This window comes from Scyliorhinus canicula, chromosome 5, assembly GCF_902713615.1.
Source record: "Scyliorhinus canicula chromosome 5, sScyCan1.1, whole genome shotgun sequence".
NCBI classification, from domain to species: Eukaryota; Metazoa; Chordata; class Chondrichthyes; order Carcharhiniformes; family Scyliorhinidae; genus Scyliorhinus; species Scyliorhinus canicula.
In genome coordinates, this window is record NC_052150.1 from 11626519 (window position 1) to 11698607 (window position 72089).

General features: G+C 49.5%; 1 protein-coding gene across 1 annotated transcript; it reads left to right on the top strand.

The window, feature by feature from the left end:
* Window positions 1-3358: 3358 nt before the first annotated feature.
* On the top strand, window positions 3359-44305 carry LOC119965769 (transmembrane protein 158). Its single transcript, XM_038796580.1, has 2 exons — window positions 3359-4428; window positions 44175-44305. Exon 1 carries the CDS (start codon window positions 3722-3724, stop codon window positions 4424-4426), a length of 705 nt encoding a protein of 234 aa, XP_038652508.1. The 5' UTR covers window positions 3359-3721; the 3' UTR covers window positions 4427-4428; window positions 44175-44305.
* Window positions 44306-72089: the final 27784 nt, after the last annotated feature.

A 72089-nucleotide genomic window follows, 5' to 3' on the forward strand; every position in this document is an offset into this window, starting at 1 on the left:
GGTATTTACAGCCATCCGAGGAGACAAAAACACCAGGTTCAAACTCCTCTTCCCACTCCAGCACTGTCAGCCTGGGAATGCACCAAGGATGCAACATTGGCGCCCTTTCAACCTCATGTCTGCGCTGCCCCTTGGTGGCACCGTCCTCAGACCTGAGGTCTGTTTCCATAACCACACCCACGTGCGCTCTCAACTCCTCCGCTGCCTCTGTAATGCCAGACTGTCCGCCCAACATCACAATCATGATCTGTGCGAAATCAGCTCCCTTAGACTGGGCACTGCATCGGCTGACAGATAACCAGCTTCTGGAACAGATCTTCTTTCTGCAACTTGAGGATTGCGCCCAATCTCAAGGAGGACAGAAAGACCATTTTTTAAATAGGCTCTGAAAACCACACTGAGCAGGGAATGAATTAACATTGGTGCGTGGCAGTAACTTTCTACAAACTGTACCATGTGGCTGCACTTCAGCCAAGAAGACGGGACGCAGTCGGAAACTGACCGCGGTGGCTCACAGGGAAGGAGAGCGAAGAGACCCCTGGCTGGTGACCCCCTTCCTTTGGGCTACTCTCGCCCTCTCCACCCCTGAGGACACACAAATAATCCACGCTAATGGATATTCTTCGTCATTTCAAGGGACTGACCATGATGATGAGGGAGGGAGGAGTTTCAAAGCACTTGGTCACAAAGAATGAATACGTTAAGGCCTGGTTTGGAAAGTGTACACCGTGTCTCCCATGTTTATCAAAAAACAACCAATCAGCGTTAAATCATATAATTTACAGTGCAGAAGGAGGCCATTCGGCCCATCGAGTCTGCACCGTCTCTTGGAAAGAGTACCCTACACAAGCCCACACCTCCACCCTATTCCCGTAACCCCACTTAACCTTTTTTCCAACACTAAGGGCAATTTAGCACGGCCAATCCACCTAACCTGCATATCTTTGGACTGTGGGAGGAAACCGGAGCACCCGGAAGAAACCCACGCAGACATAGGGAGAACATGCAGACTCCGCACAGACAGTGACCCAAGCCGGGAATCGAACCTGGGACCCTGGAGCTGTGAAGAAACTGTACTAACTACTGTGCTACCGTGTACCACGTTAGTTGCCGGGCAGCATGGTAGCTGGATAGCACTGTGGCTTCACAGTGCCAGGGTCCCGGTTCGATTCCCTGCTGGGTCACTGTCTGAGCGGAGTCTGCACGTCCTCCCCGTGTCTGTGTGGGTTTCCTCCAGATGCTCCGGTTTCCTCCCACAGTCCCAAGATGTGCAGGTTAGGTGGATTGGCCATGATAAATTGCCCTTAGTGACAAAAAAGGTTAGGAGGGGTTATTGGGTTACCGGGATAGGGTGGAAGTGAGGGCTTAAATGGGTTGGTGCAGACTCAATGGGCCGAATGGCCTCCTTCTGCACTGTATGTTCTTTGTTCCAAACCAGTACCAATGTCCTGGAACTTAACAGTTGGCACACTGACAATGAACAAGCCCCAAGAACATTGAAAAGCTTTAACTATCATCTTAATCAATCATCCCATTAAAGCAATCGTGAAAATCAAGGCAGAAAAAAAATAATAACACAGTTGAAGCAATAATTGGTGAAACGCAGCTGGATTTAGACCTGGAATAGGAACATGAGAGGGAATATTTAACCTAAGAACAATGCCTGATAAATATCTATAAATAAACCAGAGCGTTTACATGTGCTTCTGAAAAAGTGTTTGATTGTCTTTATCACGAAAAGCGAATAGACAAAATGTGACATTGACAGTAAAGATGTGAGATTATGTCAGAGGCTGCACTGGGGATGAATAGTGAGTATCAGGCTAGAAGACATGTTTCAGGTGAAGAGAGGAGGCTGTGTACTGTCGCTACAATTATTCAGGGCAGGTCTACCGGCTGTTCACGCCAGCGGGAAATTCCGGTCCCACAACGGTGCACTGTTTGCACGGGGTGCAGTCAACAGGAAATCCCGTTGACAATGGCAGGACAGCTCGATTCTGCTGGCAGGCCACCTCTGCCGCCAAAAAACACGCGACAGAGTGATCGGCAATACCTGCCCTCAGTCTGTACACAGAGGAAATATTAAGAGCATTAGATGCACCTCTAGCAAGTAGCAGCAACCATAAAGTCAATTGTTGCCATTGGCAAATCAATTTTTTTAATTATCGAGCGACATGGTAGCACAGTGGTTAACACTGTTGCTTCACATCGCCAGGGACAGGGTTTCAATTCCTGACTTGGCTCACTGTCTGTGTGGAGCCGGCAACACAAGCCAATGGCAAGAATAGGAGTGATTCCTGGTCGGCTATGTGATGGAGCCTCTACCATTGCCATCCACACAACATGCATGGAAAATCAGCCTATCACCGCAGCAACGCAGACACCCTGAGGGAACTGTAACACACCAGCTCAGGTGGAATGTTGGGATGGTACATTTATTCCACCCAATCCACAGCTTGAGTGCACAAATCTAGGCTGACAAGTCAGTCTGGGGCTGTTTAGCACAGGGCTAATTCGCTGGCTTTGAAAGCAGACCAAGCAGGCTAGCAGCACGGTTCGATTCCTGTAACAGCCTCCCCGAACAGGTGCCGGAATGTGGCGACTAGGGGCTTTTCACAGTAACTTCACTTGAAGCCTACTCGTGACAATAAGCAATTTTCATTTCATTTCATCTCATTTCAGTGCAGTATCTTGGGGTTGCTGCATTGTCAGGGGTGCCGTCTCTCGAATGAGATGTTAAACAATTTGCTTTGTGCAAATTGGCTCTGACATTTCCCACATCCCTACACTTCAAAAAGTACTTCACTGGCTGTAAAGCATGTTGAGAAATCCAGTGGGAGTGAAGGGCACTATATGAATGCAAGTCTTTCCTTTACAGCATCCTTAAACCACATCCAACTTATCCATTCGAGCTGATTACGAGATATCTAATATCTGTGATTCCTCTTTTAAACGCGGGCAGGCGCAAACTGGATTGGGTGGGTGAGGTGAGAGACAACCAAGTCACCAGCATCAAGACGGTTTCTAATTAACCGTCTCCTCCCCAAAGCAATTCCCTTTGCCCCCTGGAGCGCGATATAAATCTGGAGTTTCAAAAAGGGGAAAAAATCTGTACAGACTGCATAGTTGATTGTTGGGAAGTATATTTCCCGGGGTGTTTATTCCTTTAACCTTTTTTGATACATGTTTGTAATAAAATACATTAAAACAAATAAATCTGGAGTTTCCAACAACAGTGAGACAAAGGATCTGTGACCATCGCAGAAGATGGCAATGATGATAAAGGAGGGCGTACAGGCTGCAGGGAGAGATGCGCTCTGTTTTAAAAAAACATTAACTGCACCAAGACTGGATTATTGTTTCCAAGAGTGATCCAGGTCAAACCCCACATTCATCAATCCAAAGAAATACATTTAATTTTGCCAAGGGGAGAGGAAATGGTTTTGCAACGTGACAATCTGGAGAATTTAAACACAAATGCATGTATTTTTTTTAAAAAAACCCTCCCACAGGGATGCCCTGCTTTAAGAGCTGTGTGTGTGTTGATGCAGGGTTAAATGACTAAAAGAGAAGGTTGGTGTCGTTCTTGCTGCCGCTGGAGTTGCTGTGCAGCCTTGCACACACACACACACACACACACAGAGAGTGAGACATCTCCTGCATGCCAGTGTATTTGTGAACTGCTCACCCCTCTCACCATGCAGTGCCCAGGGAGGGTGCCATGCTAACCAGCCAACTCCTGACTGTGCTCCTGCTGGCCAGCACCAGCCTCCCTCCCCTTTCTGCCTGGAGTGGGGAGGACTTCTACTTCCAGCCCAACAGCACTTCTCTCAACTTGTCGCTGGTCGCCCCGCTGGAGCTGGAGGCCGGCTCCCGGGCGGCTGGAGCCCGGGCTGGAGGTGGGCAGCTAGCCAGCCCCTCCAGCCGCTGCAACATCACGGTCCTGAGGCTAGTGGCCACCTCGCTGCTGGCCCGCTGGGAGCGCTCCCTGGGCTTCACCTGCGACGTGCTGCTCTTCACCACCAACAGCAACGCCAGGTCCTTCTTCTCGGCCGCCTTCACCCGGGTCTTCCCGCCGGTCACCATCGAGCATGTGGGGGTCGGCGGCGCCCAACAGGAGTTCAAGCTGTGCGTGGGCTGCGGGGGCTCGCCCACCCCCCAGCGCCGGCGAGCCGGCCCCAGGAGGAGGAAGAGGAGGACCCCCCCTGGCCAGGGGCAGCGGGTCAACTTCTGCTGCCTGGATTTCAGCCTGGAGGAGCTGAGGTGGGACAAGGGCTGGAGTCTCACCCGCAAGCCCATCGAGTCCACCCTGGTGGCCTGCTTCATGACCATTGTCATCATCATCTGGAGTGTGGCAGCTCTCATCTGGCCAGTGCCCATCATAGCGGGCTTCCTACCCAATGGCATGGAGCAGAGGAGAGGCTGAAGGTATTGGAAGGTGGAGGGGTGGGGGTCTGTGTGTGTTGTTGGGGGGGGGGGGGGTCACCTAACAATGAACCATCCCCCAGCTCCAGAAACCTGGGTCATATTCACAACCACACGACCCCCGTGACACTGGAGTCAAAAGGACAACTTTGGTCAATGTGAACTGCTAAAGACACCTGTTGGAAGATTGCCTGTACCACAGCCGTTGCTCCCATACCAGGTAGCAGTCTTACCTAGTGCTTCTTGGAGTCGCGGATTGATTTGGCTGGGGGCATTGGGAATACCTAACTGTGCGGAGAACATCTTTATATTCTGCAGATTATAGGCAATTAATTAATTATTTAAGTCATTTTGGGCAATAGCACGATTACTATTTTGGTCAGATCATTGCCAAACAGGTTTCATTCCAGTAAACCCAGATTAAGATACTGGTGTCACAGTGGGTGGGTTTCAGTAAACTGTGCATTTTATTCCAGTAGTTATCAATTAGTTTGCGATTCAAAAACAAAATCAAGTTTTTAAACAAAAACTCATTTATGTCTTTTAATTTGAACAAATGGGCTTGTTAATTGTCACCGTCCCAATTTAATCCTCTAACGGGTTCCATTAAAAGTTGTAAATCGAGCAAATTTGGGCAGAGCTATTTGTATGAATTACATTTAAATGTATGATAATCTGCATTTTTTTATAAAGTATTTTAAAACACAGCACTGTGTGGATTATTGCCCTCTCTCTCTCATTTCCTGTTACTTGCTCCCTGAAATGAGTGGTGTGTGTGCCGTCACAACAGCATTCTTTTTCCCTCATTCGTGAATTTGTGGAGGTTGATGAATCTCCCCAGTTTTAACCATTCCTGGAGGCCTCCCGGCTGCTTCAGTCGATAAATCAGGTGCTGAAGCCCAACAAACGTCCAGAGCTCAGCGGGCCCTGTACTGTAATGAGGTAGCAGATTTCAGCAAGGCAGCCATGAAAGTAAAAACGGTTTAACAGACTGTTAAAAGACCCAGAGGCAAGATGAGGAGATTTTTTATTTCCTCTTTTCCTCAGCTAATGGTTATGATCTGGGAGGCGCTGCTTGCAAGGGCAGTGGAAAGAGATTTGATGGTAACTTTTTACAACAAAGTAGGTGATTACCTGAAGGGACAAAGAGTTGCGGGGGTATGGGGAAAGAGCAGGGGAGTGGGACTAGGTGGATAACTCCATCAAAGTTTTTTTTTTGATTCGTTCATGGGATGTTGAAGTTGCCATCCAATTGCCCTTGAGGGGCAAGGGTCAACCACATTGCTGCTGGTCTGGAGTCACATGTAGGCCAGACCCGGTAAGGACGGCAGATTTCCTTCCCTAAAGAACATCCGACAATCGACAATGATTTCATGGGTCATTATAAATCACTTTTTAATTTCAGATATTTTATTGAGTTTAAATTCCATCACCTGCGGTGGTGGGGTTCGAACCCAGGTCCACAGATCGTTGTCCTGGGTCCCTGGATTACTAGTCCAGCGCCAATACCACTATGGCACCACCTCCCCATAACATGCTGGCAATAGTTACGAGGGGGGTGAATGGCTTCTCTCTGTGCTCTATTATTCTAAAAGTTGGCCTTTGCATCCCTGACTTATGCAAGGAATGAGTGTAGGTGGGGCGACGTGGGATGGTGGTGGGCAGGAGATGGTGGGGGTGTTGGATTAAACCGGAGTTCCTATCCATGTTGGGAAATAATAATAATCACTTATTGTCACAAGTAGACTTCAATGAAGTTGCCTTGAAAAGCCCCTAGTCGCCACATTCCGGCGCCTGTGTGGGGAGGCCGGTACGGGAATTGAACCCGTGCTGCCTCCTTGTTCTGCATTACAAGTCAGCTGTTTAGCCCACTGTGCTGAACCAGCCCTGGATGTTGAAAGGAGGTAAGAGGTGAAGCTTTGCTTTGATCCTTGTTGCAATCATGTAGTTTCCTAAAATTAATTGTTCAGTGACACAGAAAAGGGATGGGAACCACAGGGCTAGAGTTGCTTGGAAGCCACTCTCAAGTCAGGAGTATGATTGTTGTTGGCATCCTCTCCTGCTGTTTGGTTGTCCAGTGGGGAGGGGTTGGTCAACAGCATTGGTGCGCAGGCCACACACTCCTACATTTAGGGGTCTATGAACAGCTGCCCAGCTGTGTGATGAATGGCTAGCACTGGGTGGAAATCTGCTTTAACTGATAGAATTCTCTTTTATTTGAAAGGGCCTTCAGGTACTTAAAATTCCCAGTAAGATCCTAACAGTGAGAGCCTGTTTTGTGAATTCTGCTGAAGCCAAATATTGGGTAGATGCTGGAAATTGGAATTAAAACAGAACATTTTGAAAATATTCAGCAGGTCTGCGAGCACCTGTGGAGAGAAAAGCAGTTTTTTAATATAAATGTTTTTTATTGGGTTTTTGAATGAAGTATGTTTACCGTTATGTAAACAAAATAGAATATATATATATAAACATACATAGAAGAGAAGGGAACACATACAAAAAACAAAACAAACAAAAAAAACATTAGAACAAAATAACTGGTAGGGTATTATGTGCTAGCTCAACAACAGCGGCTCTGTGCAATTGGCTGTATTGTTTTTAGCACATAAGTAGGCATCTGTTTGTCGGGGTGGGTAAACGTGGGGGGGGGGGGGGGGGGGGGTGGGGGGTGGGGGGGGGGGGGGGGGGGGGGGGTAGGTACATATACATTTGGGTGCCGGGGAAACAAATACAGAACAATTACAGAGGGCAATATGCAAATGGGTTTGGTGTTGGTGTTATCGCTTGCTTCTCCCAGACGGTTTTCACTGCCATTGTCATCTCGCGATCACCTCTGCTTCAGCCGTTCGTCCCGTCTTTCGCCCGGATTTTCCTTGTTCTCTGCTCTTGTAGATGCCAAGTTTGTTATTGTTTCCCATGCCCTCCTTCCAGCTGTCATTCCCTTGCCCCCCCCCCCCACCTCACTGGTTCCCTTTTATTGTTCCCTGTCTCCTCCCTCTTCCACCCCTTCCCCCCCTCCCCTTTTCCTGTAGTTCGCCTTTTATTTCTCTTAGGTTTAGCTGCTATCCCTCCTTCCACCGCCTCGGCTACTTTCACCTGATTCTTGGCTAGCTGGCTATTCTTCTGCTTGTTCGTTGGCCACAAACAGGTCCCGGAACAATTGGGTGAATGGCTCCCACGTTCTGTGGAAGCCGTCGTCTGACCCTCGGATGGCGAACTTGATTTTCTCCATTTGGAGAGATTCCGAGAGGTCGGACAGCCAGTCTGCAGCTCTGGGTGGTGCTGTTGACCGCCAGCCAAACAGGATTCTACGGCGGGCGATCAGGGAGGCAAAGGCAAGGGCGCCCGCCCTCCTCCCCAGGAATAGATCTGGCTGGTCTGAAACCCCGAAGACCGCCACTATCGGGCATTGCTCCACCCTCACCCCCACCACTTTGGACATAGCCTCGAAGAAGGCTGTCCAATATGCCACAAGCCAGGGGCAAGACCAGAATATGTGGGCGTGGTTGGCCGGGCCTCCTTGGCACCGTTCGCATCTATCCTCCGCCTCCAGGAAGAACCTACTCATACGGGTTCTTGTTAAGTGGGCTCTTTGTACCACTTTTAGTTGCATCAGGCTGAGCCTTGCGCACGTGGAGGTGGAGTTGACCTTTCTACCAGTCGCCCATACATGCCGCTACAGTTCCATTTATCTAGGATGCTTGCGTCCAGTAACTCTTCCAGTAATGTCTGTCGTGGCGGTTGTGGATACGTCCTTGTCTCCTTTCATTGGAAGTTTTTGAGTTGCAGATATCTTAGCTCGTTCCCCCCGGCTAGCTGGAATTTCTCTGTCAGTTCCTCCATTGTTGCAACCCTGCCGTCCGTGTATAGGTCCCTGTCCGCCTTATCTCTTTGAGCTTTGAAAGCGATAATTTCCCCGCTTACTACGGCCTTTAGCGCTTCCCAGAACGTGGAGGGTGAGACCTCCCCATTTTGGTTGTTCTCCGTGTACTCTGCTATGGCCTGTGATATATTTTCGTTGAAGGCCTTGTCTGCTAGTAGGGCAATATCCAACCGCCATGTGGGGCGTTGGGCCCTGCCCGTCTCCAGCCTCACGTCCATGTAATGTGGAGCGTGGTTGGATATCACAATTACGGAGTATTCCACTTTGTCTATCCCCGGAAGCACCGTTTTCCCCACCACAAAAAAGTCAATTCTGGTGTATACGTTGTGCACTGGGGAGAAGAAGGAGAACTCCTTCTACCCTGGGTGGGCGAACCTCCAGGGGTCCACCGCTCCCATCTGTTCCATAAAATGACTGAGTTCCCTAGCCACGCTTGAAGCTTTCCCCGTTTTGGAGCTTGATCTGTCAGTCGTTGGGTCCTGTACACAGTTGAAGTCTCCCCCCCCCCCCCCATGATTAGTCGGTGCGTTGCTGTGTCGGGGATTTCTGCCATGGTCTTTTTGATGAAGCTTGTGTCGTCCCAGTTGGGTGCGTACACGTTAACTAGTACTACCGGTGCCCCATCCAGGCCCCAGCTGACCATGACGTAAGAAGGCATTCACCTGAGGAAGGAGCTGCGCTCCGAAAGCTCGTGTTTGATCCAAACCTGTTGGACTTTAACCTGGTGTTGTAAGACTTCTTACTGTTCATATTTCTTAGGTGGTTGAGGACTCCACCCCCTCCCCCGCCCAGGCCTGGCGGCGTCCCCCCTGTTGGGGGCGTGCTGCGGCCCCACTTTGTTGCGTGCCTCCGGTGCTAGCTTTCCTGCTAGTGTGGTGGCCCACCCCACCCTCGGGGGTTACTGTCTCGCTTCTCCCTCGCCCGACCACTACGGTTTTCTGCCCGCTCTTCTCCCCCCCCCCCCCCCCCCCACCCCCCCCCCCCCCCCCCCCCCCCCCCGGTCTTACCCTGCACTCCTCTCGCTTGCTCTCCCGTCTCCGCTACTCTCGTTCCCTCGTGGGACGCCCTCTCCTTCAAGGTTTCTGCTCTGAACTCCGCCTCAGGGTGAACGTTCTGAATACGCGCAGCCGACTTGGAGTTTTGTGAGCCAGGAACACGTGGTGTGAATTTTGAGCATATAATTACATGGAGCCACCCCCTCCCCCCCCCCCCCCCCCCCCCCCCCCGATCGCCACACTAGAATTAGGAATCGGCGAAGCAGAGGGCAGCAAATTTTACACTAAGATTTGCACGTCCTCATGGTGTGAAAGACTGAGAAAATATAACAATAGTCATGTAAAAGCTGCAGTTTTGTTTGTAAATACGGTAGAGGTGGAGTCAGTTAATGCAGCAAAGGCTGACAACAGTATATGTGCAGTATAAGACATTCTGCAAAGTTACAGAAAGGTGAGGAAATAAATTCCAAATGTTTGAGATTAAAAATGGTTATACATGGTGATGGCGGCACGGTGGTGCAGTGGTTAGCACGGCTGCCAAGGACCCGGGTTCGATCCTGGCCCCGGGTTGCTGTCCGTGTGGCGTTTGCACATTCTCCCCGTGTCTGCGTGGGTCTCACCCCCACAACCCAAAGATGTGCAGGGTCGGTGGATTGGCCACGATAAATTGCCCCTTGATTGGAAAAACTGTAAATGGGTACTGAAATTTATTTTTAAAACTAATACATGGTGATGACACAGTGGCACAGTGGTTAGCACCGCTGCCGCACAGCGCCAGGGACCTGGGTTAATTTCCAGCCCTGGGTGACTGTGTGGAGTTTGCGCATTCTCCCCATGCCCGTGTGGGTATCCTCCGGGTGCTCTGGTTTCTTCCCACTGTCCAGAGATGTTAGATGGACTGACCGTGCTAAATTGCCCCTTAGGGCACAAAGGTTTGCAGATTAGATGGATTGGCCATGCTAAAATTGCTCTTTAATACTCCGAGATGTGAAGGTTAGGTGGGGATATAGGGATAGGACGGGGAGTGGGCCGAGGTAGGGTTCTCTTTCAGAGAGTCATGCAAACACGATGGACTGAATGGCCTCCTGGACTGTAGGGATTCTATGATTCTCTGAATACTGATACCGTTACTGTCTTCACCAATATTGCAACACCAGAATTGTAAGAGGATATCCTGGATGGGTCCTTTTCTGATTTGGGGACATGCGTCAGTAAGAAATGTTAGAAATCTGGGGAAAGTCTGTCATGGTCAGAATTCAAATCATCACACGCCTATATTTTCAGTACAAGCCAATGGTTGAGATTCCACACTGGTAGCTTGAAGTTGAAAAAACGACATATTTGGAATAACATTGGAACTTCAATCTTGTAGGGTAACAGGAATCGGAGGCCAGTGGAGCAGTGGGCAGCAACTTTACCCCGCAGTTTGAAGCTCAGAGTTTAAGGCATACTCCAGGGTTGGTGGCCATGGAATGAAATGAAGTGAAAATCGCTTATTGTCACAAGATGGCTTCAAATGAAGTACCGGGGAAAAGCCCCTAGTCGCCTGTTTGGGGAGGCTGGTACGGGAATTGAACCGTGCTGCTGGCCTGCCTTGGTCTGCTTCAAAAGCCAGCTCTTTAGCCCTGTGCTAAAATAGCATGGTCTTAAACAGGTTAACTACCAACCTGCATATCCTTCCTTATGGCAGGCGGTATGAGGGGGAGAGGCTGGTCAGACACAACCTGTGGAAGGCAATAGCAAACCACTGCAGGACCTTGCCAAGCATAACCATAGACCAATATATGTAAATCCACGTTCAACCAGGGCATGGTACCTGGAGAGAGAGAGAATGTTGCTTCACAGCACCAGGGACCCGGGTTCGATTCCCGGCTTGGGTCACTCTCTGTGCGGAGTCTGCATGTTCTCCCCCTGTCTGCGTGCGTTTCCTCCGGGTGCTCTGGTTTCCTCCCGCAAGTCCCGAAAGACGTGCTTGTTAAGTAAATTGGACATTTTCCCTCTGTGTACCCGAACTGGAGCCGGAGTGTGGCGACTAGGTTTTTCTCAGTAACTTCATTGCAGTGTTAACGTAAGCCTACTTGTGACAATAATAAAGATTATTCTGATTACCATGAACCTTCAGGTTGCTGTGGCAACATACGTATTAACATGCATTTTGCAGTTGGAACTATGGAGAGTGATGGTAGAGGCTCCAATTTTAATGCCATCACATGGCTGATCCGCTCTTACCACCTGCCATTGGCGTGTTTTGGAAGGATTTTCAGCTTGTTACTAACCTCATTGGCTGCATTATGAGCACGCTTTCCTTGGTTGTCAAGTCCTGGCGTGTGAGGGTGGCACGGTGGTGCAGTGATTAGCACTGCTGCATCACGGCGCTGAGGTCCTTGGTTCGATTCCGGACCTGGGTCACTGTCCGTGTGGAGTTTGCACATTCTCTCCGTGTCTGTGTGGGTCTCACCCCCCACAACCCAAAGATGTGCAGGCTAGGTGGATTGGCCACGGTAAAGTGCCCCTTAATTGGAAAAAAATAAGTCATAGAATTTACAGTTCAGAAGGAGGCCATTCGGCCCATCGAGTCTGCACCGGCTCTCGGAAAGAGCACCCTACCCAAGCCCACACCTCCACCCTAACCCAGTAACCTCAGCCAACACCAAGGGCAATTTTGGACACTAAAGGCAATTTATCATGGCCAACCCACCTAACCTGCACATCTTTGGACTGTGGGAGGAAACCGGAGCTCCCGGAGGAAACCCACGCAGACACGGGGAGAAGGTGCAGACAAACATAAGAACCAGGAGCGGGAGTTGGCCATTCAGCCCCTCGAGCCCACTTCTCCATCCAATACGATCTTGGCTGATCTCATCACGGCCTCAACTCCACCTTCCTCTACCTTCTCCAAAACCTTTCAACCCCATTACTAATTAAAAATCTGTCCATCGCCTCCTTAAATTTACTCAATGTCCCAGCATCCTCCGCACTCTGGGGGCGGGAATCCCTCAGATTCACCACCCTTTGAGAGCAGTAATTTCTCCTCTTCTGTTTTAAATCAGCCACCCCTTACCCTGAGGCTATGACCTCTCGTTCTAGATTGCCCCACAAGAGGAAGCACCCGCTCCACGTCTACTTTGTCAACACCTTTTATCATCTTATATACCTCAATAATATCTCCTCTCATTCTTCTAAGCTGCTCAAACTCTCTTCATAAGATAAAACCCCCTCATCTCTGGAATCAATCTATTTTTCTGGAAGCAATCAAAACATGACAAGAGGTTTGGATAGAATAGAATATCTTCCTCAGTTCTCTAGCTGAAAGCGCATCCTTGGTAACCAAGTTGGCCAAATGCCAGGACTTTTTTTTTTAACCACCGGGTAGACTGTTGCTGAATTTATCTGAGCTGGAAAGGGGGATGAAGCCTGTGCTGTTAACATTAATGTGATCCACACGCTAGCCGCCTAACGCAGCGCAGTGGTTAGCACGGTTGCCTCACAGCGGCAGAAACCCAGGTTGAATTCCGGCCTTGGGTGACTGTCTGTGTGGAGTCTGCACATTCTCCCTGTGTCCGCGTGGGTTTCCTCCGGGTGCTCCGGTTTCCTCCCACAGTCCAAAGTTCGGTGGATTGGCCAGAGTAAAGTGCCCCTTAGTATCCAACAACGTGGGGTTACAGGGATAGGGTGGAGGATTGGACTTAAATAGGATGCTCTTTCTGAGGATCGGAGTAGACCCAATTGTGGTATTATCATAAATGTAAGAACTGCAAGGGTTAACGAAATGTATAACTCAGCCACTAGAGGGAGCTAGATGTACAGGTATATAAGACATTGATGCTGAGCTTTACGGGTGAGAGGTTGAGGAGAAAGCCAGAGAACAGACTGAAGGAAAGATAATGTAAGTGAGAGCAGATCATAGTTAATATAATAGTGTAGAGATTAGTAGTCGATGAGTGTAGATTATATGTTTATTATCAACTGTATATCGTATAAGAGTAAGTGTCGAATCCAAATTAGTAGTGTTAATAAATTGATAGCTATGTTCAAGTTGAAGCTATTTTGTGGTCTTTGTGAACACTACGCCAACCATCCTGAATTTAGCAACACAAAGAACAGCACACCGATGGGCTGAACGGACTCCTTCTGCACTGTCAGGATTCTATGGATTCTAGAGAGCCAACTGAGCAAACCCGGCCAATTTTGATGGCATAGGTAGGGAAGCAGTGTTCCCTCGAGTGAGCGGGTAAATGACCAGAGATCATAAAATTAAACTAATTGGAAAAAGACCCAGGGTGATGATGCGGAGAATTATGATCACTCGGGACAGTTATGGGAATCTGGAATGCTCGAACTGAAAAGAAAATGGGGAGCTGAGTCGATAAATCATTGAAACAGGAGTTGGACAGGGATTGCGAATAAGGAGGTGACAAGGTTATGGACAAAGAGCGTAGCTGTGGGACTAAACACAGCAGCTTTTCCAAAGAACTGGGAGCATAGGCCTGTTGTTACTGTGATATTCTATGATGATGTGAAAGGTACGGATTAAACGTAGAGTGGGAGGGGTGGAAGCTTCCTGAAGAAAGGAAGGTAATGTTTTAAGGGTAGAGGAAAGCTGCCGTCTTATGGATTGGTTTCGAGGAAGGAAGTTGAGAATTTTACAGACGATTACGGACGTGAGACTGCAGATGGGTGAGAGGAAGATTGCGGAATAATTTCTCAAGCTAACTGTGGAAAAATGAATTGGTGTCAGCAAAAGTGACCAGGGTACTTCACCATAAATATACTTTGCTGTACAATTTTTTTCTTTATAAATTTAGAGTACCCAATTTTTTTTTCCCAATTAAGGGGCAATTTAGCCTGGCCAATCCACCTACTCTGCACATCTTTGGGTTGTGGGGGTGAAACCCACGCAGACACGGGGAGAATGTGCAAACTCCAGACGGACAGTGACCCAGAGCCGGGATTGAACCCGGGACCTCAGCACCGTGAGGCAGCAGGGCTACCCCACCGTGCCGCCCTGCTTTGCTGTACTGTGACTGTCCTCTTACGATCCCAGTTGGTGAACTGGACGGGAAGGTTCCAGAATGGAAACCTGGCTCAAAAGGCCATGGGTGGGACTCTCCATCTTCGAGACTACGTTCTGCCGCCAGAGCTGAATCGCACGGGTTTTACGATCCCCTTACGTTCGCAAAGCGGGATGTAATTCAGTGTTCCACGTCCTGCAAATTTATACATGGCATGGAATACAGGGATTCCCAGGGAATCCCGCTATTGGGCCGCCATCTTGAGCAGGTGGCTGATGACGAAGTCCGATCACCCCAGCCCCCTCACGCCACAAATCAGCCCCGATTCCCCCCCGTCCACTGTACAGCAACCCCCCCTATCTCAGGATTATCTGGGTACCACCTCCAAGTACACGGGAGACCCTCTCCGCCCCCTCCCCCAGGGACCTCTGTAATAGGAGACTGCCCCCCGGGATCTCAGTAATAGGGGGATTTCCCCCAGGACCCCTGAAATAGAGAGACTCTCCCGAGGGACCCCTGATATGGGGGATGCCCCCCAGTGACCCCTGTAATAGAGGGACTCACCCCAGGGACCCCTGTAATAGGGGGACTCCCCAGGGACCCCTGCAATAGCGGGTCCCCCAGCCTAAAGGAATCACCTCCACAAGCACCTCCTGTGGTGATATGCATCACTGTAGATACACAAGGGGTTAATGTAAGCACACATAGACTAGCTAGACACTAGAGGGAGCACCAGAGACATGACACACAGACACTCAACCAATAGGTCAGTAAGATAGGACACGACCAATGGGCATTCACTATACATACAGAGGTGACATTACCACAGGGGGGCATTACACCAACCCATATATAAAGGACACAGCACACATGATCTTCCTCTTTTCCAGCGGAGACACGTAGTGAGTACAGACACAGGGTTGATTCAATATCACACCCACCACTTGGATTGTAGCAGACTGGTTCGTCAGTCTGAGTAGCTATAGCAGGATTAACAGTAGTGGCGAACCCGAGTAGGAGAATTGTAAATAGTTCAATAAATGTGTTGAAGTTTTCTCCACGTCTGAACCTTCCTCTGTCAGAGTGAACATCAAGGAAGCCGCTTATGCTACGCCAAGAGCATAACAAGACACCTCCCACACACACAGACCCACCCACCCCCAGAAAAAAGACCCCGGTCTGAAAGCTGGAGAGCAGTCCAGAGAGGGGCAGTGAGAGGAATTAAAGCTTTAACACTTACCTTGCAGCTCAATGTGACCACTCCTCGATGACCAACAGCTGTGACCTGTGTCTGGTTCCCACAGCTCCATTAGCTGCAGGCCATTCATAGCTTTGGAGGAGTGGTCTGTGATTGACAGATTTTACAAACCATTAGTAACCGTGGTCCATTCATATCCCTTCAAGGTTCAGTGGCCTATTAAAGAGGTCCCCGTGGCCTGTGAGGGGTTGGGGGGGTGGGGGCGGGGTCTGGTAGAAGAGGTGTGGTCAGGCAGTGCATTGTTGGTGGTGGTGAGGTGGCCCTCGGATGGTATCTCCCAGCGTGGCCCTGGCGAGGTGGGCCCGGGGCCAACCGTTTCCCCCTTGGTAAAAACCACAAGTGATCCACGCCCACATGATTCCCAGCCACAGGGACCGGGGAGTTGCAGGAGGGCTGGAGCTTGGGCGCTGTGCCTGTTAAATAGATGCGAATGAGTCATTAAGACCCAGCTGCATTTATTTACACCCTGCGCTGGTGCGCATCGTGGACCTCCTTCACTTCACCAGCAAGGGGTTGGAGCATCGCATTGGGTGCCGACCCCAAGTTTCCCCTGATGCCCGATTCTCCATCCCGTCAGGGAACGCATCCGGGGTGGAGAATCCTGCCCCGTAGCTTTTTACTTTTTTTTAGAAAAGTGGAGGAACAGAATCACAGGATCACCAATTTTAACAAGAAAAACAAAGTTATTAACCTTATAAAATGTTAATTATGATACAAGGCACCTTTACTCCTCCCTTAGCTTCACAAATATACACAGATATTAAAGTTACCATGATTTACAAAGTACATCTCAGGCTAGAATGGTCTCAGCAACATAGTCCCTTTAAACACACAAACTGGCTGTGAGAAGCCACACACTCCACTCTGAACCTGAGTGAGTGTCTGTGAATTTCTCTGCAGAATCAGCCCAGATGATCCTTATACAGTGAGTCACCTTGTACCACTGATCGCCAGTTTCAACACGAGTGATTTCAAATTCCGCTTTCAAAAAGACACACTCCCAAATTTTTCTCTCAGTTGTTTGTATTGAAAAATCCACCCCATGTTTTTCAAGCTATTCTTTCAAACAAAGCTTCCACTCCACTTTTATCAAGGAACCCAGCATCCAGGATTTATTTGGCTTGACTGTTGCACTAATTGTTCACAATTGTTTTAACTATCGATTCCCAGACTGTATTAAGATGGCACCAAATAGGGCAGCAACGTGATGCAGTGGGTTAACCCTGTTGCCTCACAGTGTTAAGGTCCCAGGTTCGATCCCGGCTCTGGGTCACTGTCCGTGTGGAGTTTGCACGTTCTCCCCGTGTTTGCGTGGGTTTCACCCCCACAACCCAAAAGATGTGCAGGATAGGTGGATTGGCCACGCTAAATTGCCCCTTAATTGAAATTTTTTTATTGTGTACTCTAAATTTATTTTTTAAAAAGATGGCACCAAATGTTTGATTTACCTCCGTGGTCTGCTTTTCCACTTCAAATCTGGTTAGTGCAGATGTCTTTTCAATTCAGAACACTTTATCTGCTTTTCCTGTGACCTCCCCTGAACAGTATCTTGTTCAACTTCGTGGTCTCTGTTCTCTTAACTTTAGTCTTCCTAAGTAAGAAGTCTTACAACACCAGGTTAAAGTCCAACAGGTTTGTTTCAAACACTAGCTTTCGGAGCGCAGCTCCTTCCTCAGGAGAATGAAGAGGCATGTTCCAGAAACATATATATAGACAAATTCAAAGATGCCAGACAATGCTTAGAATGGGAGCATTAGCAAATCCAGAGATAGGGGTAACCCCAGGTTAAAGAGGTGTGAATTGTCTCAAGCCAGGACAGTTGGTAGGATTTATAGGATTTATCTCTATATATATGTTTCTGGAACATACCTCTTCATTCACCCGAGGAAGGAGCAGTGCTCCAAAAGCTAGTGTTTGAAACAAACCTGTTGGACTTTAACCTAAAGAAGCAAGACGTCTTACGGCGCCCACCCCAGTCCAACGCCAGCATCTCCACATCAGTCTTCCTAAGACATTCTTTCTAACCCAATTCCCTGGTTGTCTGCACTTGATCCGGTTCTTTGAGAAGTCTGCCTTTTGTAACCTCCCTTTGTACCGTCCAATTTTTATTCTTACCGAGCTGTGGGATCTTCCTCTCCCGGTGACCTATATCCAAATGCAAACAATTTCAGCCAAAACTAAATTCAGAAAGCTTTTCTACCTGAAAAGGATACCCAGTTGCTAAGCAACATCTTTTTGCTTCTACTGACTTGTTTACTTTTCACACCGTAATGCTCTCTAAGCACAGTAGAAGCACAGTTAGAACTGAAACCAGGATACGCTCTGGGGGTGTTACAGTTATTATGGGTTATTTTTTTGCATTTCATTGTTTGTCGTTACGTTTTATATTTTCTGTAAAAAATTCCAATAAAAATTATATTTAAAAAAAAAGAACTGAAACCAAAACCTCAAAACACACAAACACATTTGTCCAGCATAAAACTAACTACAGGTATTACCCTTCCTACAGCTATTACCCTACAGAAACACAACATTAAACCCACTTAAAACTATACCTTATTTCTGATCTTTACCATTACAACGATAAATCCCTTAAACAACCCTTTACCTAACAGTCAGGTAAATAAAACAGACAGCCGCTTTTTTCCCAATGAGGCCGATTTTGACATGTATTACAGAGTGATAAGACAGTCAAAATGGAGTTCTTGTACCTGTTCACGCCTTCATTTTGAAATGGGGGTGCTACCGCTGTGGAGTTGAACAGCCCTGTGTCAATCAGTAGTCTGCTTTAATTTGCACACAGGAATCCTAATACATGCATACGTCCTAATTCCTATTGTGGGACAGATCAGGAGTGTGGCCATGCGTTCTCCGATCAGTTCCACAGACATTGGAAACAAATAGGCTCAAGGAAATGGAAACGTTAATTTTTTTTCTGTTGGGCGGAGACAGCAGGCCCCTTAAATCCCTCCGAGCAGCCGCTCAAAGCGAAAATTGGTCCCAATCTCCCCCTAACAGGGTATTGATTAACGACTAGTTAATCTGTTTTTGTGGTACCGGTCAATCAATCAATGGTAAATCAGGGGCTGGTTTAGCTCACTGGGCTAAATCGCTGGCTTTGAAAGCAGACCAAGGCAGGCCAGCAGCACGGTTCAATTCCCGTACCAGCCTCCCCGAACAGGCGCCGGAATGTGGCGACTAGGGGCTTTTCACAGTAACTTCATTTGAAGCCTACTTGTGACAATAAGCGATTTTCATTTCATGAACTTACATTTGTGGAGAATTCCGAGAGCAAACAGGCTGGGCCTCATTTTTGAATAATCTACATTTATGTAATGACTTTAACGCAGAGGAAAGGTTGCACAGTGTGCTGTGGATAAGCACGCTGCAGCCAGTATAGATTCTGTTTTGTGATATGGAGGCCACAGAAACTCAAAGGCAATTATTATGGCAGAAGTTGCTATGGATACGGCAGATGCTTGTTACCTTTGAGAGAGGACTGAAGCTGTTTTTAGGTTTTCTTCAACTGGTGATAAGTCGCGGGGACACGCTTTCTACCGTAACAATTTAGAGTAAATCTGTGTCTGGCAGTGAAATAGAAACGCTTTAATCACATGGCATTATTGACACATGCACACATTACAGTCAATGATACACACCTGGAGCCGACCACTATAGAAAGAAAATGATACGGTTTGTGGCTGTTCTGTGGGCTGGATTCTCCATTCCTGAGTCTAAAGGCGGGATGCTCCATTGGCCAACGCCAAAATCAGGAAATGGGATTTGGTGGAGAATAGCTTCCAACGCCAAAAATGCGGCAGGCGCCGATTTGACGCCAAATTGCGATTCTCCGCCACCTTGAAAACGACGTCATTGCATTTCACTCCACACGTACAGTTGGCACCGTTTGCATATCATTAGCAGGCCTAACCCGGTATTCTCCGGGGCCTCCATGATTCCCTGCCTCTGATGGCTGAGTTCCTGACGGCGCGGTTCACTTGTGCTTTTAAAAATCGTGACACCGACGTGGCGGCTGCTGAGGGAGAAAGAGGAGGATACGGAAAGTGTCCAACATGGCCATAGATTGCTGACAGTCATGCCGCTGGCCAAAGGGCTTCTGTCAGGGTGGGAGGAGTAGCGGGGGGTGGCCAGGAGGTGGTCTGTGGGGTCAGGGTGGATGGACATGGAGCACCATTGCTGCAGCCGGCAAGGCAGCCATGCAGCTACGCACACCACTGACTGCCCACTGTGAACCTGGCGCCAGGGGCCATATAGGTGTCACCCCCAGGGCACACCCCTGGGTGCCCTCTGGCCCCAGCCAACCCATCAGCTGTATGTGCGCGCTCCAGCACAACCAGTGCCATCTTGTTGGCTGGGATGAGTGTGTGTGGGGAGTGTAATGTGTATGTGCGGCTGGGATGAGTGTGTGTGCGGCTGGGATGAGTGTGTGTGGGCAGTGTAATGTGTATGTGCGGCTGGGATGAGTGTGTGTGGGGAGTGTAATGTGTATGTGCGGCTGGGATGAGTGTGTGCGGGGAGTGTAATGTGTGTGTGCGGCTGGGATGAGTGTGTGTGGGGAGTGTAATGTGTATGTGCGGCTGGGATGAGTGTGTGTGGGGAGTGTAATGTGTATGTGCGGCTGGGATGAGTGTGTGTGGGGAGTGTAATGTGTGTGTGGGGCTGGGAGGAGTGTGTGTGGGGGAGTGTAATGTGTATGTGCGGCTGGGATGAGTGTGTGTGGGGAGTGTAATGTGTGTGCGGCTGGGATGAGTGTGTGTGGGCAGTGTAATGTGTGTGTGCGGCTGGGATGAGTGTGTGTGGGGAGTGTAATGTGTGTGTGCGGCTGGGATGAGTGTGTGTGGGGAGTGTAATGTGTATGTGCGGCTGGGATGAGTGTGTGTGGGGAGTGTAATGTGTGTGTGCGGCTGGGATGAGTGTGTGTGGGGAGTGTAATGTGTGTGCGGCTGGGATGAGTGTGTATGGGGAGTGTAATGTGTGTGTGCGGCTGGGATGAGTGTGTGTGGGTAGTGTAATGTGTGTGTGCGGCTGGGATGAGTGTGTGTGGGGAGTGTAATGTGTATGTGCGGCTGGGATGAGTGTGTGTGGGAGTGTAATGAGTGTGCGGCTGGGATGAGTGTGTGTGGGGAGTGTAATGTGTATGTGCGGCTGGGATGAGTGTGTGTGGGGAGTGTAATGTGTGTGTGGGGGTGGGATGAGTGTGTGTGGGGAGTGTAATGTGTGTGTGCGGCTGGGATGAGTGTGTGTGGGGAGTGTAATGTGTGTGTGGGGGTGGGATGAGTGTGTGTGGGGAGTGTAATGTGTGTGTGCGGCTGGGATGAGTGTGTGGGGAGTGTAATGTGTGTGTGCGGCTGGGATGAGTGTGTGTGGGGAGTGTAATGTGTGTGTGGGGGTGGGATGAGTGTGTGTGGGGAGTGTAATGTGTGTGTGCGGCTGGGATGAGTGTGTGTGGGTAGTGTAATGTGTGTGTGCGGCTGGGATGAGTGTGTGTGGGGAGTGTAATGTGTATGTGCGGCTGGGATGAGTGTGTGTGGGAGTGTAATGTGTGTGTGGGGGTGGGATGAGTGTGTGTGGGGAGTGTAATGTGTGTGTGCGGCTGGGATGAGTGTGTGTGGGGAGTGTAATGTGTGTGTGGGGGTGGGATGAGTGTGTGTGGGGAGTGTAATGTGTGTGTGCGGCTGGGATGAGTGTGTGGGGAGTGTAATGTGTGTGTGCGGCTGGGATGAGTGTGTGGGGAGTGTAATGTGTGTGTGCGGCTGGGATGAGTGTGTGTGGGGAGTGTAATTTGTATGTGCGGCTGGGATGAGTGTGTGTGGGGAGTGTAATGTGTGTGTGCGGCTGGGATGAGTGTGTGGGGAGTGTAATGTGTGTGTGCGGCTGGGATGAGTGTGTGTGGGGAGTGTAATGTGTATGTGGGGCTGGGATGAGTGTGTGTGGGGAGTGTAATGTGTATGTGGGGCTGGGATGAGTGTGTGTGGGGAGTGTAATGTGTATGTGGGGCTGGGATGAGTGTGTGTGGGCAGTGTAATGTTTATGTGCGGCTGGGATGAGTGTGTGTGGGGAGTGTAATGTGTATGTGCGGCTGGGATGAGTGTGTGTGGGGAGTGTAATGTGTGTGTGCGGCTGGGATGAGTGTGTGTGGGGAGTGTAATGTGTGTGTGGGGCTGGGATGAGTGTGTGTGGGGAGTGTAATGTGTGTGTGTGGATGGGATGAGTGTGTGTGGGGAGTGTAATGTGTATGTGCGGCTGGGATGAGTGTGTGTGGGCAGTGTAATGTGTATGTGCGGCTGGGATGAGTGTGTGTGGGGAGTGTAATGTGTGTGTGTGGATGGGATGAGTGTGTGTGGGGAGTGTAATGTGTATGTGCGGCTGGGATGAGTGTGTGTGGGCAGTGTAATGTGTATGTGCGGCTGGGATGAGTGTGTGTGGGGAGTGTAATGTGTGTGTGCGGCTGGGATGAGTGTGTGTGGGCAGTGTAATGTGTATGTGCGGCTGGGATAAGTGTGTGTGGGGAGTGTAATGTGTGTGTGGGGCTGGGATGAGTGTGTGTGGGGAGTGTAATGTGTGTGTGCGGCTGGGATGAGTGTGTGTGGGCAGTGTAATGTGTATGTGCGGCTGGGATAAGTGTGTGTGGGGAGTGTAATGTGTATGTGCGGCTGGGATGAGTGTGTGGGGAGTGTAATGTGTATGTGCGGCTGGGATAAGTGTGTGTGGGGAGTGTAATGTGTGTGTGGGGCTGGGATGAGTGTGTGTGGGGAGTGTAATGTGTGTGCGGCTGGGATGAGTGTGTGTGGGGAGTGTAATGTGTGTGTGCGGCTGGGATGAGTGTGTGTGGGGAGTGTAATGTGTGTGTGCGGCTGGGATGAGTGTGTGTGGGGAGTGTAATGTGTATGTGCGGCTGGGATGAGTGTGTGGGGAGTGTAATGTGTATGTGCGGCTGGGATGAGTGTGTGGGGAGTGTAATGTGTATGTGCGGCTGGGATGAGTGTGTGTGGGGAGTGTAATGTGTGTGTGCGGCTGGGATGAGTGTGTGGGGAGTGTAATGTGTATGTGCGGCTGGGATGAGTGTGTGGGGAGTGTAATGTGTGTGTGCGGCTGGGATGAGTGTGTGTGGGGAGTGTAATGTGTGTGTGCGGCTGGGATGAGTGTGTGTGGGGAGTGTAATGTGTGTGTGCGGCTGGGATGAGTGTGTGTGGGGAGTGTAATGTGTATGTGCGGCTGCAGCTTGTCAGCCTCCCGAGTGTCAATCACGGACCCAGCGAATCCCGCACCGTTTCTCATTGGAATCGATTGTGTTCCACATGGCGCTGGTGCTAATGGAATTGACCCAGGTACGGCACTGGTTTTTCTGTCAGTAAAGTCCACAGATGACTTCCGGTGACGGCGGGCGGGAGGCAGCCGCACACTGGAGGGCTCCCGATCGGGGAATAGAAATTTCGGAGTTTTAACGCCCCGTCTTGGGGCAACAGAGGCTGAAAAAGCTGTAAGAAGGCACAGGGAGGAGAAATGTCCAAGTTTGGGAGCAAAACGGCCATGAAAAAGGGGGTTAACGGAAGTCCGCGGGTGAGGGGAAAAGTCAGCGCAGGAACTGTAAGGAAAGTGGAGGCTGGAGCACCAGGGGAGGCCGCATCGCTCACAGCAGAAGAAATGACCAAGGTGATGGCCGTGGAACTTGAAAAACAGTTCACAAAGCGCATGGAAGCGATGAGGAATGAGATGGGGCGGTATTGAAAGTGCTGGTGGAGGAGGCGATTGCCCTGGTGAGGGCGGTGGTATCAAGCGCAGCGGCGGAGGTGCGGGAGCAAGGTGAGACACTGAGGGAAGTGGAAGAAGTATTATCCCAGCACAGTGATCAACTCACCTCGATGGGGAAGGAGTTGCGGAGGGTGATAGTGACCAACAAGGTTCTGCGAGCCAAAATGGAAGACCTGGAAAACAGATCCAGGCGACAGGATTGTGGGTCTGCCCGAAGGGGTGAAAGGCCCGAGGCCGACGGAGTATTTTGCCACGATGTTGGCGGAGCTATTGGGGGAGGGGGACAATCCCTCCTGATATGAACTAGATCGGGCTCATCAGTCTTGGAGGTCTGTACTAAAGGCGAGTGAGCCGCCAAGAGTAGTAACTGTGTGTTTCTGTAGGTATAGCGTGAAGGAGAAGGCCCTGTGCTGGGCAAAGTAGAAGCGGGTGGTGCAGTGGGCTGGAGCTGGTATACACATATACCAGGACTTTACGGTGGAGCTGGCGAGGAGGTGGGCTGCCTTCAGCCAGGTGAAGAAGGCACTGTATGTCAGCGAGGTGCAGTGCGGCATTGTATATCCAGCTAAGTTGAGGGTGACCTACAAATCCAAGGACTTTTATTTTGGGACGTCGGAAGTAGCGGAGGAATTTGCGAAGGCAGTAGGACTGTGGCAGAATTGAGAATTGGTCATGTACCGATGTAGCCTCATGTAACTTTATTTTTTCACTGTGTGTTGGTGTATGTACTAAATGAGTCGACGCTGTATATTTGGACAAGGGAAGAGTTGGGACTTTCATTTGCAATGATGGTTCCTTGGGGCTTGGGTGTGTATGCGGGGGTTGTGTGCTAAAGGGGATTTCTTGGCTTTCCTTGGACCGGGCAAGGGGGAAGGAGACTCGGGCGGGGGCCTCCACGATGGCCGGTTTAAGCCAGCCAGTTGAACTGGGGGGAGGGGCTGCGGCCATCGGAGCCTGGTAGAACAGGTTTTGGTGAGTCTAGCCGGGGTGGAAAGTTGGGGGAAGGAAACAAGATTGGGGCGAGGAGTTTACAAGAGGAAGTGGAGGGGAGCTGTCCCTCCCTATGCTGTTGGTTCCCACAAGAACCACAAGCTCTGGTTGTTCACCCTCCCTTTCCAGAAGTTTGTCCAGCCGATCCGTTATGTCCCGAACCCTTGCACCTGGGAAGCAACAGACCATACGGGACTTACTATCTCGGCTGCAAACTAGACTGTCTATTCCTGAAACTATTAAGTCACCCACTACGACCACCTTACTAATCTGCCTACCAGCTCCCTCTCTGTTCCCTCTGTTCCCAGAGTAGCCTCAGGTATCATGGTACTATGGTTTTTCCTCAAGTCATCTCTCCCTGACCCAGTCGTGTTGCTCACTTCATCGGCATCTCAAGCTTCATACCTGTTAGACAGCTCCAAGGAGTCCTGGGTTTCCTGGACCTGCCGTCTCTTTTCCTTTTGCCGAATGGTCACCCACTCTCCTGCCCATCCCTACTCCTCCTGGCCTGCCTATCCCCATGTGGAGTGTGTCATGTGAGAGTACCTTTAAGAAACGGGTGTTTATAAATGGGTGTGTATATAAATATCTGTAGTGAGAGTACCTTTAAGAAGTGGGTGTTTACTACTGCAGTGATGTCAGAGAGTGGGTGGAGCTGGGCTGTCTGTCAGCTTTTTACTTTCGTTTTAGGCTGTTTGCTGCAGGGTGTGTTTTAGTTTTGTTTTCAGTGTTGGAGCTGAAGCCAGACAAAACAGGTGTGCTGCTGTTCTCTCTGCCATCAAAAGACTATCTCTTGATCATTTGGTGAATTCATAATTATAAATATTTTCAGTAGTGACTTTAACCTGATGTGCTTCTGTTGAAGGTTTTGTTTTTTGTAAGTCTTCTGGATGTTAAAAGGGAAGCTGAAAGGGTTACTTAGTGTTGTATACTTTGGGGGTTGTATTTGAATTGATGGTTGCTAAGATGTTCACTGTATGTTTTAAAAAAGGTTAACTTGAGTTCTTAGAATAAACATTGTTTTGCTTTTTAAAAAATACGTTTCCATTTCTGCTGTACCACACCTGTAGAGTGGGCCATGTGTTCCCCATAACCACAATCTATTAAACGTTGTGGGTCAGGTGAACTCCATGATACACTCTGGGGTTCTCTAAACCCTGGCCCATAACAAGTGACCGCCCTCTGGTACAACTGTTCCAGAAAACCTCTCTCCCTCTTGTATGGAGCACAGTGAAGAGAATCACTGCTCCAGACCAGCCACATGGTATTCAGGGACTGCTACCCTCTGGCACTTCATGCAGATGTTGTGACTGTCCTATGGCTTGTGGATCCAAAAGCTCCCAAATCGTGAATGCCACACGCATCACAAGCTCTCCCAGCGTCCCTGCCATCTTTATTGGTCAAGGTGATGCATTCTGTCGAGGCCCTGCTGTTTCTAAGCTGCAAACAGTTGTCTAACAACCCCTCTCTCTCTCTCTTTTTTGGGTTACGGAGATATGGTAATGGGAGTGGGCCAAGGTGAGGGTGCTCTTTCAGAGGATCGGTGCAGACTCGATGGGCCGAATGGCCTCCTTCTTCATCGTAGGGATTCTATGGCGGGGGTGGGGGGTGGGAAGTAAACACTACAGCAATGCAATGTCGGGGGCTTTACTGTTCTTTAACACTGGGCCCTCCACGATCCCCTTCTCAGTCGTGTTGAGCGAGTCGACTCCTCCCAGAATCCTCCTCAGTTGCTTCTCACTACCGCCCTCTGTAGCGCAAGTTGAATTAATTACATTCCCTGAACGAGTTCATTGACGTTTTCGTCAGGCTCTGTACACTACAGGAGTCACACGATTGGCACCTACACCTTTACTGTAAAAAACAAATCTTCACGGTCCACTTGTCAACTATACAATATCAGTTCTCAGTGGTTTCCAAAGAATACACAATGAAACTGCTGATAAATCCCCACATTCCTGGTGCTTGGGCATCAATAATCAGAGACTCACAATGCGAAAGATCAAGGCAGACACTCACAATTAGGAATCTCTGCCTGACATTTAAGGCCCTGGGAAACAGGGCTGAACAACAATAAGAGAATCACCAACATTTTAAAACACAGAAACGCCAAAGGAGAACAACTTTGCGGAGCAGCCATTTCTGCCTCTCGGCCAGAAACTCCAGGCCCAGGCCCCACTCCACCACCTGTCAGCCACTGAAGGAATACTCGTGGCACGGCCAAACAAGTTGATAATCGGCCTGCTCATCCTTCTGCCCTCTCCTGAGGCAGTCCCTGGGGACCGAGGATGATTCTCTTCCACTCCGGGGTAGTGGTGGGTCCTGAGGTGACCAAGCCGTCCAATGCTGGATCCGCCCGCCCACTCTGCCACAGGTGGGAAGGGTAGTGTTTGACGAGGTGGGTGGGATGCTCGGATTTTGATCCGCTTGGCCTCCCCCTGGGCCTGTCGGAGACGTTCAAAATGGTCGGCACCTTCACAAATGTCTCTTCTCCAGTCTCAAGCAAGAGATTCCCACATATCAGTGGGGATGTTGCATTTTTTTCGGGAAGGCTTTGTGGGCATCCCTGAAATATTTCCTCTGCCCACCCCGGTAACCGCTTCCCGTGGCGAGGCCTGGAGGTGGGAGCTTGTTTTGGGAGTCTTCTGTCAAGCATGCAGATGATGTGGCCCAGCCAGCACAGCTGATTAACCGTAACCAGCGTCTCGACACTAGGGATGTTGACCTGAGCGAGGACACTGACATTGGAGCACCCGTCCTGCTGTTGAATTTGCAGGATTTTTGTTGAGGTGGTAATACTTCTTCAGGGATTTTAAAAAAATATATATTTTTATTCAAATTTTTCCATTTTATACATAACACAAAATAATGCAAAACAACGAAACAGAATAAAACACCAATACACACAATCCCCAAAACATCCCCTAACCCCTCCCAAAACGTAACCCTTCCCCCCTTCCAACCTTCCCCCCCCCCCGCAGTAACTAACGGTGACCAGCTCCTTGAAATACACAATAAACGGCTGCCACCTCCCGTAAAGCCCCTCAATTGCTCCCCTCACGGTGTACTGATGGAACCATCAATTCACCAGACACATGTTTCCGATGTGAATCTAGGCTTTAATCGACTTACTTCAGAGCCAGCCTGTTACCTGTCGATGAACTCGTAGTGACCCAGGCTGACTCTGGACACGGATACTTATACAGCTGCACTATGGGGAGGAGTCGTGGGCGGAACCAAGGGTGGAGCCCAGTACAAGTTCCTAAGTGCTCCCAGCGCTACTCCCCCTAGTGGTAGGATGGCGCTACTGCGCTTACAATAACAGTGTGAATTAGTGTACATACATTCATATATTACATTCACCACATGTACTTGACTTTCTCGAGGTATAGGAACACCACCAGATCTCCCAGCCACACTGAGGCACTGGGCAGAGAAGCCCCTCCACCCCAGCAGTACTCACCTCTGGGCAATCAGTGAGGCGAAGGTCAGGACATTGGCCCCTGCGTCCGTCTGTAGTTCAAGCGAGTATGACACCCCAAATATGGCCACTAAAGGAAAGGGCTCCAGGCCAATTTCCAGAATCGGCGACATGGCGCTAAAGAAGGAGACCCAGAAACCCACAAGCTTGGGGCAAGACCAGAACATGTGGACATGGTTGGCCGGACCCCCTGCACAAGGCCCGCACTTATCCCCCACCCCTGCAAAGAATCGACTCATTTTGGACCTCGTCAGGTGCACCCTATAAACTACTTTGAGTTGGATTAAACCGAGCCTCGCGCACGAGGACGTGGTGTTCACCCTCGCAAGGCCCTGCTCCACACCTCATCATCTGAAATGGACCCTAATTCCCCCCCACCCACCTGCCCGTAACACCCTCCACCGACCCTGAGTCCCCCGATATAATCAGTCCATAAATACTGTAGGTGCTTGATCCTGGTGAGTGAAAGAACCCTCTCCATTAGAGAGGTTGGCTGCAACACGGGAAATGTGGGGGAAATCTGTTTCTCACAGTTGTGAACTTATAAATATCTGAATAAGTCAGGTTGCGAGAGCCCAAACCTCTGTGACAGTTCCTCTAAACTGGCAAACTGCCCCTCCAGCAACAGACCACCATTTCTCTCCAACCCCTTCCCCTTCCACCCCCGCCCCCCCGCCCCCCTGAAAGGGACATCCAATCTCGCAGGGTCGAACAGATGATTCGCACAAATGGAAGCGGCTTCGATGCGGACGGCAATTTAAAATGCTGTCGGAATTGTCTCCATATCTTCAAAGAGGAGACAATCGCCGGATTTGCCGCATATTTCACTGGTGAGAACGGGAGCGAGGCCAGACCCTCAACATGACCTCGATTCTATCTGTATCCACGTATCTCCCAGATCGCTACATCAACCCAACACATTCTCCGGGTTGGCTGCCCAGTTGTGAAATATCAGGTTTGGCAATGCCAGGCCCCCTGACTGCCTTTCCCTTCGAAAGGCGGTCCTCAGAATCCTCGCGGTCTTGCCCGCCCATATAAAGGACATCATCAACTTTCCGACACTCCCAAAAAATGATTTAGGGAGAAAAGCCAGCCAACGCTGGAACGAGAACAGAGATGTTGGCAAAATGTTCACCTTGACTGACTGAACCCTGGCTGCCAAGTGTCATAATATCCACTCATGTATATAATGAGATGCAGACAGGCAGTGATTGACACATAGGATGACCAGTAAGCATACAACACAGTACAGCCAATCATCAGACAGAACACAGCCACTATAAAGCCAGAGGGCACTAGGTTTCCCGCTCTCTCTGGACCCAGCTACTGAGACAGTCAGAGTCCATGAGCTAGCAAGTGCAAACACCATGCGGTAGCTAGTAAGTCTGGTCAGGCTACTACAAGGTCACCAGCCAGATCAGTATAGTGTCGACCCACAGCTGAATATGTATAGCAGTTCTATAGTTCAATAAAACAGTGTTGGATCTTCTCCAGTGTTAGACGTCTGTTTCTAACTTCCCTGCATCGAGTGCAGTCCACATCGAACCAACCTGCCGAACACATCACCAAGGACAGGGGAAGATTTTCCCACCTTTGCAGCTCGGTCCAGACCCTGCCTACCACGCTCCTATAGTTCAGGTTACGGAGATGGGCCCAAACCCAGGCTACTTGAACCCCCCAGATACCTAAGGCTGGAACCAGCCATACGATAAGGTCACACCACCAGATTAACTCCCCTCCCCGGGGGATTAACTGGAAAACACTCACTTTTCCCCCAAGTTTTTTCTCCAGGGATTTATCCATTTCTGCAGCAGAGCAGGCAGCACTGCGGACTGTAGACCATGAGCTTGGAGCCAGGAGCTTCGGCTGACTGGGGAAACAAGAAGTGTTTGATGACAAAGACCCGAAACTCAGAACCCAGTACCAAGCTCGTAATCCTTCCTACAAACCGAGGGCAGGTGGGAAGAGCAGGAGAGATTCCTGGCCAACTGTCCTGGCTTGAGACAATTCACATCTCTTTAACCAGTGATTGTCCCACTCTCCAGTCACTCCATCTGGATCTGTAAAGACTTAATTACCTGCAAAGACTCGCATTCAAAGTATCGTGTTGCATCATTGACTTTGTCTACATATGTGTTTCTGGGACCCACCTCTTCATTCACCTGAGGAAGGAGCTGCGCTCCGAAATCTAGCGATTTGAAACAAACCTGTTGGACTTTAACCTGGTGTTGTCAGACTTCTTACTGTGCGCACCCCAGTCCAAAGCCGGCATCTCTACATCATGGCTGTATTTGATGCAGTGAGGTGCCTTTCAACCAACTTGTCTCTCTCGAAAAGTGAGAGATGCCAATGAACATAGGAACAGGAGCGGGCTATTCAGCCCCTCGAGCCTGCTCCGTCATTCAATGAGATCATGGCTGAATTGTGACCTAACTCCACATTTACCTGCCTTTGGCCCATACCCCTAAATACCTTTTGCTTACCAAAATCATATCTTTCTCAGATTTAAAACTAACAACTGATCTAACGTCAATTGCTGTTGGTTGGAGAGAGTTCCACACCTTTCCCACCCTCTGTGGGCACGTGCGGACTAATTAATTTGTGGCTAATTATGGATGGGCAGTTGCTTCTGTTATTTACAGAGAGGGTAGTCTGACATAATGGCGGAGCAGGCTTGAAGGGCCAAATAGCCTACTCCTGCTCCAAATTTCTGTGTTTAATCGCATTTGAAGTATACACGCCTGATGTCTAGTTTCATTTTAATACGAGGTTTTAACCCATTCTAACTGCATTTGTGTTTTGTCTTGGGCAAACATTTTAATTCCTGGCTGAATCATAGAATTTACAGTGCAGAAGGAGACCATTCGGCCCATCGAGTCTGCACCGGCTCCTGGAAAGAGCACCTCACTTAAGCCCGCACATCCACCCTATCCCCGTGAACCAGTAACCCCACCTAACCCAAGGGCAATTTATCACGGCCAATCCACCTAACCTGCACATCTTTGGACTGTGGGAGGAAACCGGAGCAGCCGGAGGAAACCCACGCAGACACGGGGAGAACGTGCAGACTCCGCACAGACGGTGACCCAAACCGGGAATCGAACCCGGGACCCCGGAGCTGTGAAGCAACTGTGCTAACCACTGTGCTACCGTGCCACCCCAATGAAACAATGCCCGAGATGCGCCTGTTCAATGCCAGCAAAACGTTGGCTGGCAGATTGAAATAAATATAGAAAAGATATGTGCTGCTTACTTTAGATTAAAATGGATGAGGCCTTTGCACATAGTGAGGTAAGAGTTAATGGAAGAGCTGCTGACACATAGTGAAGCTTCAAGGGGTTGTCACCTAAGTGGCAAATATACTTGTGAATCTGAAACAGAACCAACAAGGTGCTAATTGCATTGCTGCAATTGCTGATGGCAATTAAAGCCAAACTGCTTAGTTCATGCAGTAAAGCTGGAGCCGACAAATAAATTGTTTTTCCTCACAAATAAAACATTTAGTTCAGGAGAGCTTTGGAGAGCGAGTTGAGAGTTGCACTGAGCACGAGTCAAAATTCAATAAATTTGTCCAGGGCAGGCAGAGTGACAGGAAAATGCCCCAATATCCCGCAAGAGGGGGGGAATTCCCATGGTGCTGGAGTTGACATTTCGGAGCTCTACTGCGTATGGACTGAGTCAGAGGATTCCTCTCCTTAGGCTGTCTCTCCGGAGGGAGGGGGATTTGCTTCCACTCCAGTTCAATGGGTTCTGAGATGGCTGACAATCCAATGGTCAATTCTGTGCCGCTCGCCAATGTAACGGGCGTGATAACAGAGTTCCCACACAGCCGAAGGAGGCCATTCAGCCCATCGAGTCTGCACCGACCCTCTGCTGTTCACTATTGGGAGTCCCAGTTGCTCTGGCAGGTGCTGTTTTATAAGCTTGTTGTAATCTGGAGCTATGGATAGTGATGGCAGAGGCTCCAACATCCTTCCCATCCCATGGCTGACCAGGAAACCCTCCCAGTCTTGCCGCCTGCCTCTGTGAGTGTGGAAGGATTTGCAGGTTGACACACCACCTGTTTGGCCGCATTATGAACGCACCTGTGGACTAACTGTGTCTCTCCTCCCAAAACAACGAATGTTTTTGAGTTTTGGGCCGGAAAAGCCACCTAAAACTCCCCCAAACTTAAAAGGCACAAACACCGTGAACTCCGGCATCGCGGGCTTAGCGAATTTCGTTAAGCCCGCTTGCCAGAGTTTGCGACGGCTGACGCGTCACATGACGTCAGCCGCGCATGCGCGGATTGGAAGACTCCAACCCGCGCATGCGCGGATGACGTCATCGCGCATTTGCGCGAAACCCGCGCATGCGCGGGCCGGGATGCCCCTCAGCCGCCCCGCAAATGGATACAGCGGGGCGGCGGAAGGACAAAGAGTGCGCGGGGTAAGTACCCGCTGCCCGCGATCGGTGCCCACCGATCGCGGGCCCATGGCACCCTGGGCACGGCCGTGGTAATGCCGTGCCAATCGGTGCCATGGTTCCCAAGATCGCAACTTTACGGCCGTTTTTACGAACGGTCAGACCAGGTGTGTTTGACGTTCCTAAAAACGGTCGTAAAGGGCTTGGACTTCGGCCCATCGGCCAGCTGAGAATCGCTGCTCGCCGTAAAAAAAACGGCGGGCAGCGATTCGTGTCGGGAAGCGGGCGTGGGGGGGGGGGGGGGAGAATAGCGGGAGGGCGTCAGACCAGCGTGGCCGTAAAAATTTACGACCCCCGCTATTCTCCGCACCGTCGTGAGTGCGGAGAATCGCCCCCCCTTGTCTGCCGTCTCACGTTGGCGTAACACTATTTCAGAGACGAGAAGGGGAATTATCCCCAGTGCCCTGGACAATGTTTATCCATTAATCAATCCATCTTGCTGCAATCTGGAAATGAACTGACTCCCGTTTTCCGAAATGGGGTCATTTCTTGGCTTGTTAGGCCCAGCCTCACACTCGGAAGTGCGGTCATCCAGAGAGTAATCCGGGATCCCTGTAATCGCCAATCGAGACGCCAGGAAAAGCATTCTGAAATAATAAAGCAAAGCTCGCATACGGCTTAATCTCAAAAATCATTTAAAACTGTGGCCTAATTAACCACTGGCCCTGGAATGCAGAGGCATTTTACATGTGTTCTTTCTTATTGTTTTGGAGGTATTATAAATGATCCCTTGGGTTTTAAGTATTCTCGAAGTTCAATTATCGTGAAAACAGATTGCAAAAACGAAATACAAATAGAAGTGGAAAATTTAAAGGGCATGGTACTAACTGAAAAAAAAATCATCCAGCAAAAATTGATGTGGGTCTGTACTCCTCTTGGTGCCTGTTCTAAGTATAAACCTGCACTGCAGTAACATATCCGTTCAGCTACTGTTCCCTCAGGACATCTAAATGTGCATTATTAAACTCATTTGCTTCCGATCTCACACTGAAAGATAATTTACTGGTTCTGCTGAATCCTTCCCCTCTCAAATCGGATAAGAGATCAGACGGAGAGACGTCAATTAAGTCACAAATTCACCAAATGAGTGTCACGCAATGGTTGCAGCACAGAAGGAGTCCACATGGGTCGCCCGTGATTGTACCGACTGCTCGAAGGACAGGCACTCTCCCCCGCCTTCTCCCTGTAACCCTGCATGTTCTTCCTCGTCAGATAACACTCCAGTTCCCTCATGAATGCTTCGTTTGAACCTGCGACACAGTCCGAGACAATGCATTCCGACCCAAAAAACTCACTGCGTGAAACAATTTCCCCTCGTCTCTCCATTGCTTCTCCTGCCAATTACATCAAACCTGTGCCCTCTCATTCCCGATCCTTCCAACAATGTGAACGGTTTTCCTCATCCATGTTTGTTCTGACCCCTCATGATTTTGACCACTCTTTCCCCCCCCCCCAATCAAAACTCCTCTCAACCTTCTCTTCTCCAAGGGAAACAGTCCCCAACTTCTCTAATCTGTCTCCGCAACGGAAGTCCCTCGTCCCGGGAACCATTTTCGGGAATCTTTCCTGTAAAATTCATTGAATCTTAAGCCCAACTAGAGAGAGTCATTAAAAGTCATTTCACAAGTCTGCTGTTGCCGATGCGGGGTTCCGTTGTCATGGAAACGTCCTCAATCACACACCACTTGGTAACCATAAGGTGAAATTTCCAGTGTGGGAGAAAGCAAACGGCACCATCAGCTAAACTTAGATATATAAATTGCTTAAGTATCTTATTTCAGTGATCTCAGAGGTACATCTTTTTTGGTGTCTCAAGAACGAATGCCTGATTCGCTGACTCCATCTCTAGCTGGTGGAGAATGACCGCAGATATTTAACAGGGAGGGCATTAAATATCCTTAAATAAATATTTAAATACAGTTGGTTACGGGATATTACACTAGAACATAGAACAGTACAGCACAGAACAGGCCCTTCGGCCCTCGATGTTGTGCCGAGCAATGATCACCCTACTCAAACCCACGTATCCACCCTATACCCGTAACCCAACAACCCCCCCTAACCTTACTTTTTAGGACACTACGGGCAATTTATCCTGGCCAATCCACCTAACCCGCACATCTTTGGACTGTGGGAGGAAACCGGAGCACCCGGAGGAAACCCACGCACACACGGGGAGGACGTGCAGACGCCGCACAGGCAGTGACCCAGCCGGGAACTGAACCGGGGACCCTGGAGCTGTGAAGCATTTATGCTAACCACCATGCTACCGTGTTGTCAGAACACTGTTCTGACAAAACCTGTATCGGGAATAGAACCTGCATTAGAACCTGAATTGAAATGAAAATGGCTTATTGTCACGAGTAGGCTTCAATGAAGTTACTGTGAAAAGCCCCTAGTCGCAACATTCCGGCGCCTGTCCGGGGAGGCTGGTACGGGAATCGAACCGTGCTGCTGGCCTGCTTTAAAAGCCAGCGATTTAGCCCAGTGAGCTAAACCAGCCCCTATTCCTGACCACATATCCATGTCATCAATAAGACGGCCTATTTCCATCTCCGTAGCATTGCCTGATTCCATCCCAACATCAGCCCATCGGCTGGCACCCTCATTCATGTCCTGGCTACCTCTAAACTTAAACTGTTGCAATTCACTCCCAGCTGGCCTCCAACGTTATGCCCTCTATAAACTTTGTCATCCATCACTCTGTTGCCCGTATCCTAACCCACACCATGGAGTGGATTTAATATGGGCAATGGGGGTCTTACATACCGGATGGAGAATGACGGACCTGTGTCACTCCTGTGGGGGGAGGCCCAACAAAATCAAGTGCCCCTCAGGCACTGAACTGGTCACCCCATCGCACCACCACCACCATTTCCGTAATCCCCAATGCCACAACCCTCTGAGATTTCTGTGATCCTCTGATTCTGGCCTCTTGCATACACCAGCTTTTATTTTATATTTTTTCTTTAAAAAAAAAATAAATTTTTTTTTAGAGTATCCAATTCTTTTCTTCCAATTAAGGGGCAATTCAGCGTGGCCAATTCACCTACCCGGCACATCTTTTTGGGTTTTGAGGGTGAGACTCACGCAGACACGGGGAGAATGTGCAAACACCACACGGACAGTGGCCTGGGGCCGAGATCGAACCCGTGTCCTCGGCGCCGTGAGGCTGCAGTGTTAACCACTGCGCCACCGTGCCACCCCACATGTATCAAATTTTAATTGCTTCACCATTGGTGACTGTGTGTTCAGTTGCCTGAGCGCCAAGCTCTCGAATTCCCTCCCCACCTCCCTTTCCTCCTTTAGGACACTCCTGCCTCTTTGACCAATCTTTTGGCAATCTCACCTCATCGCACCTTCTCTGGCCCAGCGTCTAATTCTGCATTATAACGCCACCGCGATGCACCTTGGGTTACAGTAAAGGTACTATCTAAATACCAGCTGCCGTTATGGCAATATGAAAATACCCTTGGCAGGCATTGATGCGTCATATCGACATGAAAAAACATGTTCCGCCCGCAGTTACATAATTGTTTGAAAAGGGTCATTTTCAAAAACGGCTAATCACCTGCCTCTTCACAGGGAAATCACAGAAATTCAATTATCAGTGAGGGCCTCGACATTTATAAAGCTGCATTTTCTCCAGTTCTTCAATGTTCATGAAATTATGATCTGGTATATATAATTACAACAGGTTCAGTTATAAATAATCTGTCCTGTGACAGGATTTCCTGATAATCGGCTCATATGAATAGAAAACAAACTTTTGTCCATTAACACAGTCGTCGTCTCTTTTGATGTCTGTCCAGAGTTCTTGAAGCTTCCAGACACAGGTACTCCAGTCTGTCAATCTCTTCATGCAAGGAAGCTGTTCCTTCCAAAATGTGATCATGGCAGCTCCCTTTCCATGTGCCAGCTGTGGTGATATGCAGCACTGTAAATACACAAGGGGTTAATGCAGATACACTAGGACTATGTAAACACTAGAGGGAGCATCAGAGACGTCATGACATGCAGACATACAGCTAATGAGCACATAGAATAGGACACGACCAATGGGCAGTCAAGACACCCAGAGGTGATACTACCACAAGGGGGCATTACACAACCTATATATAAGGACAGGGCACACATGCTCTGTCTCTTTCCACAGGCGACACTTAGAAAGTAGGAGAGGGGCAGATCAGAAGCATCACACCCACCACGTGGCTTAGAGCAGACTGGTTAGTTAGACTGAGTTACTATAGCAAGATTAGCAGGAGAGTCGAACTCATAGAGAACTGTGCTAATGGGTCAATAAATCACATTGAACTTACTTCAAAGTCTGGAGTATCTTTTGGTCAAAGCTGCATCGATTTGCAGCCTGTATTATCCCAGAGTACATAACACAACACCATCAAGCTGTCACGGGATTTTCAGGCAGGGTTAAAAAGAAATGCATGGATGGACTGACATTGGTCTATCTCCCTCTGCCTTAGCCATGCACTGAAAGCAAGTGCTCATCCAAACTTTCTTACCACGTCCGCTAAATTGTATGCTGCCAATTAAACAACAGCAACTTGCATTTATAGTGGGCCCTGAATGCAGTAAAGCACATTGTTCTGCATAGGAGCACAGTGAGACAAAATGTAACACTGCATCACGGGAGATGCGAAGACCAAAACTTTGTCGAAGAGCTAGACCTTGAGGAACGTCTTCAAGGTTGAGAGAAAGATGGACCAGAGGAATTCAGGAAGGGAATTCCAGAGATTAGGGCATTAGAAGCGAAAGGCACAGCTGTCAACGAAAGGCTGAAGGAAATTGGGGAGGGGGATAGAAAACCAAAATTGCTGGAATGCAGACAAAGCCGCAGATCACACTTCTGAGGACCAGGCATATCCCTTTGATAAAAGTATTAAAAATAACCAAAGCATCCTCCATTCAGGCTCGTGCAAGCAATTAAACTCAGATTGGCCCTACCTCGCATCGTGTTCTCATTAAACGATTAAACTTAACCTAAGTTTGCATAACTCTTCCAATTCAACTCGGATTGGGCCTCACCTTGCATAGCTCTTCCACCAAGTTATTAAACTCTGACTGGCCTCACCTTGCATAGCTCTTCCACCAAGCAATTAATAATATAATAATCGCTTATTGTCATGAGTAGGCTTCAATGAAGTTGCTGCGAAAAGCCCCGAGTCGTCACATTCTGGCGCCTGTTCGGGGAGGCCGGTACAGGAATTGAACCCGCGCTGCTGGCCTTCTTGTACATTACAAGCCAGCTGTTTAGCCCACTGTGCTAAACCAGCCCCATATGCTAAACCAGTCCCATTAAGCTCTGATTGGCCTCACATTGCATTGCTCACCCATCAAGCAATTACACTCTGATTGGTCATGGGCTTTAATTACATAATTATTTTCCTTTGTGATCTAAGAGTATGCGGCTGCATTTAGTACCAACATAATGCACATTGTGCATTAATTACTAGTTCTATACTTCTCTACTTATAAAAATGCATATCATATTAGTTAACATGAACAATGGAGATCCATTGCTCCGGTTTCCTCCCACAGTCCGAAGATGTGGATTGGCCGTGCAAAATTGCCCTTAGTGTTCAAAAAGGTTAGGTGGGGTTACTGGGTTATGGGGATAGGGTGAAGGTGTGGGCTTAAGTAGGGTGCTCTTTCCAAAGGCCGGTAAAGAGTCAATGGGCTGAATGGTCTCCTTCTGCAGTGTAAATTCTATGATTCAATTCCTGCCCTATCTCCTTATTCCTTCAAGTCCAAACATTTTAACAATCTTGACCTTGAACCTACTCAATCGCTGACCACCCACAGCTCTCTGGGATAGGGAATTCCAAGGATTCACAACCCCCTGAGTGAAGACATTTTTCATCAGCTCACTCCTTAATACCTGGCTCCATTCTATAGGCTCACTTCTGCAACCAGGGAAACATCCCAGCATCTACCCAGCTAAACTCTCTGAATCTTAAATGTTTCAATGCGATCACCTCACGTTCTTCTAAACTCCAGAGAACATAATAATAATACTAATAATCTTTATTGACTAATCACAATTAGTCTTACATTAATGCTGCAATGAGGTTACTGTGAAAAGCCCCTAGTCGCCACATTCTGGCGCCTGTTCGAGTACACGGAGGGAGAATTCAGAATTTCCAATTCACCTAACAGCATGTCTTTCGGGACTTGTGGGAGGAAACCGGAGCACCCGGAGGAAACCCACACAGACACGGGGAGAATGTACAGACTCCACACAGTCACCTAAGCCAGGAATCGAACCTGGAACCCTGGAGCTGTGAAGCAATAGTGCTACCCACTGTGCTACCGTGCTGCCCCATTAGGCCTAATCTACTCAATCTCTCTTCATTGGAGAACTCTCTCATCCTCAAGGAGTCCATCTAGGGAACCTACATTGTACCTCCTCAAAGATTACGATGTCCTTCCCTAAGTATGAAACCAAAATTGGATGCAGTACTCCAGGGCATGGTTTCACCAATGTCCAATATAATTTCAAAAAGATATATATCTTTACTCTTGTACTCCAAGTCCTTTCAATAGAAGTTAACATACCATTTTTTGTCCTAATGGTTTGCTGTACATGCATGTTGACTTCTTGTGCTTCATGTGCAACCACACTCGACATTTTATACTTTCACAGCATTTAAAAGACATTCAGTATTTCTATCCTTCCTACCAAAGTGGATACCTCACCTTTCACCACATTATACATCCATCGGTCACTTTCTTGTCCAGTCACTTAATGTCACCCAGGATTTTGTCTTTGTTGTCTTTGAGTCATGAAGGTTGAGTCCTCCAGAGATCTGTGCACAAAATCTAGGCTGATGCTCCAGTGCAGCACTGATAAAATGCTGCAACTGTTGGAGAGGCCAGTCTTTGGTTGAGATAGTTGTTATACATGTGGGTTATTGTAGTCGTGTGCAATGTCTCTTTAAGGACAGTGTCACGTGACACGTGACATCATCGTCTACATCACTGGCTTTTGGGGAGTCTGGCGCCAAACCTTGTACATTGATGACCTAGTCAATAAACCTCTGTTAATCGTGCATCAAACCCACGAGCTACGTCAATCTATTTATTTTGTACTGTTAATCTAAATATACAACCGTTTACAAAAAGAAGACAGGCGACCAGGAAAGGATGAAGAGAAAGAAAAAAAAGTTTTATTTTTCAATAAACATTGGAGTGGAACAGCTTCAACAGATTAATCGATCAACTGGTTAACGGAAGGCCAGAAATCGCTGGAATCGGAATCGGTAAAGCTTTGGGGCAAAGGTTCAAAGGAAGGGCCCATCGACTCTGAACCGGCGATGCAAGGAGTAGGCTCACCACATGCAGTACATTAAGACATGGAGTGGAGATGCCGGCGTTGGACTGGGGTGAGCACAGTAAGAAGTCTTACAACACCAGGTTAAAGTCCAACAGGTTTGTTTCCAATCCATTCACCTGAGGAAGGAGCTGTGCTCCAAAAGCTGGTGATTCGAAATAAATCTGTTGGACTTTAACCTGGTGTTGTAAGACTTCTGACTTAAGACATGGAGGTAGAGCGGGTCAGAGAACAAAGATTATCATAGCCTGCATGGAAGCGAGAGTTGATGAAAGTTAAACCTGTTCTAAGTTAAAGCTTTCTAAATTGATAATGCATCTTGAATGAATCAGACACCTGAATTAAATGAAGGGGAGAGCATTCCAACATTGTGAAAAATGGCGGGTCCTTTGATGAAGACTCAGAGAACTGGAAATCATATTCAGAGAGGTTCCATTGTTACATTTTAGCCTACAAAATATCGGAAGAGATTAAGGTCCCTGTATACCTAAGGGCAATCAGAAGCAAAATTGGTAGTTTGATAAGAAGCTGAGTTCAGCCGCATATCCCTGGAGATAAGACATATCAAAAACTGGTGGAAATATTAGAAGATTATTATTCACCAAAGGCTTTGATTATTGCGGAGGAGGTTTCGATTTCAGCGAAGGAATCAGAAGGGGGAAATCTTGCGCAGTTCATCGCAACCCTCAAGCGATTGCAGAATTTGCCGATTTGTTAGGCGACACAATTAGAGATTGGTTAGCGTGTGGTTTGAAAAATGAAGCCATGCGAAGAAAGTTATTAACAGAACAAGTAAGTCTGAAGACTCCATTAGATATTGCTGTTTCAATAGAGCTCAAGGTTAAGGAGGCTTCTCAGCTCGGAGCAAGCACGAGGATCCATAAACTGGTTGCTGCCCAGGAGACGTCTACCCAGCAACAGGAGTGTCATCGCGGTACAGAAACAGGCCATTCACAGGCTGATTGCTGGAGCAAGGACAGCCAATGTAAACAGTGTGGCAGAACTGGCCATACAGAAGGATTGCTGGAGTAAAATAAATTCTCCAGAGAAGAACACTCAAAAAGGAAGACAGAGAACTCATTCAAAGGAAGAAACAAAACAAATTCAACTAAGAAAGTACATAATGTGGAAGAAAAGAATAGCAACCACATTGAAACTAGAACAAATTGTTCTGATGAAGAATTAAAGTTGAACGTGCTGTCAGTCCATGGTGAGTCAAATCATTTTTGGATAGTATCAAGTTTGAATGTGCGGCCTACTTGAAGTCGTCACATATAATTCCTGCCGTAACCATATTTCCTGAGACTGTAATGAGCAGAAACGTAACCACCTATCTTTAAAACCAGAAGATGTGATCTTGAGGACCTACACTGAGGAGATAGTACCACTGAGAGGTTACAGCACAATCGAGGTTGAGCTAAATGAAGAAAACCACAGAGTTACCACTCCATGTGGTGCGAGGAAGTTTTCCACCTCTCTTTGGCTGCTCTTGGCGAGAAAGGATTAAATTGAATTGGAGTGCTGTCAACAGATTAGTTGATTCAAAGTCAGACTTATGGACCATAATGGAAAAAGACAACAGTGTTTTTGAAGACACGCTGGGGTCCATGAAAGGTGTTCAAGTATCCCAGAAGATGAAGGAAAATAGTCAGCAGATATGTCAAAGCTAGAGCTGTACCCTCTGCAATACGTCTGAAGGTTGAATCCTAACTACTGAGACTTGTGGAAGCAGGAGTATTAGAAACCATCACAACTAGTGATTGGGCAACCCCTATTGTACCTGTCATGAAGCAGGATGGTGTAATTCGTATCTGCAGAGATTTTAAGACAACAATCAACCCGGTCTATGAGTGGATAATACCCACTACCATTGATTGAAGAATTGTTCACAGGCCTAGCAGGAGGACAGAAGTTCAACAAGATCGACCTATCGCAGGCTTACCTGCGATATGAATGTGGCAACTAAATCTCAACACTTGCTCACCATCAGCACTCGCAAAGGTCTATTCCGCTACGAGAGATTGCCTTTAGGAATGATGTTAGCACAAGCTTTATTTCAACACTCAGTGTACCCTATATGGGGTACAGTGTCACCTAAATGATACATTTATTGCCGGCACAAATTAGCAAGTACATTTGCGACACTTAGAAGCTACACTGAAATGACTTTAAATGCTTGGGCTTCATGCCAGGAAAGATAAATATGATTTCTATACAATATCTTGGACATGTTATTGACAGTAACGGTCTGCATGAAGCAGCTCAAAGAAATGAAGCTATGACAGACACTCCAAGACCAATAATGTCACTCAAATTAGGTCATTCCAAGGGTTAATCAATTACTATGGAAAATTCATCCAGAATCTGATGACGGTATTGAAACCGTGATATACATTGTGCAGAAAACAGGTCTGGCAAAGGACACCAGAATATGAAAAGCATACCGATCTGCTAAATGAAGTGTTTAAACAGTCAGAAGTGTTGGTACATTTTAACCCAAAGTTACCATTACAACTTACCTGCGATGCTTCACCATGCGGTGATGGAGCGGTGGTGTCACATATATATGTTCAGGGGAAGACAGACCCATAGCTTTTGCATCTCGTACGTTAACAAGTGCAGAATCTAACTGGGCTCAGTCGGAGAAGGAGGCACTGAGTGGTATATTGGGTGTATGGAAATTTTAACAATATCTGTCCGGTCGTCACTTCACTTTGCTTGATTCTCTGTCCCCCCCAGCACCATGTTCCGGGATGGCGCCCCCCGCAGGCAGCGGGATTCTCCGTCCCTGCAGCCGGCCAATGGGGTTCCCCATTGCGGGCCACCCCACGCTGTCAGGAAATGTGCAGGCCTGGGTGCGCTGCCGGTGGAGAGGAGGATCCCGCCGACGGAGAATCCAGCAGACTTTATTCCAAACAAACGCAACATCAACACAATACACAGTCCATCAAAACATAGTCTGTATAGTTTTCCCCCTTTTTAATCCCTACCCCCTGCTTTCCCCCACCCACCACGATGAACAGCTCCTCAAATAAGGTCATGAACGACCTCCACCGCACTTCGAGCCCCTCTTCAAACCCCTCAGAGCAAACTTAATCTTCTCCAGCCTGAGAAAGTCGTACAGGTTCCCCAGCGAGGCCGCCACCCCCAGCGCTGCATCCAACCTCCAGTTCAACAGGATCCTTTGCCGGCCGATCAGGAAGACGAAGGCCACAACACGGCCCCCTTCCCCTCCAGCAGCCCTGGCTCCTCCAAAACCCCAAAGATTGCCATCATAGGGTCTGGCCTGACCTCAGCCCCCACTATCCTGGACAACTCCCAAACACCACCTCCCAAAAACTCTCCAACTTCTCGCAGCCCGAGAACGTGTGAAGTGGATTCACCGCCCCCCCGCCCCCACATCTCACAGACACTGCCTGACGCCGCAATTAATCGGCCAACATACAACTCGCTTTCTCCCCAGACTCGTACTGCACCCTCCTCGCCCTCCGTGCCAATGTCCTGATAAATCCAGACCCTCCAGTCACAGATTCACTTCGCCCTCGCCCACCTCAGGATCTTTCCTTGTCCAGAAACTTGTGCATTCGCACAATCACTGCCCGAAGTGCCTCCCCTGCTCTTGGCTTCTGCCTATGATCCCAGACCGCCTCTGGGGCCTTATCCAGCACCTTCTCCATCCACCTGGCCAACATCCTCGAGACGTACTTTATGGCACTCGTTCCCTCCACTCCCACCGACAGACCCACAATCCGCAAGTTCTGTCGCCTGGACCTGTTCTCTTGATATCTCCACCATCGAACACAGCAACTTACATAGAACCCCCAGGATCCCCACCTCCACCTCCAAAGACACAATCCGATCGCTCCGTTGGGCCATCACCTTCTCCACCTACCGGATCGTCACCCCCTGTGCTTGGAGGCACTTTTCCACCTGATCCAATGATCCGCGAAGAGGCGCCAGTGCCCCTCACTTGCCTTCGACCAGTCACTCTGCGTCTCCCTCCTCTGCTGTTGAGATTCCTCCTCGATGAAGATCATCCATTGCTCCATCTGAGGCTTTCCCACCGCCGAGGGCCCTTCGCGCCACATGTCTACTCCAACTCCTTAGCCAGGTCTTTAACTGTCTTCTGCTGGGTCTGATAGCCAGTCGACATGCCTATCCAGGGGACAACCTTTCTCTTACACTCTCCGTTCCACTTTTCTGCCAAAACTACCCAGCTAGCGGGTAAAAACTGCCAAAGCCAACACCTTCAGGCCGGAGCTGCCCTGTGTGTGTGCCCTCTCACTCCATGGCCCCCCCACCAAAAGTCATCACTTCACATTGCTGATGGATCACAGGCCCTGAACAGCTATTTTTGGGCCACGCAAAGGTATCCCTTCATTGACTGCAAGTAGACTCCAACGATGGTCATTAATCCTATCGGCACATTCCTATGAGGTCAAATGCCATCAATCTGAAAGTCACGCGGCTGCATTATCACGTTTACCTTTACCAGCTGGCCAAATACCACAGAGTCATAATAATATTATTTATTGTCCACAGATTGAGAATGTTCCAGTGGCTGCAGCTCGAGATATACCAGATACCACCTTGTGATGGGGAAGGTACTGGAAGTGGTGTTAAAGAGGAGGCGAGCAGGGAAACGTCCCGAATTGAAACCATACATTTCCAGGCAACTCAAATTAGCACAGGGCCGACGTCGTTTGTGGGTGAATGACAGTAATTATTCCTCCAAATTTACGACAAAATGTTTTGGAGCAGTGACACGAAGGACACCCAGGTATAGTGCAGAGGAAGGAACTAGCACCAAGCTACTTTTGGTGGCCAGGAATTGATGCCCAAATAGAAGGAAAAGCAGGACTGTGCCAGTCATGAGCCATGGTGAGGATCACACCACCATTGTCCCCATTGCATCCACCTAAAATGCCCCCGCACCGTCTGCACGTTGGTTTTGCTGTTCCAGTCGAGGGGCACATGTTCATGGTTGTTGGAGACACACACTCAAAGTGGCCTGAGGTGATCTTATTGAAGTCAACCACTGCAGAACAAGCCATTGAGAAACTCGACAAGATCTTGGCAAGATTTGGAAAATTAGAGCAGATCGTGTGTGACAATGAACCACAGTTTACAGCCCAAGTGTTCGAAGACTACTTAAAATGTGTGGCGTTCAACATATTAAGTCAGCACCTTACCACCCATTCATGGTTTAGCCAAAAGGTTTGTCCAGTCCTTGAAACATGCGCTGAAGTCTTCAAAAGACTTTTCAGCGTCTTGCCAACAATCTTTTTAGCAACATACCGGAACGCAACACCTGCAACTTCACAAAGCCCACCAGCTTTCATATTGATGAAAAGGAAGCTGAGGATTACCTTTGATTTACTCTCGCTGGAGGAGACACTTGACATAGTAGAGCAAAACCAACAGTCACAGATCCTGAGAAGAGAAAGTAACTCAGGAAGAGCTTGTTTCATAGATACATAGACGATAGGAGCAGGAGGAGGCCTTTTGGCCCTTCGAGCCTGCTCCGCCATTCATCAGGATCATGGCTGATCATCCAACTCAATAGCCTAATCCTGCTTTCTCCCCATAGCCTTTGACCCCATTCTCCCCAAATGCTATATCCAGCCGCCTCTTAAATATATTCAAAGTTTTAGCATCAACTACTTCCTGTGGTAATGAATTCCACTGGCTCACCACTCTTTGGGTGAAGAAATGTCAACTCATCTCTGTCCGAAATGGTTTACCCTGAATCCTCAGGCTGCGACCCCTGGTTCTGGACACACCCATCATTGGTAACATCTTCCCTGCATCGACCCTGTCTAGTCCTGTTAGAATTTTATCTCTATGTGATCCCTCCTCATTCTTCTGAACTGCAAGCGAGAACAATCCCAACCTAGTCAATCTCTCCTCGTACGACAGTCCCGCCATCCCTGGAATCAGTCTGATTTTCATCAAAGAGAACAAGTGTTTGCGTGCAGCTACACCACTGGTGGGAAGTGGGTCCCGTCAACAGTATTAGCTCAGATCGATCCAATATTCTACACAGTCCAAACGGCAGGTGAACTTGTGTGGAGGCGCAACGTGGATCAATTATTGTCAACACACGTTAGTGTGCCATTGCCAGAGCTAACTCAAGAGAACAGTCTCCATTCCGTCTCACTGTAACTTCCCGCTCATAAACAGAAGAGGAGATTCCACAAGTACCTGCTACTACTTCTCTTCCCTCGGAAAAAGAGACTGTCACGCCTTCCAGGGTAGAAACATCTACTAGAGATCGTGAAAATACATTTAATTTGAGAATGACAAAGTCCTGGAAGTGTGCAGGCAACCAGCAAGAAACAGACATCCACCTGATTATCTTATTGACTGTGTTATTACAATGGACTAATTTGTTGCCTGCACTTGTATATGGATGTAAATGACTTTTTTAAAAATACTAAATTTTAGTTGTGGTGGACCTTAGAAGGGGGAGGGGTGTTATATATGTGGGGTATTGTAGTGGTGTACAATGTCTCTTTAAGAACCGAGTCATGTGACATGTGTGACATCATCGGCTACTTTCCGGGATTTTGGGGCACCTGGTCCCAAACCTTGTACAGTGAAGATCTATTCAATAAAACTCTGTTAACCGTGTATCAAACCCACATGCTCCGACGGTCTAGTTCTTCTGTACTGTTAGTTTAAAGAGACAACAATGGACAGCACTGTGGCGCAGTGGTTAGCCCTGTTGCCTCACGGTGCCGAGGTCCTAGATTCGATCCCGGCTCTGGGTCATTGTCCTTGTGGAATTTGCACATTCTCCCTGTGTTTGCGTGGGTTTCGCCCCCACAACCCAAAGATGTGCAGGGTAGGTGGATTGGCCACGCTAAATTGCCCCTTAATTGGAAAAAATGAATGGGTACTCTAAATTTATTTAAAAAAAAGAAAAATAAGGAGACAACAAAATGAAACCAACGTGCTGTCTGCTCTCTTGGGTGGATATAAAAGATCCCATAGCACAATCTTGTGGAATTTCTCCCCAATACTTATCCCTCACGCAACACCACTAAAACAGATGGGAGGTTGCTATGCAGATATTGATTGCCATGTTTGCTACAAAAACGATTACAATACAAAAGGTACTTTGTTGGCTTCAAAGAGCTTTGACACGTCCTGGATCTATAAATGCAAAGCTTTCTTTCTTCACTTGAATACTCCCCATTATTTCCTCTGCATAGATATTAATAGACACTAAATCCTGATCAGTGCATGTTCGATCTATGCTTGAAGCATGTGAATATTTTTCCCCGGAGCTATTAAACAAAAACAATGATTTACTCCCTTAAACATGATGTGTGCACACATCATTCCTGCCTTAGACATCACAGTTCACTATCACAGTATGCTAGAGTCACATTTATTCTAATCACAAATATCTAAGAGCTTTCTGTCTCTTATTTCTTCCAAGAAAGAGTGAAATTTTGTTTGAATGTAAAGAAAATTAGCATCAGGAGTCTAAAGACCCTGAAATGTTATCATTATGAGGGGGGTGCAAAAGTGTGGAAGGTCAGATTCAGATATTCCAGAATTATAGCTATTCTAAAATACACAAGGGAGGAAGGAAAGTAGTTTACCCTGACTGCTCTAGTTAGGTTGTTAAACTTCTTTTTCTGCTGCTAAGGAATCTTGGCACTCAAAGAGCTGGCACTCAATGCTCAGCCAGCTGTTGCAAAGGAATGCACAAATTCAGTCGCTAGTCTCAAACAGCCTGTCCCCCATGCTCAGTATTTCCATTCGCAGAACATTCAGATCAGAAATACTCAACAGGACATCTGTGGAGAGAAACAGAAATTCTGTTCAATTTATGTTATATAAAAGCCTGGGAACAGTGGGATTGTTTTCAGTGGAATAGAGAAGATTACGAGTGTAGTGATATTCAGATATCAATATACATGATCAATGTATGTAAATGTAGTACAGTCATTTCAACACTAGATGGCTCACAGTCAGATACTATAAGAACTGGTTTCCCGCCTTTTCTAAGTCAGATGACATCAGAAGAGTGAACAAGCAAGACATCGAATAGCTAGAGTGAGAGAAGTTAGAGCTTGTTTGTTATAATAGTGTATAGTTAGATAGTTATCTGTATTTTATTTTAATTCTTTATTGTTAGTTTAATATTGAGTAAAAGCACTCAGTTTATTATTTTATTACTCATTAAATAGTTCATCTTTCAACAAGAAGACTATTGGTCATTTATCATCCTGGTGGATTCAAGAGTAATATATATATTTTAGATGAGTCATTATTTAAAATATAACAACGGGATGATTGGACAAGCTGTTCGGAATAAGCTGCTTGAAGGCTTAGATTGATGGGATGTGGATCCAGGATTAAATATAAGACAGAGAGCAGGAGCATTAAATTTTATGTTTATGAGTTTGTGAAATGCAAGTAGTGAGCTAGTGCCCAACCCGCCCACCCAATGCTCACTGGCCTACATTCCCGGTTAAGCAACACCTTGAGTTCAAAAATCTCAACCTTGTTTTCAAATCCCTTCCTGCTGCAACCCCTCGTTGTCTCTGTAACCTCCCCCAGCCTTGTGGCTCCCCCGCCATCTGTGCTCCACCAACTCTGATCCCTGGATCATTTCTTGTTTCAAAGTCGTCATCTGCTGAAGCCCCCCCCCCCCCCCCCACTGCAGCTGGTGGAACACAAACTCAATTAATTGGCAGGTACGGTAGCACAGTGGTTAGCACTTTGGCTTCACAGCGTCAGGGTCCCAGGTTCGATTCCCGGCTTGGGTCACTGTCTGTACGGAGTCTGCACGTTCTCCCCGTGTCTGCTTGGGTTTCCTCCGGGTGCTCCAGTTTCCTCCCACAGTCCAAAGACGTGCAGGTTAGGTGGATTGGCCATGCTAAATTGCCCTTTGTTAGGGGGGAGTTATTGGGTTACGGGGATAGGGTGGAAGTGAGGGTTTAAGTGCAGACTCGATGGGCTGAATGACTCCTTCTGCACTGTCTGTTCTAGTCTGGGATAGAAAGTGAGTTTCAGCAATGTTGAGCATGAAACCTATCATCAGTTGGGGGGGAACCACAACACCCATCTGGGGCGTGATTCTCCGCTCCCACACCAGGCGGGAGAATCGTGGGAGGGCCGCTCTGGCACCCCCCGCAATTCTCCCACCCACCCAAAACGGTGTGTCGCGTTTTGCGACACGCCGTTCGGAGAATCGTGGGCGATTCTCTGACCCGGATGGGCCGAGCAGCCAGCCATTCCCGACCGGTTCACGCCGGCGGCAACCACACCTGGTCACTGCCGGCGTGAACATGGCGCCAGCAGCTGTTTTGCGGCTTGTGGAGGGCGGAGAGGGGAGTGAGCACCACGACCATGCTCGGGACGGGACTGGCCCGCGATCGGTGTCCACCGATCGTCGGGCCGGCGTCTCAACGGGACGCACTCTTTCCCCTCCGCCGCCCCGCAAGATCAAGCCGCCATGTCTTGCGGGGCAGAGGAGGGGAAGACGGCAACCGCGCATGCACGTGTTTGAGCTGTCATCTGTCGTGATGTCAGCCACACATGCGCGGGTTGGAGCCGGCCAACCTGCGCATGCGCGGCTGACGTTATTAGGCGCTCCGGCCACGTCATTCTCGGCGCGCCGGGCCTTGATGCCAGCGACCATAGTATTTACAGTGCAGAAGGAGGCCATTCGGCTCATCGAGTCTGCACCAGCCCTTGCAAAGAGCACCCTACCCAAGGTCCACACCACCACCCTATCCCCATAACCCAGTAACCCCACCCAACACTAAAGGCAATTTTGTACACTAAGGGCAATTTAGCATGGCCAATCCACCTAACCAGCACATCTTTCGACTGTGGGAGGAAACCGGAGCACCCGGAGGAAACCCACGCAGACACGGGGAGAACATGCAGGCTCCGCACAGACAGTGACCGAGCGGCGAATCGAACCTGGGACCCTGGAGCTGTGAAGCAATTGTGCGAAACACAATGCTACCGTGCTGCCCAAAGATTTGGTAAGGAAGTCAGTATTCAAACTGACTGTCCACGTTGCAGAATAGACGCATTGTTATTATTACTGGGCAAACATCCCAGTTTTAGAAAATATGGTGGGAAGTCGGTGGTTCGATCACACCATATTATAGAAACATAGAGAAGTTTTCCCATGCCATATTATCTCTTCAAACTTGATAGACAGACATTTCGGTCAATTAGATTAATTATAATTATTTTAACCCAATCACAGTCAGAAAGGGGACAGAACCTAAAAAGATTATCATTTCCTTATGAGACCAGGAAAGAACCTTTTTTGCTTTCTCTAAAATCAGCTCTCATCTCTCTCTCTCTCTGAATTCATCTTTAACCTAACCTTTGAAACCTATTCCTACTTTGCTTTGCAAACAGCTATTCCCTTTTGTTTCATTTTTGTATTGTGCATTTTGATCTGAAGAAATTACCATGAACTGAATTGTATTTTGAATTCAACTCAACCATCTGTATTTGTGTTGGACATTCCAACTTTCTACATTCTGTATTCGCATAAAATTTGACTTGATCAGTAGACTTTGAAACTGACATAAATAAAGATACTTGACTTCACTCAAGAAGCTTAGTCTCGAGTTCTGTAAGATTAATATATTGCGGCGACACATAAATATATTAACAAAGGGCAGCACGGTGGCGCAGTGGGTTAGCCCTGATGCCTCACGGCGCCGAGGTCCCAGGTTCGATCCCGGCTCTGGGTCACTGTCCGTGTGGAGTTTGCACATTCTCCCCGTGTATGCGTGGGTTTCGCCCCCACAATCCAAAGATGTGCAGGGCAGGTGGTTTGGCCGTGCTAAATTGCCCCTTAATTGGAAAAAATGAATTGGGTACACTAAATTTCTACAAAAAAAAAGAAAAAAAATGTATATATTAACAAAGTACAGATCGACCACTCACCACCACCTTCCCAAGGTCAGTCAGCGATGGACAACAAATTCTGGCCTTGCCAGCGATAAAGTGTCGCAGTTTTGTTTGAAGCCGCTGCAGTGAAGAGCCTAAGGACATTTTGGTACATTAAAGGCCCTATGTAAATGTAAGTCGGTGTTGTTGTCATGATTAAATCAGCAATGCTGTTAACAGGGGCTGGTTTAGCACACTGGGCTAAATAGCTGGCTTTTAAAGCAGACCAAGGCAGGCCGGCAGCACGGTTCAATTCCCGTACCAGCCTCCCCGAACAGGCGCCGGAATGTGGTGACTAGGGGCTTTTCACAGTAACTTCATTTGAAGCCTACTTGTGACAATAAGTGATTTTCATTTCATTTTTATATGAGAAAAGCTTAAATAGACAGTCAAAGGAGAAGGATATGGGAACATGTAGGGCACTGAGGAGGGTAAATGGCCAGTCGGTTAAGCATGTTTCCATGTGATAATTTCTAAGTAATTATGTAACTTGTGGGCCTTGCTAAATATCTAGTCTCGCCACTCCCACTTGGGTTAGTGCCAGGACATCATGGTGGGTATAAGTCTTGCTGTCTCCCCTCTGGCAGAACAATGGCGTCCTCGGGATTTTGGCCTCAAGATCCCCGAAGTCTATGACTTAAGAAAGAACTTAATAAACGCATTGAGGGAAAAAAGAATCAGCCAGACACTTCATTTAGGTTTCTGGCTAACAGCCTGAAAAGCAATTAAACTCTGACTGACCTCACTCAACATAGTCCCCTAATTATAGCATTATTGACTGAGGCTCTAATCACTTTGAAAACAATTGGACGTTGTAACACAGCCACATAAACAGCTCTAATCAAAGCCACTGTGGTTGAATCAGATTGGATATCCTCCTTTTCAAATCCCTCCAAATGGGATGCCAACACCTTATATTTATATAGCTCTTTGAACAAAACCAAATCAAAAGTTTTTCACCCAATGTCATTATCATGGGCTAGACAACCAGTGTGGGTCAGGTTGGCGCCAACTGTACACGATTCGATCCCCATTGTGGCTGGGGTAGATTCAGGACTGGCCTTCATATCCTACCAATGGTGGAGGTTGTGGCGCTATGGGTGGCACCTCCTTCAGGAAGAGAATTGAAGAGGTTTCTAGGGATGATGGAATTTCCTGTAAACTGAGTGGCCTGCTTGGGGAGGGGGGGGGGGTGGTGGAGGGGGGGGAGGGGGTGGAGGGGGGGGAGGGGGGGGGAGGGGGTGGAGGGGTGGAGGGGGTGGAGGGGGGGGGTGAGGGGGTGGAGGGGGGGAGGGGGTGGAGGGGGGGGAGGGGGTGGAGGGGGGGTGGAGGGGGTGGAGGGGGGGAGGGGGTGGAGGGGGGGAGGGGAGGAGGGGAGGAGGGGAGGGGGGGAGGGGGGGAGGAGGGGAGGGGGGGAGGGGGGGAGGGGGGGAGGGGGGGGAGGGGGGGGGGGAGGGGGGTGGAGGGGGGAGGGGGGTGGAGGGGGAGGGGGGAGGGGGGGGGGGTGGAGGGGGGAGGGGGGGAGGGGAGGAGGGGGGGAGGGGGTGGGGAGGGGGGGGGTGGAGGGGGAGGGGGGGGTGGAGGGGGAGGGGGGGTGGAGGGGGAGGGGGGGGTGGAGGGGGAGGGGGGGGGTGGAGGCGGAGGGGGGGGGGTGGAGGGGGAGGGGGGGGAGGGGGGGGAGGGGGGAGGAGGGGGGGGGAGGAGGGGGGAGGAGGGGGGGAGGGGGGAGGAGGGGGGGGGAGGGGGGAGGAGGGGGGGGGAGGGGGGAGGAGGGGGGGGAGGAGGGGGAGGAGGGGGGGGAGGAGGGGGAGGAGGGGGGGGAGGAGGGGGAGGAGGGGGGGAGGAGGGGGGGGAGGGGGGGGGAGGGGAGGGGGGGGAGGAGGGGGGGGAGGGGGGGGGGGGAGGAGGGGGGGGAGGAGGGGGGGGAGGAGGGGGAGGAGGGGGGGGAGGAGGGGGGGGAGGGGGGGGAGGAGGGGGGGAGGAGGGGGGGAGGAGGGGAGGAGGGGGGGGGGGAGGGGGGGGAGGAGAGGGGGGAGGAGGAGGGGGGGGAGGAGGGGGGGGGAGGAGGGGGGGGGAGGAGGGGGGGGGGAGGAGGGGGGGGAGGAGGGGGGGGGGAGGGGGGGAGGAGGGGGGAGGGGGGAGGGGGAGGGGGGGAGGGGGGAGGGGGGGAGGGGGGGAGGGGGGGAGGGGGGGAGGGGAGGGGGGGAGGGGAGGGGGGGAGGGGAGGGGGGAGGGGGGGAGGGGAGGGGGGGAGGGGAGGGGGGGAGGGGGGGGAGGGGAGGGGGGGGAGGGGGGGAGGGGAGGGGGGGGAGGGGGGGAGGGGAGGGGGGGGAGGGGGGGAGGGGAGGGGGGGCGGGGGGTGGTGGAGGGGGGGAGGGGGGGAGGGGAGGGGGGGCGGGGGGTGGTGGAGGGGGGAGGGGGGGAGGAGGGGGGGGAGGGGAGGGGGGGCGGGGGGTGGTGGAGGGGGGGAGGGGGGGGGGGGGGGAGGGGGGGTGGTGGAGGGGGGGACGGGGGGTGGTGGAGGGGGGGAGGGGGGGAGGGGGGGTGGTGGAGGGGGGGAGGGGGGGAGGGGGGGGTGGTGGAGGGGGGGAGGGGGGGGACGGGGGGGGTGGTGGAGGGGGGGACGGGGGGGTGGTGGAGGGGGGGAGGGGGGACGGGGGTGGAGGAGGGTGGGAGGGGGGTGGAGGGGGGTGGAGGGGGGGTGCGGGGGGGTGCAAGGGGGTGGTGGGGGGGTGCGGTGGGGGGGGTGCGGTGGGGGGGGTGCGGTGGGGTGGTGGTGGAGGGGGGGGTGGGGGGGTGGTGGAGGGGTGGAGGGGGGTGGGGGGGTGGTGGAGGGGGGTTGGGGGGGTGGTGGAGGGGGGGAGGGGGGGAGGGGGGGTGGTGGAGGGGGGGAGGGGTGGAGGGGGGGAGGGGGGAGGGGGGGTGGTGGAGGGGGGGAGGGGGGGAGGGGGGTGGAGGAGGGGTGGGAGGGGGTAGAGGGGGGTGGAGGGGGGTGGAGGGGGGGTGCGGGGGGTGCAAGGGGGTGGTGGGGGGGGTGCGGTGGGGGGGGTGCGGTGGGGGGGTGGTGGAGGGGGGGTGGGGGGGTGGTGGAGGGGGGAGGGGGGGAGGGGGGGTGGTGGAGGGGGGAGGGGGGGTGGAGGGGGGTGGAGGGGGGGGGTGCGGTGGGGGGGGGGGTGCGGTGGGGGGGGGGGGGGGGGTGGAATCACATCTAGGCCGGACAGCAGAGGCCCAAATTGGTCCCGTTGTCCTTTGGTCAAGCTCCTCCCAATTGGACATTTTCAGTCTCGTTATGGACCGCCGCTTAGATCCTGCTTCCCTAAAAATTGCCAGCTGCCGTAACCAGGGCAACGAGAAACAATTTGGATCCGGAAGTTTCCTTTCCTCGTTAGTGCACCATTTGCACTCATCCAGGCAAGTGGAGAGTATTCCATCACACTCCTGACTCGTGCCTTGTAGATGGTGGACAGGCTTTGAGGAGTCAGGAGATGAGTTGCTCATCGCAGGATTGCCAGAAACGAACCTGCTTTTATAGCCACAGTATTTAAATGGTTTCAATATTTAAATCCAGCTAAGTTTCTGCTCAAAGGTAACCGCTGTGTTGAAGATGGGGAACAATGGAAATTGGAGTTGAGCGTACAACAGATCAGCCATCATCATATTGAATGGCTTTTAGGGCTGAATGGCCTTCTTCTAAATCCTTATGGATCACCAGAAGACATGGTTTGATCCGCATGGAGATGGTCATTGTCTGGCACTTGTGTGGCACGAATGTTACTTGTAGGTTGTCCAGATGCTTAGGGATGTCGGGATCTCCCCACAGAATACCCAGTTTCGAGTTGCCCCATGAGTCATGGGGCTGGTCCAGCTGAGGTTTTGATATGATATTGACGTGGACAATTCGATAAAGCCGTTGGATGTCATAAAGTTGCCAAGGCCCCAGTTGACCACAGGCTGCTTTCCCCTTTGAGGGGGGAGAGCTGACAGGTGGTCGTTTAATCTGAGGATCACCACACCTCAGGCGAGGGGCAAGGTTGAGAAGGCGGCAGCACGGTAGCATTGTGGATAGCACAATCGCTTCACAGCTCCAGGGTCCCAGGTTCGATTCCAGCTTGGGTCACTGTCTGTGCGGAGTCTGCACATCCTCCCCGTGTCTGCGTGGGTTTCCTCCGGGTGCTCTGGTTTATTCCCACAGTCCAAAGATGTGCGGGTTAGGTGGATTGGCCATGATAAATTGCCCTTAGTGTCCAAAATTGCCCTTAGTGTTGGGTGGGGTTACTGAGTTATGGGGATAGGGTGGAGGTGTTGACCTTGGCTAGGGGGTAGGGTGCTCTTTCCAAGAGCTGGTGCAGACTCGATGGGCCGAATGGCCTCCTTCTGCACTGTAAATTCTATGTCTAAATTCTATGTCTATGAATAACCTCAGCCGGTATGGGAATTGAACCCACGCTGCTGGTCTCGCTCTGCATCATGTACCAGCTGTCCAGACAACTGAGCTAAACCAGCCCCCACCTCATTGGGTGGTGGTTGGACCCTCTTTTGTTGAAGATGATCATTGCCTGACACTCTGTGGAACCCCCCTTCTCCTGGTTTAAGACCTTCCATGAATACCACCTTTCCAGGAAAGCTTTTTGGCCTCTTCTGCTGTGGCCCTGTCACCGTATCTGTGCCAATGTGGTGTGCTTTGGGTTTTTTTTCACCAGGAAAGGGGCAGAGTTGCTATTTGTTACTGATGTAAATTTATGCTACAGTGAAGGATATAACTTTCACCAGGAAATAACAATGGAATATTAAAGATATTCAGTCATGTTGATTGTACTGTAAAAAGCAACCATGGTGAATAGCTCAACTGTGACACGATGAAGTAACATGTAGGCCTCTTCGAAAAATATCTGTGTCATAGAATCGGATCATGGAATCGCTGCAGTGCAGAAGAAGGCCATTCAGCCCATCAAGTCTGTACCAACCCTCCGAAAGAACACCCTCCTTAGGCCCCACTCACCCGCCCTATCCCCGTAACGTGACCACACATCTTTGCACACTAAAGGGCAATTTACATGGCCAATCCACCTAACCTGTGCAACTTTCGATTGTGGGAGGAAACCGGAGCACCCGGAGGAAATGCACGCAGACACGGGAAGACTGTACAAACGCCACACGGATAAGGTCAGAATTGAACTGGCGACGGGGGGGGGGGTCCCTGTTGCTGTGAGGCCGCAGTGCTGACCACTGTGCCACCGTGCTGCCCCCATTGTATCAGTTTTACTAATAAACACAACTATTGTTGCCAAAATGAGCCAGCCATACCTGCTGACAGGTGACATATCATTAAAAAAGCTTCTTCTTCCAATTTTGAAGATATTTCAAGCCTCGTTCTTCTCATCTCCAACTAACGTGCCTCACCCTTAATGTCACTGAAAGAGGAAGCTGGATACCTGCTCGGAGGACCCTGCTTATGCCACTCTGAATCAAATGCCACGGCGTAACTGACAACAGCGGGACACAAGGAAGCTATTTGGCCTCTCAAGCCTGTTCAACCATTCATTGAGACAATGGCTGACCTGTGACCCAACACCATGCGCTGGCCTTTGCCTCAGGTCCCTTAATAACTTTGCTTCAAACATGCTAGCAATCTCAAATCTACAGTTTTCAATCGATCGAGCATCAAGTTCCATTCTGAAAGAAAGTTGTGAATTCTCTACCACCCATTGTATGAAGTGGTGTTTCCTAATTTCACTCCTGAAGGGCCTGTCTGTCACTTTTAGATAATGCCTCCTGGTCCTCAACTGCCCATCAGGGGAATAGGGGAATCTAAAACACGGGGGGGGGGGGGGGGGGGGGGGGCACAGTCTGAGGGTGAGGGACTGATCACTTAGGACTGAATGAGGAGAAATTACTTCAAACAAAGAACAATACAGCACAGGAACAGGCCCTTCGGCCCTCCAAGCCTGTACCAGTCATGATACCACCCTTGGCCAAAGCCCTCAGCAATTCCTTGTGCCGTATCCCTCTATATCCATCCTATCCATGTGTTTGTCAAGATGCCTTTTGAATGCCGTTAATGTATCTGCTTCCATAACCTCCCCTGGCAACACGTTCCAGGCACTCACCACCCTCTGCGTAAAAAACGTGCCTCACACATCTCCTCTAAACTTTGCCCCATGGACTTTATACCTATGCCCCCTGGTGACTGACCCCTCCACCCTGGGGAAGAGTGCCTGCCTATCCACTCTATCCATGCCCCTCCTAATCTTGTAGACCTCTATCAAGTCACCCCTCAACCTCCGTCTTTCTAATGAAAACAATCCGAGTCTATTCAGCCCCTCCGCATAGCTAACACCCTCCAGACCAGGCAACATCCTGGTAAATCTCCTCTGCACCCTCTCCAAAGCCTCCACATCCTTCTGGTAGTGTGTCGACCAGAAGTGTGCGTAATATTCCAAATGCGGCCTTACCAAGGTTTTATACAACTGTAGCATGACTTGCCAGTTCTTATACTCGATCCCTCGTCCAATGAAGGCAAGCATTCCGGATGCTCAAAGAGTTTTGAATCTTTAGAATTTTCTACCGCAGAGGATTATAGAAGCTCCTTCATTGAATAGATTTAAGATTGGGGCGGATGGATTTCTGGTCGCTTGGGGTCAAGAGAGTACTTTCAGACAAGTGGACGGTATTCCAGCCTTCAACCTAGTGGGGGGGGGCGTTCCGCTATCAGCCAAGGACAGCCCCTGAGGAGTCACCCTCCCCCCTTCCTTCCCGTCCTTTCGACATTTCGACTGGTTTAGCTCACTCGGCTAAATCGCTGGCTTTTAAAGCAGACCAAGCAGGCTAGCAGCACGGTTCGATTCCCGTACCAGCCTCCCCGGACAGGCGCCGGAATGTGGCGACTAGGGGCTTTTCACAGTAACTTCATTGAAGCCTACTCGTGCCAATAAGCGATTTTCATTTCATTTTCATTTTTTTTTTAAATGGGCTTCTCGTTCCCACCCTCCTGCACACGTTAAACATTTTACATAGAACATACAGTGCAGAAGGAGGCCATTTGGCCCATCGAGTCTGCACCGGCCCACTTAAACCCTCACTTCCACCCTATCCCCGTAACCCAATAACCCTCCTAACCATTTTGGTCAGTAAGGGCAATTGATCACGGCCAATCCACCTAACCTGCACGTTTTTGGACTGTGGGAGGAAACCGGAGCACCCGGAGGAAACCCACGCAGACACAGGGAGAACGTGCAGACTCCGCACAGACAGTGACCCAGCGGGGAATCGAACCTGGGACCCTGAAGCTGTGAAGCCACAGTGCTATCCACTTGTGCTACCGTGTTGCTGATTTTACGGAGTGGATAGCATATTATCAGAGTCAAATAGCTTGAAAACAAGCCCAATTGACCCTCAATTGTTCATTTAAATATGGTGGCCACGCTGTCGATTTCAGCACCTGCCTGACCCTCCGTATTATGGGGGGAGCTCGGGAGGGGATGGGAAGGTGCTGGGTTGGGGGATGGGGGGGATGGGGGGGATGGGCCCCCACCCCAATTTTACTAGCCTGCTGGAGGTACATGAAATTTGGCCTGGGATCTCATTGTTACGGCAGTTTTAACTATTGCTTGGTTTAAAATATTCAAGTTAATAATCCAGAAAGCCAGCTGGTGAAGGATAGAACAGGAGACAATCTTTACATATATTTTATAAGCTTTTATTTTATTTGAAATCACAGCCTTAACCCAATAAGCGCATTTTCAGTCTCAGTCCCTGTCTATTTCTAGGGGCTGAAATGACCACCTCCTGCATACAGTTAAATACAATTCACATATAATTAACACACTATCCTTATACACATATATGGATTGGATTAGGATTTGCTTAATCTCAAACAGTTTTTGCTTTCTTTTTACATACAACGGGCTGTTGGATTTGCCCCAAGACTAGAAATAATGAAATGGTGAAAAGTATTCATTTCCAGGATGTTTTAGTTTTAGTGTATCGGGGTACAATTACGCTGATTGCACTTCTGCTGAAAGTGTAGGACATGCGACTCATGCCTGTTGTTATGTTCTGTGTTGTGGCCGTGGTAAAGATGCACACCGAACATCTAGTTCTTTGACTAGCAAGATAGTTTATTAACACGTGGAAAGATAACAAACGGACAATGATACAAAAGGAAATGAATAAGTGAATTCTCCTGGAGCTACTTTTAATGCGACTGTCCTCTAGTACCACTTACTACCAACTGCTGATCTGTGGAGTTCGTACATCCAACTATATACATTGCTATGCATATACATATCACCGCAATGATCTCTAAGGTGTCGATAGGAAGTGGGACAAATGTGACCAAGACAATTAGTTACATGTCTGGCTAATGTGGCAGCTACTGTTTCATAGCAGCCACCTCATTCCTGAGGGTTTTCTTCACAATGATTGATATCAGATTACAATCATCTAGGACAGGGCTTACCAAATTGGCGGTGGCATTTGCGGTGAGCCGGCTAAAAGTCCATTGACTTCGGCATGACTGGAAGAACCCAGCGGTGGGAGGAACCGGAGGAATTTCTGTTCCGTGGGTCGCGACCCCCTCTGGGGTCTGGAGATGAGATTTTGGAGTCGCGAGCTCCACATGGAGTTTGGGCTGATTTCTGACAGGTTGCATTTGTTTTGTGTTGGTGGGCAGGGCCTAATCGACTGCTGCCTAAAGGTTTGCGAAAAGGTAGGTCATGATTTTATATTTGACCTTTCATCAACTCCTCCCACACTCAAAGCCTGTTCCCCTTCCACCACCCCTGTCCCCATCAACAACTAAAACTAAAAAGCCCCCACTCCCCAACTTAACATCTGAAGGCTCCACCCTACCCCCTTCCACACAACTCTCATAAATGAAGCACACTGGGATGGGACAATGTTTGAACAGCGCTGATCTAGGATGGTGCGAGTGACTAGATCCTGATAAAGATCTTGCCTTTTCCATCACAATTGGTAGCAAGGGTCAGGGTTGAAAGGTCACAACTCTACCCAGGGGGGAATAAAACAGGGCAATTGCATTTATATCTCTGCATGTGCTGCTTAAAGACATTGCATGTGTCAAAGACTTGGTTGAATACAATAAAAGAATTGAGCTGAAAACCATATTGTGTTGTCAGATTTGACTGCACTTACAGTGCAAACACAAGGGGCGCGATTCTCCCAAATGGAGACAAAGTCTCGACGCCGGAGTGACAACCGAGTGTTTCACTCCGGCGTCGGAGCCCGCTCCCAGCCCCCTATTCTCCCACCCCGGGGGGGGGGGGGGGGGGGGCTAGGAGGCCGTTGCCGTCCTCCCTGAGGCTGCCCCGCAGGAAGATGGCGGATGGATCTTGCGGGGCGGCGGAGGAAAGGAGGTCCTCCTTTAAAGAGGTCGGCCCGCCGATCAGTGAGCCCCGATCGCGGGCCAGACCCCATCGGAGACACCCCCCCCCCCCCGTGAAGGAACTCCCCTCCCCCCCCCCCCCCCACAGGCCCCCCCCCCCCCCCCCCCCCCCCCCCCCCCAGCGTTTCCGCACAGTTCCCGCCGGCAGCGACCAGGTGTGGATGGCGCCGGCGGGAACCTGTCGTGTCGGAGCGGCCGCTCGGCCCATCCGGGCCGGTGAACAGTGGGAGTACCGGAGCATCGCCGTTTTGAGTTTCTTGGGCGGTTCTCCGGCTGGCGCGGCGCAGAACTCGATGGGGCCGTTCTCACCGGCTGGGAGAATGGCGGGACGGCGTCGCACGAGATAACGGCGCGGCCGGCGATTCTCCCAACCGGCGCGGCCTCGGAGAATCGCGTCCCTGATGTCACCAGTGGGAGGTGCTGCTCGCTGCCAACTTCTTCCCAATCCGCACACGATAAAGTGGAACCTTTGGGTAGCTGACTGCAATGATCCTCAGGAGGGCCACAGGGGGTCACTAATCGATCTCCCCGTGGGACTGGTGGAATACCAGATCCCATCATAGCGGGCAGGAGCCCGCCTACCTGGCACCCATTAGTGAGCCTTTTAAATGCTGCTCCCAGATCAGGAGCGGAAGTTCCAATAGTCCCGGGCTGGGACATCTATTTGTGCGCTGCAACAGCAGCTTTATCTTTTAAGTTAAAATAAACCTGTTTAGCTATCTTGGTGTCTCCTGGGTTACTGCTCTGACCTTCATGAAATGCATTACATCAAGTATGGTCTGAAACCTAAGAGCTTTGAAACACACCTTTTAAATGGCATCATTTCCAAGAAAACTGATTTCCCTGAATCTATCACCTACCATTACAGGATCCTGGAGTACACATCACACATAGCGCGCGATCGAATAACCTTGTTTCACCCGACTAGGTGACGCATTGAGATCGTTACATCGCCTGAGAGGTCTCTTGCGTGATTTGCGACGCTCGGGAAGCCTTATGGGACCGAGCGAGGTCTCGCGTGGCGTCGAAATCCAGATTAACATATTCAAATGAGCAATTTGGCTCATTTAAATATGTCTGCGCCCGATTATCCCGCGGCCCGAGAACGAACGGCCACACCTGGGAGACGCCACCATAGCGCAAATGTTGACCAGGTGTAACAGCTCCTGGAGGGGGCCTCATAGGCCATCAGAGGCCTCCGGGTGATCGGACTCTGGGAGGGTTGGTATCTTGGCACGGCCTGCTGGCTACCAGACTGCCAGGCTGGCAGTGCCAAGGTGCCCGGGTGCCAGGTTCCCCATGCCAGGGATTGGGCCCGGTAGTGTCCGGCCCTTAAGAGGTGAGGTGAGGGAGTGGCTTGAGGACCCTCGAAGAGGAAGGTTGGGGGTGGTGGGCGGGGGGGGGGGGGGGGGGGGGGGAAGAGTCCAGAGGCCCCCATGCGGAGGCTGAGGGAGATGAGAGATCAGGATGGGATTTAAAACTGGTGCTCCTGATCCCGTCCTGCACTGACGAACAGGAAGCTGAGCGCGGCAGTACAGGAAGTGAGGTAAGCGCGGCCTCGACGGGGTGTTCCGCCTCGAGACCCAAGACTAAAACAGAGCCCCCTCTGATAGCGAGGTCGATCTTGGTACTGCAGGCTTTGAGAAACACCCCGCTATTCGTGTCCAAAACAGGATACTTTTTTTTTCATTAAATGGCGCCCATAATCTCCATGAGAAATGCATGCTCGTGTTCTCAAAGTCTATAAAAATGAATACTGCCCGTGGGCACTGCACTGGGAGTAGGAAAATTCCCCTATCGCTTCACTGCACCCTTATTTCTTCTTGAGGCTTGTATACATGTTGACGGCATCACCTGGGCAGCTCGTGAGGCCCCAGTGAGGACATGTCTAACATTGAGCAACTATAGTCTCCCAGCAACCAGACCTTGGGCCTTGTTCGGCTTCAAACTAAGGTGGATTGCCTGAGGATGAGATCAGTGATGAGCAATCAGAGAACTTAGTATTTACCCACCTCGCCTCTTTGTAGTGATCGCTTGCATGCTGCATATTAATGGAAGAGCGCCCTTTTTAATTCAATTAATTGGAACTCCTTGCTAAAGAGAATGCCAGCCCTCATTAGCCTACTGAGGTGACTGTGGTATTATCATAACTGTAAGAACTGCAAGGGTTAATGAAATGTCTAGAGTAGCCACTAGAGGGAGCTACAGATAGACGTATATAAGTCATTGATGCTAAGCCTTGTGGGGTGAGCATAGTCCAGAAGTTAGCTAGAGACAGACAGAAGTATTATTGGTGTGAGTTAGAGCAGATCATAGTTTATGCCAGTATTAAGATTAGTTGTAGATGAGTGTAGTTTACATGTTTAAAATCAACTGTGTATTATTTAGAAATAAGTGTCCAATCTAAATTAGTTGTGTTAATTAATTTTTTAGCTTTGTTTAAGTTCAAGCTATCTTATGGTCTTTGTGAACACTACGCCAACCATCCTGAACTAAGCAACACAAAGAACACCACAGTGACCAAATGTCAAGCTTAGGTGGCTGCCCCTCATGTCTGAACAACGGTTCATCCCAATTTCCGGTCAGGCATCGGAGGCACAATAACACAAGAACTTAAGAAACAGGGGGAGACATACGCCAACTGGCACCTCACTCAAGCTCCGCCATTCAATAACATCATGGCTGACCCGATGTGGCCACTTTCCTGCCTCTTCCCCCCTCCACAACGTTTGTTGATCAAAAATCTGTCCAATTCAGCCTTGAATATATTCAATGACCCATGAGCCTCTACAGATCTCTGGGTTAGAGAATTCATCGATTCATGACACTCAGAGAGGTAAATTCCTCCCATCACCTCATAAATGGAAGACCCCTTGTTTTGAAATTGCGACCCCGAGGTCTAGATTTGCCCCCAATTGAGAAAACATCCTCTCGGCATCTGTGCTGTCAAGTTTCCCCAGAACTTCCCCAGGGCAGCACGGTAGCATTGTGGGTAGCACAATTGCTCCACAGCTCCAGGGTCCCAGGTTCGATTCCGGCTTGGGTCACTGTCTGTGCGGAGTCTGCACATCCTCCCCGTGTCTGCGTGGGTTTCCTCCGGGTGCTCCGGTTTCCTCCCACCGTCCAAAAGATGTGCCGGTTAGGTAGATTGGCCATGATAAATTGCCCTTAGTGTCCAAAATTGCCCCTAGTGTTGGGTGGGGTTACTGGGTTATGGGGACAGGGTGGAGGTGTTGACTTGGGTAGGGTGCTCTTTCCAAGAGCCGGTGCAGACTCGATGGGCCGAATGGCCTCCTTCTGCACTGTAAATTCTATGATAATCTGTGATAATCTATGAGAATCTCATCTCTTTCAATAAACTACCTCACATTTATTTACAATTTAATGAGTACCTGCTCAACATTTCCTCATAAGACAAACTTCTTCATCCCAGGAATCAATCGAGTGAACCGTCTCTGAACTGCCTATTGCGTTTTGTGCCTCTGAGATAGGCAGAGATGACAACAGTTTCAATGTGCGAACAGGTGCTTTACTTCAATGCTTTGTTAAAAGTTTTGCCTTCACATACTTTCTGTTTGCTTTATGTTTCTTTGTAACCAAGCCTACAGGCCTGACCACCAGCACACAATGTGCGGCCAACAGACACCTGCAATCAAACGCCGAACAATTGAATATAACATTGCCTCCAATGCATGAACAACTCACCCTAAACAAGGGGACCAAAACTTTACACAGAATTCCAGATGTGGTCTCAGCTAAGGCCTGCGCATTTGTAACAAGACTTGCCTACTTTTACAGTCCATCTCCTCTTGTAATAAAGGCTAATGCTACGGCCTGAAAAATGATACCCTCAAATAGGTCCTTTGTGTACTCCTGTCACTTCTGAATGCAATATTCTACCTCAAAAGAATTCACACTGAACTCCAACATCTTATTGAAGAATATTGCTGAGGGAAGAGACATATTGTCAAAGATTTTTGTCTTGTACAGAACCTCAAGAATGCCACATTTCAACAGGAAACAACACTAGGCAACAATTATTCTTAACAGTTAACTGAGAGTCTAGATGCCTGGGCTTGGGGATAATTCTTTCCTGGTGCATCCTCCATGGCAACATCTCAACCAATCAGAGTCCTCTTGCCAACCAATCAACACCTTTTCTCATGAAGTATAAATTGCTCTTCCCTTTGAGGTTTGGTCTTGTCACGATTTTGTCCTGATGCGTGCAAGTAGAAAAGCTTCGACAGCATGTTTCTTTTTTCAGCGATAATCAAGGTCTGTATTGCAAAACAACCATTAATAAATATGTTTGGCTTCAAAATGCCCCCAACGAATAACCATTGCAAGCTTTGCACTTTACCTACTGAGAGAAAAAAACATGTCATTCTGCTCTGGAACAGGACTTTGCACCAAGAAATGACATCGGGAGGGGCCTACATGTACATAAGAAATATGAGGGGGGTTGGACCACTCGGCCCTTTGAGCCTGTTCCACCATTCAGTATGATCGTGTCTGGATCTTTGACTTCAACTCCTGCCTGCCCCCATATCCCTCAATTCCCTGCGAGACCTGCGAGAATCTGTCAGAATCTGAAACGTATTCAACGGTGAAACATTCACAACCCTTTGGGGAGGAGAATTCTGAAGATTCACAGTGTAGAAATCTTTCCTCAACTCAGCCCTAAATGGTCACCCCCCCCTTATCCTAACACTGTGATCCTGTATTTTAGATCCCACAGAAACAAATCTGGAACGATCGCTTGACAATATGCTGGCTCCTCAATGTCGCTCATTAAGCAAATCCCACAATAACCCATTGTCTACAATTTAAATTGGCTCTCCCTGTGTGATCGGTGTACAACTGAACCTTGCCTGAAATGTGAAGTGTTGCGGCAGTAATCCCTAATGACCACGCCGGATCAAGCTGTTACTGTCTAGGAAAAAACCTCTTGCAATCAATTCTCATTTCCAAAACCAGACAGCTTAAACACCTTGAGGCATTTTAGATTATAAGGTACATTTTACCAGCACAAGTTCCCAACAAGTTGGGAACACAATTTGAGGCCAATACCCTGCCAGCCCAGTTCTCTTAGTGTGAGTTTGATTGTACAGGGGCAGAAGAAAAATTGAGCAGGGGAGAGAGGGGGAAGAAATGGTCATCTTACAGCCAGAGGCATCTCAATCTGTTGCAGTTTTTTAGGACACCTTGAATTAGCCGGTCCCCATCCCACTGGAAATATACAAGGAACAAAGAGATATCTTTGTTCCGTGTGGCAGCACGGTAGCATTGTGGATAGCACAATTTCTTCACAGCTCCAGGGTCCCAGGTTCGATTCCGGCTTGGGTCACTGTCTGTGCGGAGTCTGTACATCCTCCCCGTGTGTGCGTGGGTTTCCTCCGGGTGCTCCGGTTTCCTCCCGCAGTCCAAAGATGTGCAGGTTAGGTGGATTGGCCATGATCAATTGCCCTTAGTGTCCATAATTGCCCTTAGTGTTGGGTGGGGTTACTGGGTTATGGGGATAAGGTGGAGGTGTTGACCTTGGGTAGGGTGCTCTTTCCAAGAGCCGCTGCAGACTCGATGGGCCGAATGCCTCCTTCTGCACTGTAAATTCTATGATAATCTATGAATCTTTGAAAGTAGTGCAATTAGACCATTTTTCATAGGATCCAAAAAATCCCTACAGTGTAGAAGGAGGCCATTCGGCCTCTGCACTAACCCTCCTAAAGAACTCTCTACCCAGACCCACTCCACTGCTCATCCCACTCCATCCTCGTAACGCTGTAACCTACCTAACCTGCATATCCCTGAACACTAAGGGCAATTTAGCATTGCCGGTCTATCTAACCTGCACACCTTCGGACTGTGGGAGGAAACCGGGGCACCCGGAGGAAACCCACGCAGACCCGGGTAGAAAGTGCAAACTCCACACAGTCACCCAAGGCTAAAACGGAACTGGGGTCCCCATCGCTGTGAGGCAGCAGTGCTAACCACTGTGCCACCGTGCCTCCAGTATTGCTGCTGCTACAGCGTAAATCAAAAATTGCAAATGGTACATGGCGATGAACGGCCAGTCTGAGCGGTCTTTAAAGGGCTGCTCACCTACCATCACGTAAATCACTGCAAACCTTTGCCAATAGTCTCGCTTGCGTTGCTCAGCCATTTTGGCTGTGAAAGCAGAGGCTGCAGAGGCCGGACAACTTGGCAAAGCCATTTCCCCCTCCTTAACCTCGCTCTTCTCCGCCCTACCTGTTGAAAGCCTCATCCACACCTTTGTTGCATCCAGACTTGTCTTTTCCAACACACTCCTGTCTGGCCATTCGTCTGCCACCCTCCTTAAACTGGTCACCCAAAACTCAGCTGCCGAACCTTAACTCGGGCCAACCTCTGTTTGCCCATTGACCCCCCCCCCCCCCCCCCGTGCTCGACGACCTACATTGCCTCCCGTTGAGGCAACACTTTGATGTTAAACTTTTCATCCTGGATCTCAAATCCTTCCAAGGCCTTCCCCCCCCCCCCCCCCCCCCCCCCCCCCCCCCCCCCGGACCCGCCTCCTCCCCATCTCTGTAATCACCTCCCCCCCTCCCCCCCTCCTCAACTGCTGTCTTTACACCTCACTCTCCTTTAAGATGCTCCTTAAAATGTAACTCTTCGCCCAAGCTTTTGGTCACTTCACCTTATATCTCCTTAATGTGGCTCCATGAGATATTTTGTTGGATGGCGCCACTGCAAAGCACTTTGGGAAGTTTTACCGTGTCAAAGTTGCTACATAAATGCAGGTTGTTGTGAGTGGGTGCTGGCATTGTTCCTTACTGGGTAAATTCTATTTTTTAAAACATTAAAGTAAGGGCCCTACACTTGTTGTAGGTTCTGTTTGAGAAATGGGCTGCCCAGGTGCTGAACACATTGTAAAAACAATTAACAAAGCAAATAGAAACCGGACTTTATAAACAAGAGCTCAAAAGGACGGACTGATATAAAACACTGATTCAACCTCAACGAGAGTATTGTGTCTAATTCGGGACTCCACGGGGAGGCGGTGGCGTAGTGGTATTGTCACTGTGCTAGTGAACCAGAGTAATGCCCTGGGGACCCAGGTTCAAATCCCATCACTGCAGATTGTGAAACTTGAATTAAATAAAAATCTGGAATTAAAGTCTAATGATGACCGTGAATCCATTGTCGATTGTCGTAAAAACCCATCTGGTTCACTAAAGTCCTTTAGGGAAATCCGCCGTCCTTACCTGGTCTGGCCTACACATGACACCAGATTCACATCAACGTGGTTAACTCTTAATTGCCCCCTCAAGGACAATTAGGGATGGTCAATAAGTACTGGTACAGCCTGTGAGGCCCACATCCCATGAACAAATTTAAAAAAAAACACTTTAGGAAGGGTGTGAAGACTTAAGAAAGGCTGAAGAACAGATTCACGAGAATGGTTCCAGAGGAGATTTGAGGGAGGTGTTCAAAATCATCTGGAGACGGGGACAAAGTGTTCCCGTTGGCAACAAGATCAAGGTGACTTGCGAAAGAAGCATGAGAACAAACCGGCAGAGTGGTTAGGATCTGGAATGTAGAATTGGATAATAACCTGAGGATAAAGATAGGTGGAAAGGCCACGCTAAATTGCCCCTTAATTGGAAAAAATGAATTGAGTACTCTAAATTTTAAAAAAAAGAGGGGTGACTTGATAGAGGTCTACGAAATTATGTGGGGCATAGACAGAGTGGATAGTCAGAGGCTTTTCCCCAGGGTAGAGGGGTCAATTACTAGGGGACATAGGTTTAAAGTGCGAGGGACAAGGTTTAGAGGAGATGTACGAGGCATGTTTTTTACACAGAGGGTAGTGGGTGCCTGGAACTCGCTGCCGGAGGAGGTGGTGGAAGCAGGGATGATAGTGACATTTAAGGGGCATCTTGACAAATACATGAATAGGACGGGAATAGAGGGATACGGACCCCTAGAAGTGTAGAAGATTTTAGTTTAGACGGGCAGCGTGGTCGGCAAGGGCTTGGAGGGCCGAAGGGCCTGTTCCTGTGCTGTCCGTTTCTTTGTTCTTTGTTTCGAATTTCGCGAATCTCATGAGAGCCTTGTCTCATCACCAGCTCGGGCATGATGAGGCCATTCAATCGCGCCCTCTAATTTTCACCAACCTGCAAGCGTACCTCCATTGTGAGGTGACTCTGAGGTCTCTTACCTTCCTCAGCAACGCCAACCTCTGCCTGTGGCACTGCTGAGGTTTCAGACTGGGCCAGCCATATCAGGCTGCAACCCGTCACCCATAATTGGACCAGGAGGCCGGTGTGATGTGACAGAAGGTCATCCTGCCACCTTAACTCCGTTCCTCTCTCCACAGACGTGGCCGGGCCTGACGGGCATTCCTGGCTTTTCCTGTTTTTTGCTGCGGTGGGACACAGAACTGTCTGAGACAAGTTACTTACGCTTGGCTACATCACCAATTAGTGAGACGGAAACCAGACACTGCCTTCCTCTCGGCTTCGAGCTTCTGTCAGACATTGTCAGGCAGCTAAAATTAGGAAGGCCGGGGTCACGGTGAGGTTACTTGTGGCCACTTTGCCTTGCCTCCCAACAGGCCCACTGCAGGTTCTGACTCCCACTCAAGCAGCCGCTGTGCCACACAAACCGCACAGAGTGGTCACTGACAACCGGGTCGTATGAGCAGGAAAACCAGCCCAGCAGGAGCTCCACAGAATGAGAAACAAAACATCGTGTAGAATGGGCGGAATTTTCCGATATATTTTCCCAGCGTTGGTCTCGGCCACAAAGCTGACAAGCATCACACCGCCGCTGCCGGCAAGAAACAAAATGGCCGCACCTTCAGCCATTTCGAAAAAAAATATGTTTTTGAATGAGTGTCACGCTGCCCTCATGGTGGCCTGCCCCGAGTGGCTCACCCCGGAATTACTTCATCTCAGCAATCGGTGGGTGGGTGGGGGGTTGGGGGGGGGGGCAGTGGGCTTCCCTCGCACTTGCACGACACCCTTTACCCCCGCACAGGCAGACGGCCTCGTCGAGAGGCGAGTGTAAACCATGGAGTTCAATGCTTGGGGGCTCGGCTTCCAACGATTTTGACCAACATAAATAACCAAATAAACTAAATCAAATAAACTGAGGGGCAAATTAAAGGGGCAGTCCCTTAAAGGGAAAGTTCCTTAAAAGATCTGCCCCTGGGTGGACTCGAACCACCAACCTATCAGTTAACAGCTGAACACGCTGGCCAATTGTGCCACAGTGACTGACTTTTAAGGGTTAACTAGTGGCAGGATCATGTATTACACTACTGACTCAATGGGCATAATCAACTCGTCAAGGAAGGGTCAGGCATGCTATTAGGAAAGGGGCTTCCTCCTGTGGCAGGTGAGGCTCACCTGATTTATTTCAAGCCTCCAAATTGCACTCAACTTGATCCTCAACGTTTTCTTTTGGAAATAATTTTAATAAAATTTTTAACATTACATACAAAAGAATATCAAAGACATGAAACATGACAAACATTCTGTAACAAGATTCCATCAGCAAATATTTTCTACAAAGGCTCTCAACTCCTGCCCCAACCGAGCAACCCCCCCCCCCCCCCCCCCCCCCCCCCCGTAAACAAGTAAGTCCATCTCCTCTCTTAAACTTTAGCAGTGATCAATACTTTGAAATGCACTGTGAACGGGCGCCATCTTTGATAAGACCCCTCAATTGACACTCTCAAGGTGTATTTGTTCTTCTCAAGGCGCACAAACTCCATCAAACCACTGAGCCGCACCAAAACCTTTAACGGTGCCGCCATCCTCCAGCCCAGTAGGATACGCCTCTGGGCCACTAATGAAGCAAAGGTCAGGGTGGCAGCCGCTGCCCGTCCGCAATTCTGGCACTTCGGAAACCCCCAAAAAAATCGCCGCCAGCGAGCAGGGCTTCACCTCCACCTCTGATTCAGGATCGCCGGCACGGTGTCAAAAAAGGACCCCCAAATCTCCATCTGCCTGGGGCACGACCAGGCCAGAACGTGTGTGTGTGATGTGTGGGCTCTCTTGAACAACCTTCGCGCATATCTTACGTCCCTTCAAATAAGTGGCTCATCCTCGCTTTAGTGAGGCAAGTTTGAAAAACTGCCTTTAGCTGAATGAGGCTCAGTCACAGGTAAGACGTTATCGCATTCACCCCCCCTCGACACCTCACACCACACCCCTTCTTCTAGTATCGGCCCCAACTCCTCCATCCATTTTGCCTCCGTCCCTTCAACTCCTCCCCCGCTATACGCTGCTGTGCACCGATCCTGCACAGGATTAAATCCGTTCCAACAAGGTGGGTGGCTGAAGCATCAGAAAAGTCATGAAAAATCTGCTTAACCCAGCTCCTCAACTGAAGACATCTAAATCAGCCTGCGTCCGAAAGCCCACGTTTCTCCTTTAACTCCTCCAAGCTAGCGAACCGCCCCGCCAAAAATAGATCTGCCACCTTCTCCAATCCTCTCTCCTTCCAGGCACTAAATGTGTTATACAGCCTTGCCGGTTTGAATAAGTGATTAACACGGATGGGAGCCAGCTGCGAGGCTGCCCCCAATTCAAAATGTTGGCGGAGCTGCCTGCATATTTTTAGCGTGGCTACCACCACAGGATTTGTTGAATATTTCATCGGCGACACCGGGAGTGTTGCCATTAACAACGCTCCCAAACTCGTCTCCCTAACTGACTCCAATCCCATCCTTACCCAGAGGGCCCCCAGGTGCCCGCACCACCCCAACACCTTCTCCGTGTTTACCGTCCAATAGTAACATAGATTTGGCAGCATTTAGACCTCCTCGCCTGTCCCTCCCTCTGAAGCACTACCTTCAAATCCTCGGGCCTGTGGTGATCTGTGTGAGGGGTTTCCAGGATGGACGGCGTAGTGATCACAAATATACACAAAGCTCTTTTGAAGAACTAAACTCATTTTATTAACACTACTAAATTTGAGTTCTACACTTATCCTGAATAGCAAACATATATGTAAGAATTAAACTACACTCACTAACACTATCCCTTTCTACTAACTATAACTATTATATCTGAACTAACTCTGCAATACACTATGAACCTTATCTTCATCAGCTCCAGTCATATCTCCTCCTCTTAGCTTAAGAGCCAGCACAATTTATAGTACTGTCCCTTAACTCCCTCTAGTGGCTAAGCTTAACATAACATTAACTCTTCACATGCTGTACATTTGTATCTTGCCCACTCAGATAAACCCTGTAATAAGCCAGCCTACCTTTTGAAAAGATGATTTGGGCAGAAATACTGAGAAGCACTGGAACTGGAATAGGAATCTAGGCAGTATATTCATTCTAACCGACTGAACTCGACCCATGAGCATTAGCGGGAGGCTGTCCTACCTCTACAGGGCAGCCTTGACCCTCCCCACCAAGCTGTGTAATTCAGCTTCCGTAATCGTCCCCCACTCTCCCACCACCAGTACCCCCAAGTACCGGAAGCTGGTGACCCTTAATTTTAACCTGTATTCTCTGAGTTCTCATGGGTTGCGGATAAAACGGACATCCCATCTTGAGTAGCCAGACAACCCTGATCATATCCCTGAGAGCTTGGATTCCATGACCATTGATGTTGCCCATCCACACAGCTCCTGCCCTGCGGCTGCACTTCACAGCCTGAGGGTGGGAGATCAATGTGACTGCACTCTTTGTCCCCTTTGTGTCAGGGTCTACTTGCCCTCATGTCAGAGACCACCCACTGCCCATTCAGCCTGGCGTTTCAGGGGACCCCACTCTGGGACCTTGCAGCTGCCACCTGTGCTGACCCTGTGAATTTACCCGCTCCCACCCACTGCCAGCTGCGACTCCAGCAAGGCTTGCCCTCCGAGGAAACATTACTTATACCCCAGCCAGGAGGACCCGTGAAGCACTAACCCCAAACCAGGCACCAGACCCCTTGGAGACCCCACGCAGAGCAGGTGGATCAAGAGTTACTCACATCATTGGACACCACATGAAGGCAAAAGCCAGGCCTTAAGTGGCCAAAACGGAAGCGAAAACCTCCACTGCCTCCTCAGAAACTTTAAACGCGTTCCATCTGTTTCATATAGTACGTGCACATATACAGCTGGGA

Coding starts and splice junctions, on each gene's coding strand:
- LOC119965769 (XM_038796580.1), top strand. CDS start 3,722: ATGCTAACCAGCCAACTCCTGACTGTGCTCCTGCTGGCCAGCACCAGC.